The following is a 72,089-nucleotide window of genomic DNA, read 5'->3' as shown; positions in this document are numbered from 1 at the left end:
GTAGAAGAATGTGAATCGATCCATTCCTATCTCCTTGTACTAAGGTCAAGTCTAAGTGGATCAAGGAACTTCACATAAAACCAGAGACACTGAAACTTATAGAGGAGAAAGTGGGGAAAAGCCTTGAAGATATGGGCACAGGGGAAAAATTCTTGAATAGAACAGTAATGGCTTGTGCTGTAAGATCGAGAATTGACAAGTGGGACCTCATGAAACTGCAAAGCTTCTGCAAGGCTAAAGACACCATCAATAAGACAAAAAAGCCACCAACAGATTGGGAAAGGATCTTCTCCTATCCTAAATCAGATAAGGGACTAATATCCAATATATATAAAGAACTCTAGAAGGTGGACTCCAGAAAGTCAAATAACCCCATTAAAAAATGGGGCTCAGAACTGAACAAAGAATTCTCACCTGAGGAATACCGAATGGCAGAGAAGCACCTGAAAAAATGTTCAACATCCTTAATCATCAGGGAAATGCAAATCAAAACAACCCTGAGATTCCACCTCACACCAGTCAGAATGGCTAAGATCAAAAATTCAGGTGACAGCAGATGCTGGCGAGGATGTGGAGAAAGAGGAACACTCCTCCATTGTTGGTGGGATTGCAAGCTTGTACAACCACTCTGGAAATCAGTCTGGCAGTTCCTCAGAAAATTGGACATAGTACTACCGGAGGATCCAGCAATACCTCTCCTGGGCATATATCCAGAAGAAGTCCCAACTGGTAAAATGGACACATGCTCCACTATGTTCATAGCAGCCCTATTTATAATAGCCAGAAGCTGGAAAGAACCCAGATGTCTCTCAACAGAGGAATGGATACAGAAATTATGGTACATTTACACAATGGAGTACTACTCAGCTATTAAAAAGAATGAATTTATGAAATTCCTAGCCAAATGGATGGACCTGGAGGGCATCATCTTGAGTGAGGTAACACAATCACAAAGGAACTCACACAATATGTATTCACTGATAAGTGGATATTAGCCCAAAACTTAGGATACCCAAGATATAAGATACAATTTGCTAAACGCATGAAACTCAGGAAGAATGAAGACCAAAGTGTGGACACTGTGCCCCTTCTTAGAATTGGGAACAAAACACCCAGGGAAGGAGTTTCAGAGACAAAGTTCGTAGCTGTGAGAAAGGATGGACCATTTAGAGACTGCCATATCCAGGGATCCATCCCATAATCAGCTTCTAAACGCTGACACCATTGCATACACTAGCAAGATTTTGCTGAACGGACCCAAATATAGCTGTCTCTTGTGAGACGATGCCGGGGCCTAGCAAACACAGGAGTGGATGTTCCCAGTCAGCTATTGGATGTATCACAGGGCTCCCAATCGAGAAGCTAGAGAAAGTACCCAAGGAGCTAAAGGGATCTGCAACCCTATTGTTGGAACAACATGATGTACTAACCAGAACCCCGGAGCTCTTGTCTCTAGCTGCATATGTATCAAAAGATGGCCTAGTCGGCCATCACTGGAAAGAGAGGCCCATTGGACTTGCAAACTTTATATGCCCCAATATAGGGGAATGCCAGGGCCAAAAGAATGGGAATGGGTGGGTAGGGAAGTGGGGGGGCGGTATGGGGGACTGTTGGGATAGCATTGGAAATGTAATTGAGGAGAATATGTAATAAAAATATTAAAAATTTAAAAAAAAGAATCGATAAATGGGACCTCATAAAATTGTAAAGCTTCTGCAAGGCAAAAGACACCATCAGTAAGACAAAAAGACAACCAACAGATTGGGAAAGGATCTTTAGCTATCCCAAATCAGATAGAGGACTAATATCCAATATATATAAAGAACTTAAGAAGGTGGATTCCAGAAAATAAAATGATCCCATTAAAAAATGGGGCTCAGAGCTGAACAAAGAATTCTCACCTGAGGAATACGGAATGGCAGAGAAGCACCTGAAAAAATGTTCAACATCCTAAATCATCAGGGAAATGCAAATCAAAACAACCCTGAGATTCCACCTCACACCAGTCAGAATGTCTAAGATCAAAAATTTAGGTGACAGCAGATGCTGGCAAGAATGTGGAGAAAAAGGAACACTCCTCCATTGCTGGTGGGATAGCAAGCTTGTACATCCATTCTGAAAATCAGTCTGGCTTTTCCTCAGAAAATTGGACATAGTACTACCAGAGGATCCAGCAATACCTCTCCTGGGCATATATCCAGAAGATGTCCCAACCGGTAAGAAAGACACATGCTCCACTATGTTCATAGCAGCCTTATTTATAATAGCCAGAGGCTGGAAAGAACCCAGATGCCCCTCAACAGAGGAATGGATACACAAAATGTGGTACATTTACACAATGCAGTACTACTCAGCTATTAAAAAGAATGAATTTATGAAATTCCTAGGCAAATGGATGGACCTGGAGGGCATCATCCTGAGTTAGGTAACCCAATCACAAAGGAACTCACACAATATGTACTCACTGATAAGTGGATATTAGCCCAGAAACTTAGGATACCCAAGATATAAGATACAATTTGCTAAACACATGAAACTCAAGAAGAACGAAGACCAAAGTGTGGACACTTTGCCCCTTCATAGAATTGGGAACAAAACACCCATGAAAGGAGTTACAGAGACAAAATTTGGAGCTGTGTCGAAAGAATGGACCATCTAGTGATTGCCATATCCAGGGATCCATCCCATAATCAGCTTCCAAACCCTGACACCATTGCATACACTAGCAAGATTTTGCTGAAAGGACCCAGATATAGCTGTATCTTGTGAGACTATGCCGGGGCCTAGCAAACACAGAAGTGGATGCTCACAGTCAGCTATTGGGTGGATCACAAGGCCCCCAATGGAGGAGCTAGAGAAAGTACCCAAGGAGCTAAAGGGATTTGCAACCCTATGGGTGTAGCAACAATATGAACTAACCAGTACCCCGGAGCTCTTGTCTCTAGCTGAATATGTATCAAAAGATGACCTAGTCGGCCATCACTGGAAAGAGAGGCCCATTGGACATGCAAACTTTATATGCCCCAGTACAGGGGAATGCCAGGGCCAAAAAGGGGGAGTGGGTGGGTATCATGTCCAACTCAGCCAGCAAGAAAGACACAACCACTGGTACTTCTTAAAGCAGTTTTATTCAGGCAGCTTCTTTCTTAAAATCCCCCAGCCTCTCTGGTTACAAGTGTTTTTCTCCCGTCCAGCCACAACCACGCCCCCCACCAATCACCACAGGTCACATCACTTCACCAGGTAGGCTTGCACAACCAATCAGGGATTAAGGGCAGGCCATCCACCAATCATGGGCTTGTTTACAGCCTGGATCAGATTTCTGGCTGGCTGGCCAGGGAGCTCAGAATGGCTTCCCACAGGTGGGTAGGGGAGTGGGGGGGTTGGGTATGGGCGACTTTTGGGATAGCATTGGAAATGTAATTGAGGAAAATACCTAATAAAATTTTTTTTAAAGGACAGCATTTTATCTATGAGTTGTATATGCATAAGCAATTGCAAATTTGAGAATTAATAGCAACCGAGGAATGAACAATCTTAAGCAATTGTAAGCTCTAAGATATAACATTAACTATTAATATACAAATTAAGGTTGGATTGTTCAACATTCTAAAACACCATCTACTACAGCACACAACTTAATTATCTGTGCTGAAACAGGGGGAAACTCAAAAGAATAAGCATGTGATCTAATTCACATCTACTTATTTCCCATAGAGGGGTTGTTTTAAAACACAATAATTGGGATGTATGCATGCATGAATTTATAGAAGATACAAAAGCATGCATAGAAACAATTTTTAACTTATCTATTTTTATTTAAAATGATGGTAAGCAATAGGTCAATTATTAATATTCTGTAATAACCAATTTAATTGTTGTTTTGAACACGGAACAGACATTTAGTCAGGTTTTTAAAAAACAATTTTTGTTATAGGTTTTCTAAAATACACTAATATATTTTATAATTCTTTATTAGCACCACAGTGGTTCTAATAGGATGTTGAAACTGTGTTTTGAGGTGAAAGCCACCTCGGCCTTACTCTCCCTCGGCCTTACTCTCAGGCAGAAGAGGCTGAAGGCAGCCCAATCTATTGTAGGCCAGAAAACCCAAGTGAGGATGGCAGAGCACCCCGAGTCTTAGCGGGAAAAATACAGCTACCCTGGTAGGGACATGTGGAGGCTCATGGGGCAAAGGCGAGCACCTCCCTCTCCTGAGTTCGCTGCAAAGCCGCCCGCTTTCTGGCGGCCTCTCGCACCACTATAGCTCCGGGAAAGCTGTGTGTCCCAAGGCCCTGCCCCACAGCAGCCAACAGCTAGCTGGCTCCACATGGACCAACGATTGGCTGGGAGGATGAGAAAAATGACTTTACAATAATGTTTTCTCTTGCCAAAGAATTGATGTGGGCACAGCTAATATTTAATTACCCTTGATTATAATTAATAACAATTATGAAAGCTTTATTTTCTGCAAATTAATTGTGTTCTTTGTCAATTTGTGTCTCACTAGCACCTGACAAAGGCTTAAGTTCTCTTGTGGTGAGTTTAAGGTGAGGTCTTAGTCAATTAACATCTCTTGGAAGCCTTTGAAAATGAAATTTTGAAGCAAATCAATTTTTCCTTCTTAGATTTTCTGGACCACGAATTTCTAGTATAGCTAAAAACCAAAGTATCAAAAGATATTGCCTCTGAATCTTTTCAGGAGCAACAGCTATTCCCCAGAACTAAAAGCTCCTTGTGTGAGAGCAAGGATTTAAAGTAAACTTCCCTTGAGAGGCATTAGCTAATAAAATACTTCTATTTAGAAAACAATATACACTGGACAATTCAAACTCTTGCAAGACAAAGGAAAGTCACACAAACCGAGCAGAAGCTGCTCTGAGCTTAGTTCCTCTTGCCATGAGGACAGATATTAGAATTACTAAGTTTCTTTTGCAACATTAACTTTGGGAAAGTAAAACCCAATTTCAAAACAATTTATCACTTTAGGAATCAACATTAAAACTTCATTACTACATTGCGAAATTTGGCTGCCAATTTATAGCTATGAATGTATGATAATGTAAACTTTAACGCTTCATTAAAGAGACATTGCTTTAAATCTTATCTTAATTTTACTTTCTAGGATAAGAATCACATTAAATATTGTCTCAGCTAGAAGTATCTTAGGAGGCCCAGTTTTTTGGCCTGCTATGCCATGTGTTTTAAAAGACTCCTGAGTTGACAATTTAAGGCTAACCTTCTGTTACCAATGTAACAATTATTTAATCTTAACCAATAACTTTTGAGCTTATTGTGAAGACACGCAGAGCACATTACCAGTAAAAAAAATAAAGAAGCAGTTATACTGAGACCAATCAGAGAATATTAATTTTTCTAGCTACAATCAAAAAATAAAAAGCACTTTATCATTAGCTAAATGCAATAATCAGGAATGCAGAAAATTTTCTTGGGACAAACCATCTATCAGCTTTTTCCGCCCCAAAACTACGAGGCTGTAGACTCTCTTTTTTCCTTTAAAGAACAGTTTTTCCAGCAGGGGCCCTCCTGCTGTGTGCCTGATTCCTGGCTAAGGCCTGTGGCCACTCTCACTTTGCTATACCAGCAGAGAAAGATTTAGTCATCTTTATTTTCAAACATGAAACACAGAACATTCAGTCATTCAGACAACGAAACAAAACACACATGAATTGACATGTAAACGGACTGGTGCACCAGACATTAGACAAGACCCTAGACAAAAACACAAAGAGGGCAGAGAACTTCTGCTGTAAGGCCCAGAGAGAACAAAGCAGGGTACCCCTAAAATTTCTCTCTGCTTCTGGGACATTTCCCTCCCGCCTGATGCAGTTTCTGACTGCGGCCATCCACCTAATTATTAAATCCCTTTTATTAAACCCTTTCTCTTCTCACACCTAAAAAAGCACCTTCTAGAAGCTGCAGCTAACTGCCTGTTACTTTCCTAGATCCTGATTATCTCACCTAAGTGAATCCAGTGCACGGGTTTAGTGCTGCTCCATCTTAGACCATACCAACCTTCTCCTGTACGACTTTTCTTTAATTATTTTCTTCTTCCATGGAGCGCCAAACCAGCAGTGTTCCTTCCCATGTCCTCTGCCATTTCTCTGGTCCCGCGTTGGTTCACCAATTTGTTGAAGCCGGCCAGCGACTCACATGTCCCGGTTGGAGCCTGGAAGGCATCTTTGAATCTGGAAGAAAAGAGGGAATCTAGGCAGCGAGAGAAAGGATGGAGCTAAGACAAGATCCTGATCAAAGCTCAATTTTAATATTCAGAAACATGGGCTTATAAAGAAGGGGGAGGGGCCCATTCCTGCCAAATCATCTTCGGCGTCCAGCTGCAGGTGACCACGAGTATACTCTGGAACAGCTAGGTGGCAGGTAGCAGCAGTGGGAGTGGCAGAGTGATAGTGTGGCAGGCTCCACCTCTGATGATCTCCTGGGGATAACAGTCAAGCCTGATCAACCTGACTTCGGGCTGAGGTGGGGAAGTTACAGTCACCCTGATGCCTAAACCACACAAAGATTCAACAAAGAAAGAGAATTCCAGATCAATTGGCCTTATGAACAATGATGCAAAAAATAAAATACTAGCAGTGCGAATCCAAGAACACATCAAAAAGATCATTTAACACCATAGTAAAGTAGGTTTCATCCTAGACATATAGGGATGGTTCACGTATGGAAATCTATCAATGTAATCTACCATATAATCAAACTGGAAGTAAGAATTCAAATGATCGTCTCATTAGATTCTGGAAAAGGCTTTAACAAAGTCCAAACCCTGTTCATGATATAAGTCACGAAGAGATCAGGGATACAAGACACATACATAAACATAGTAAAAGTGATATACAACAAGTTGATAGCCAACATCAAATTAAATGGAGAGAAATTTAAAGCAATTCCTCTAAAATCAGGGACAAGAAAAGGCTTCCCACTAGCTTCCTCTCCAATATTGTACTTGAAGTTCTGGCTAAAGCAATAAGACAATGACAGGAAGAAGTCAAAGTATCACTATTGGTGGATGATATGATAGTATACTTAACTGACTCCAAAACCTCCACCAGAGAATTCCTAGAGCTGATAAACACCTTCAGCAAAGTTGCTGGATAAAAATTTACTCAAAGAAATCTGTAGTGTTCTTTTTTACAAATGGCAAGTGGTCTGACAAAGAAATTAAGGGAACAACAACCTTTGAAATACCCATGAATGATATAAAATATCTTTTAGTAACTCTAACTAAGTAAGTGAAAGATATGTATGACAGGAAGTTCGAGTCTCTGAAGAAAGAACCTGAAGAAGACATCAGAAGGTGGAAAGGTTCCCCATGCTCATGGATTGGCAGAGTTAGCATAGTGAAAATGGAAATCTTACCAAAAGCAATCTTTACATTAAATGCAATTCCAGTCGAAATTACAACACAAATTTTCACAGACATGGACAGAGCAATTCCCAATTTCATACGGAAAGACAAATAACCCAAGATAGCCAAAACAATCCTGAAGTATAAAAGAACTTTGGTAGGATTAAGGATCCCTGATCACAAGCTGTACTACAGAGAAACAGTGATTAAAAATCTCGTGGTAAAAGAACAAACATGTTATGTACTTACTGATAAGTGGATTTTAGTCCAGAAGTTTGGAATACCCAAGATACAATTCACAGACCACATGAAAATCAGGAAGAAGGAAGACCAAAATGTGGATACTTCAATCCTTAGAAGTGGAAACAAAATACCCATAATATGAGATACAGAGACAAAGTGTGGAGCAGAAACTGAAAGAAAGGCTATTCAGAGATTGTCCAACCTGGGGATCCATCCCATATACAGTCACCAAACCCAGACACTATTGTGGATGCCAGCAAATGCTTGCTTACAGGAGCCTGACATAGCTATCTCCTAAGAGGCTTTGCCAGTGCCTGACAAATACGGAAGTGGATGTTCATTCCATCCACTAGATTGAGCACAGGGTCCTCTATGAAGGAGCAAGAGAAAGGACCCAGAGAGCTGAAGGGGTTTGCAGCCCCATATGAGGAACAATATGAACAAATCAGTACCTTCAGAGCTCCCAGTGACTAAACCAACAAGCAAACAATACACATGGTGGGACCCATGGCTCCAGCCACATATGTAGCAGAGGAGGGTCTTGTGGGAAATCAATGGGAGAAGAGTCCCTAGGACCAATGAATGCTCAATGCTCCAGTGTAGGGGGATGCCAGGACAGGGAAGTATTAGTGAGTGGGTTGGTGAGGAGGGTAAAAGGGGTGGGATAGGGGGTTTTCAGAGAGGAAAAGAGGAAAGGGAATAATATTTAAAATGTAAATATAAAAAATAACTAATAAAAATCTTTGTGGTAGTGCAACAGACATAGACTGGTTATCAATGGGATCAAATTTAAGATGCAAAAATAAACCCACAGACCTGTGGACAATTGTGTTTTGATAAATAACCAAAACTATACGATGGGGATAAAAGTATCTTCTAAAATGGTGCTAGTGTAACAGAATGTCTACACGTAGAAGAATGAAAATAGGTCCATATTTATCACCCTGAACAAAACTCAAGTCCAAGTGGATCAAAGACTTCATGTAAAACCAGATACAGTAATCTAATACAACAGAATGGGGGGAATAGTCTTGAACTCACTGGTACAGGAGACAACTTCCTGACCAGAACAGGATGGATTAGGCAATAATTAATAAATAGGACCTCATGAAACAGAAAAGCTTCTTTAAGTCAAAAGACACTGTCAAGTGGACAACTCAGCAGCTTACAGATTGGGAAAGATCTTCAACAACCATTCACCTGACAGAATTCATATCAAAACTTTTCAAAGAACTCAAAAACTTAGACACCAAAGGCCCAAATAACCTAATTTTTAACATGGAATACAGATCTAAACATTCCCAAAGTTCATTTATTTCTGGCATCTCTGGAAACAGCACTGGAACCTGCTTGGTAATGTTTTTGCCTTCCCTGATGTGCCAGCCATTCTCTCTAGTGTCTTTCTAGGTTTAAGTTAGGATTGTGCCAAAGGTAGATATCCTGACCAAGTAACCTTTCATTAAGAAGGGCCAATGTCACCTACCAAACCCCTCTAGTTGATGATCCTATGGGTCATCATTGTCAATGATTTGGGTAACTGTGGAATGACACAAAGTCTCAAGTCAGGCTTGATCCAGGCTCTACAGGGTGTTCCTGAGCAGCCACAGCCTTCACAATAAACTTTAATTTAAGACTGCTCAGGTTCCTCCTTGTCATTTCTTGTATGATACATGATTCCTTTCCTCTTCTTATTGTATATTTTATTTATTTACAATTCAAAAATTATCCTCTTTCCTGGTTTCCCTTCCAGAAACACCCTACCCCAACTGCTTTACTCTGCTTATATGAGGGAGCTCCCCCCGCCCACCAACCTGCTCCTGCCTCACTGCCCTGACATTCACCTACACTGGAGCATTGAGCCTTCACAGGACTAAGGGCAACTTCTCCCACTGATGCTCAAAAAGTCATGCTCTACTACAAATGTGTTTGTTACCATGGGCTTCTCCCTGTGTACTCTGGTTGATAGTTTAATCCCTGGGTGTTCTGGGAATCTGTTTAGTTGATATTGTTCTTCTAATGGAGTTGCACCCCTTAAGCTCCTTCAGTCCTTTCTCTAACTCCACCATTGGGGACCCTGTGCTCATTCCAATGTTTGGCTGCAAGCATTTAGCTCTGTATTTGTTAATTTCTGACATAGTCTCTTAGGAGACTGCTGTATTAGGCTCCTGTCAGCAAGCACTTCTGGGCATCAGTAATAGTGTCTGGATTTTGTGACTGAATATGAGATGGATTCCTAATGGGGCAGTCTCTAGATGACCTTTCATTCAGTCTCTGCTCCACACTTTTTAAAATATCTCCTCCCATGAGTATTTTGTTCCCCCTTCTAAGAAGGACCGAAACACCCACATTTTGATCTTCCTTCTTCCTTAGTTTCATGTGTTCTATGAATTGTATCTTGGGTATTCTGAGCTTTTGGACTAATATCCACTTATCAGTGAGTGGAAACCATGTGTGTTCTTTTGTGATTAAGTTACCTCACTCAGGTTGATATTTTCTAGTTCCATCCATTTGCCTAAGTATTTCATTAAGTCATTGTTTTTAATAGCTGAGTAGTACTCCATTGTGTAAATGTACCACATTTTCTGGATCCATTTCTCTGTTGACAGACATTTGGGTTCTTTCCAGCTTCTGGCAATTATAAATAAGGCTGCTATGAACATAATGGAGCATGTGTCCTTATTACCAGTTGGAACATATTCTGGGTATATGCCCAGGAGAGGTATTGCTGGATCTTCTCATAGTACTATGTCCAGTTTTCTGAGGAACCACCAGACTGATTTCCAGAGTGGTTGTACAAGCTTGCAATCCCACCAGCAAAGGAAAAGTGTTCCTCTTTCTCCACATCCTCGCCAGCAAGTGTTGTCACCTGAATTTTTATCTTAGCCATTCTGACTGGTGTGAAATAGAATATCAGGGTTGTTTTGATTTGCATTTCTGCTATATCCACTCCAGTAGTGACCTGCATAATGGACCCATTAGCCTGGACGCAGTCCTGAGGCAAAAATTCACAGAAACTTAGCGTCCTGGAACCATGGCATCCTGTTTAATTAATGTTCCAAATCTGTCTTTGCTTTAGTTGGTAAATGGATCTGTGTGCTTTCCCTTAAGATTGCTTTATTATAAGTGATAATCCTTAGCAAAGGATTGATTTTGACATATAGCTAAGTTAGATTCCTCACCAGTCCTAGGCAATCCTTGAGCTGACCATGGGCTTTGAATTCAGTAAAAATATTGCCTATTCAGTGAAATTCAGATTTGCCTCTAGTACTGTAAGAGAGATAGTAAAAGAAATCAGGCATTACTACCTAGAGTTAGAAATCTCAGGGCAAGCTTAGCAAAGTATACTTAGAATCTTCATTACAGTCAGGTATGGCAGACTACATTACTTATTAGTAGAAAGTCCCCACACACAATCACTTAGAATAATAGCCAAGTTACTCCCATATGCAGGAATTTACCATTATCTAGGAAGAAGGAAGGTTGTGGTCTAAGGAGGAACCAGACTAGATTCTTATAACTATAGATAGCTGAGTAACACTCATACACAGGAATTTACAATGGCCTTAGGGGGAAGGTGGACTATACAATAAGACTAGAATAGGAACTATGGCAAGGGCTTTGTGCCCTTCTAAGATTAAACTGACCTTAGGTGGGGCTGCTTTTGATCCCAGTTGTTAACATTAAATTTTATCCCAGTTGGTTCCTGACCACCCTTTGTAGGCACTTCTCTGTTTTGTGTCAGATATTCCGATGTACCTTACCTGCTGTGATATCCTACTCCTTTGTTTTCTGTATTATATAAAATTGATGCTCATTTTGAGGAAAATTACGTTCAGATTCAGCACACTCCCTTATGTCTGCATCTGTGTACCACCCCCTTCTCACCAATTCCATTGCCCACCTGTCCAGAATCCCAAATTCTCCCACGGATTGAGGGGGGCCCGAAGGAAGCCGGTCCGTGGCACATTGCCCTGGTGATTAAGAATGTTGAACATTTGTTCAAGTGCTTCTCAGCCATTCGGTATTCCTCAGTTGAGCATTCTTTGTTTAGCTCTGCTCCCCATTTTTTAATGGGGTTATTTGATTTTCTGGAGTCCAGCTTCTTGAGGTCTTTGTATATATTGGCTATAAGTCCCCTATCAGATTTAGGATTGGTAAAAATCCTTTTTCAATCTTTTGGTGGCCTTCTTGTCTTATTGACAGTATCTTTTGCCTTACAGAAGCTTTGCAATTTTATGAGGTCCCAATTGTCAATTCTTGATCTTACAGCACAAGCCATTGCTGTTCACTTTAGGAAAATTTCACCTGTACCCATATTTTTGAGGCTTTTCCCCTCTATAAATTTCAGTATCTCTGGTTTTATGTGGAGTTATTTGATCCACTTAGACTTGAGCTTTGTACAAGGAGATATGAATGGATGAATTCGCATTTTTCTCCAGGATAACTGCCAGTTGTGCCAGCACCAATTATTAAAAATCCTGCCTTTTTTCCACTGGATGGTTTTAGCTCCCTTGTCAAAGATCAAGTGACCATAGGTGTGTGATTTCATTTCTAGGTCTTCAATTCTACTCCATTGATCTAACTGTCTGTCACTAAACCAGTAGCATGCAGTTTTTATCACAATTGCCCTGTAGTACAGCTTGAGGTCAGCTATGGTGATTCCACCAGAGGTTCTTTTATTGCTGAGAATAGTTTTTGCTATCCTAGGATTTTTGTTATTCAAGATGAGTTTGCAAATTGTCCTTTCTAAGTCTGTGAAGAATTGAGTTGGAATTTTGATGGGGATTGCAGTGAATCTGTACATTCGGCAAGATAGTCATTTTGACTATATTAATCCTGCCAATCCATGAGCATGGAAGATCTTTCCATCTTCTGAGATCTTCTTCAATTTCTATCCTCAGAGATTTGAAGTTCTAATCATACAGATCTTTCACTTCCTTAGTTAGAGTCACACCAAGGTATGTTATATTATTTGTGACTATTGTGAAGGATGTTGTTTCCCTAATTTCTTTCTCATTTTGTTTATCCTTTGTGTAGAAAAAGGCCACTGATTTGTTTGAGTTAATTTTATATCCAGCTACTGCAATGAGCTGTTTATTAGGTTTAGGAGTTCTCTGGTAGAATTTTTAGGGTCACATATATATTATATCATCTGCAAATAGTGATATTTTGACTTCTTACTTTCCAATTTGTATCCTCTTGATCTCCTTTTGTTGTCTAATTGCTCTGGCTAGGACTTCAAGTACTATGTAGAATAGGTAGGGAGAAAGTGGGCAGCCTTGTCTAGTCCCTGATTTTAATAGGATTGCTTCAAGTTTCTCTCCATTTACTTTGATGTTGGCTACTGGTTTGCTGTAGATTCCTTTTATTATGTTTAGGTATGGGCCTTGAATTACTAATCTTTCCATGACTTTTATCATGAAGGAATGTTGGATAATATCAAATGCTTTCTCAGCATCTAACAAGATGATCATATGATTTTTGTCTTTGAGTTTGTTTATATAGTGAATTATATTGATGGATTTCCATATATTACACCATCCCTGCACCCCTGGGATGAAGCCTACTTGGTCATGATCGATGATCATTTTGATGTATTATTGGATTCGGTTTGTGAGGATTTTATTGAGTATTTTTGCATCAATATTCATGAGGGAAATTCATCTGAAGTTCTCTTTCTTTGTTGGGTCTTTCTTTGATTTAGGTATCAGAGTAATTGTGGCTTCATAAAATGACTTGGGTAGAGTACCTTCTGTTTCTATTTTGTGGAATAGTTTGAGGAGAATTGGAATTAGGCCTTCTTTGAAGATCTGATAGAACTCTGTACTAAACCTATCTGGTCCTGGGCTTTTTTGGTTGGGAGACTATTGATGACTGCTTCTATTTCTTTAGGGGAAATGGGACTTTTTAGATCATTAATCTGATCCTGATTTAACTTTGTTACCTGGTATCTGTATAGGAAATTGTTCAATTCATCCATGTTTTACAGGGTTGTTGAGTATAGCCTTTTGTAGTAGGATCTGATGATATTTAGGATTTCCTCAGGTTCTGTTGTTATGTCTCCTTTTTCATTTCTGATTTTGTTAATTAGGATACTGTTCCTGTGCCCTCTAATTAGTCTGGCTAAGGGTTTATCTATCTTGTTGATTTCCTCAAAGAACCAGCTCCTGGTTTGGTTGATTCTTTGAATAGTTCTATTTGTTTCCACATAGTTATTTCTGCCCTAAGTGTGATTATTTCCTGCTGTCTACTCCTCTTTGGTGAATTTGCTTCCATTAGTTCTAGAGCTTCTAGGTGTACTATCAGTCTGCTAGTGTATGCTCTCTCTAGTTTCTTTTTGTAGGCACTCAGGGCTGTGAGTTTTCCTCTTAGGACTGCTTTCATTATGTCCCATAAGTTTGGGTATGTTTTGGCTTAATTTTCATTGAACTCTAAAAAATCTTTAATCTCTTTCTGTATTTCTTCCCTGAACAAATTATCATTGAGTATAGTGTTCAGGTTCCACATGAATGTTGGCTTTCTATTACTTATGTTGTTATTCAAGACCAGCCTTAGTTTGTGGTGATGTGGTAGCATGCATGTGATAATTTCAATATTCTGTATCTGTTGTGAACTGCTTTGTGACTGATTCTATGGTCAATTTTGGAGGAGGTACCATGAGGTGCTGAGAAGAAGGTATATCCTTTTGTTTTAATAAAATATTCTGTTAAATCCATTCATTTCATAATTTCTGTTAGTTTCTATGTGTCTCTGTTTAGTTTCTGTTTCCAGGATCTGTCCATTGATGAGAGTGGGATGTTGAAGTCTCCCTCTATTATTGTGTGAGGTGCAATGTGTACTTTGAGTTTTACTGAAGTTTCTTTAATGAATGTGGCTGCCTTTGCATTTGGAGCATAAATATTCAGAATTGAGCGTTCATCTTGGTAGATATTTACTTTGATGAGTATAAAGTGTCCCTCCTGGTCTGTTTGGATAACTTTGAGTTTGAAGTCAATTTTATTCGATAGTAGAATGGCTACTTCTGCTTATTTCTTTGGACCATTTGCTTAGAAAATTGTTTTCCAGCCTTTCACTCTGAGGTAGTGCCTCTCTTTGTCCCTGAGGTGGTTTTCCTGTAAGCAGCAAAATGTAAAGTCCTGTTTGTGTAGCCAGTCTATTAGTCTATGTCTTTTTATTGGGGATTTGAGTCCATTGATGTTAAAAGATAAGAAATGTAATTGTTGCCTCCTGTTATTTTTGTTGTTAAAGTTTGGATTCTGTTCTTGCAGCTGTCTTCTTTTAGGTTTGTTGAAGGATTATTTTCTTGCTTTTTCTACGGTGTAGTTTCTGTCCTTGTGTTGGTGTTTTCCCTTCATAATCCTTTGAGGGGCTGGATTCGTGGAAAGATATTGTGTGAATTTGGTTTTGTCATGGAATACTTTGGTTTCTCCATCTATGGTAACTGAGAGTTTTGCTGGGTATAGTAGCCTGGGCTGGCATTTGTGTTCTCTTAGGGTCTGTATAACATCTGTTCATGATCTTCTGGCTTTCATAGTCTCTGGTGAGAAGTCTGGTATAATTCTAATAGGTCTTCCTTTATATGTAACTTGACCTTTTTCCCTTACTGCTTTTAATATTCTGTCTTTATTTTGTACATTTATTGTTCTGATTATAATGTGTCAGGAGGAATTTCATTTCTGGTCCAGTCTATTTGGAGTTCTGTAGGCTCCCTATATGTTCATGGGAATCTCTTTCTTTAGGTTTGGGAAGTTTTCTTCCATAATTTTGTTGAAGATATTTGCTGGCCCTTTAAGTTGAAAATCTTCAACTCCTATTATCCGTAGGTTTGATCTTCTCGTTGTGTCCTGGATTTCCTGGCTGTTTTGAGTTAGGATCTTTTTGCATTTTGCATTTTCTTTGATTGTTGTGTCCATATTCTCTATGGAATCTTCTGCATCTGAGATTCTCTCTTCCATCTCTTGTATTCCACTGCTGATGCTCACATCTGTTTTCTGATTTCTTTCCTAGGATTTCTATTTCCAGAGTTGTCTCCCTTTGGGTTTTCTTTATTGTTCCCACTTCCCTTTTTAGATCTTAGATGGTTTTCTTCAATTCCATCACCTGTGTGGTTGTGTTTCCTGCAATTCTTTAAGGGATTTTTGTGCTTCCTCTTTAATGCCTTCTACCTGTTTAGCCATGCCCTCCTGTATTTCTTTAAGTGAGTCATTAAGGGCCTTCTTAAAATCCTTTACCAGCATCGTGATATATAATTTTAATCCAAGTCTTGCTTTTCAGGTTTGTTGGGGTATCCAGGACTTGCTGTGGTGGATGTACTGGGTTCTGATATTGCCGAGTGGTCTTGGTTTCTGTTAGTAAGATTCTTATGTTTGCCTTTCGCCATCTGTTAGTCCCTGGCTTTAGTTGTTATAGTTATTTCTGGCTGGAACTTGTTCCTCCTGTGATTCTTTATCCTCTGTCAGCACTCCTGGAAGTCCAACTCTCTCCCGAGTCTTAGTGGGCAGAATAATTTCTGCAGTCAGGCTCTTCTTTTGCAGGGAAGGTGCACAGTGGTTTGGTGCTCAGATCTGCCTCCTGCTGAAGATGAAGGCCTGAAAAGGGGCCTGCCCCAGAAGCTATGTTACTTCTGCAGTCCGAGTACTCTCCTGTACAGACTGGTGTTTGAGGGACCTGGGATACAAGATGGCTTTCTCACCTGCTCTGGGGGTCAGAGCCCTCCCAGGCAGCCACCTCTCCTCTGGCAGGGACAGTGTGTGGATGTCTGGAGCTCAGATCTGCTTCATGACTGAAAATGAAGCTCCAAAACAGGGCCTGTCCCAGAAGCTATGTTGCTTCTGCAGTCCACATGCTCTCCTGAGCATTCTGGTCTCAGATTTGAGTTTTGTGCAGGAGATAAGAATGGATGGATTTGCATTCTTCTACATGCAGACCTACAGTTGAACCATCACGGGTGTTTGTAAATGCTGTCTTTTTTCTACTGCATTGTTTTAGCTCCTTTCTCAAAGATCAAGTGACTATAGGTGTGAGAGCTCATTTCTGGGTCTTCAATTCTATTCCATTAATCTTTCTGCCTGTCTCTATACAGTTTACCATACAGATTTTTATCACAGTTGCTCTATAATACAGCTTGAGGTCAGTGATGGTGATTTCCACTGACATTCTTATATTGTGTTTGTGTCTCTCTGGAGGCTACTTTTTCAATATGTTCCTGGTTTACTATGTCTACCATCCTTTAGCATGGGGAGACCATGATCTGATTCCACATCCTAACATTGCCAGGAAGTGGCAATTCCTACCCTTCTTGATTTTAAATCTGGCTGTGTGAGCATCATTGCAAATGACAGTATGCATATAGTTTTGACTGCATGTGTGTGTTCACTAGATCATGTCATAGTCAACTCTCAAATCAATGTTTCTGTACATATTTTAACAAATATAAAAACTGAGGCAACTGAATGATTGGAAATGTCATAGCTATCACATAGTTAGTCATGTGCCAGAGAGATAGCTCAGCACGTAAGTATGCTACTCCTTAGAAGATTCAAGATCATTTACCATCACACATACACTGGGTGGCCCACAAGTGCCTAGAGATGGAACTCCAGAATATCTGATACCTGTGACATCCATAAACACGAGCACCCAAGTTCTCTCTCTCTCTCTCTCTCTCTCTCTCTCTCTCTCTCTCTCTCTCTCTCTCTCTCTCTCTCACACACACACACACACACACACACACACACACACACAAACTGTTATATATTAAAAATATATCCTTCTTTAGAACTTAAAAGCTATGTACTAACTCGGGTCAAATGAGAGCTATCTCACAAATCTCCTTTGAAAACACACTGAGAGAAAGAAACTGCATGAAATATCTAAGACAGTATGCGGTTTAACTTTATGTATGTATAATTGTCATCAACATACAAGGTAAACAGATTTAACAGAAAAAAACAGATAATTTCATTTTCATTTATCAATTTAAGCCACAGAATGTTTGCATCATATCATGAACCATAGATCTGATGACAGCATAATGGATTATACTCTGGGTTCATAACCATCAATGAATAATCAAATATTTACTATTCTGCCACACATAGACCTCAAAAAATTATTTATATGCTTTTCAATGCAAATAAAAACAAAAGGGCTGATTGTGGCATAGCTATGGGACACAATAATTTGAACACAGTACAATATTGAGCCATCCTTGAACTTCATTCTTGAGTGGAAGATAACAAAGTCTAAAATGTAGAGAACCACAAAGAAGCTCATGAGCAGCATGATGGTCCTGGTGGCCCTTTGCTCTGGGGATGCTTTTGAAGAAAGGCTGATGCTATGAAGGTGCTGGACTTGCTTCTTATGCCTCCATAGGAGAGCCACCATGTACCCACTGGACAGGGCCATGAGACTGATAAGAAAGGCTTCCCTGATGGCCATGGGTGTGGAAAACATGCTTTTTCTGAAGTAACTCAGAGGTAGAAGTGAGCAGGACTGAGTAACATACATGAAATTCTCTAAGGTCAAATTAGGAGAAGCAATAATTGATATGAAGAAGTGACTGTTAAAAGACATATAGAGAACACAGAAGAAAAGAAAGGCACAGGAGATGTGTTGGAGAGATTTATGTTTAAACTTTGTTAAACAGGAGCTTCTAGGACTAAGCGCGATGGTCCAAAGGACATTCAGCAGACAGGTAGCAGAAAGGGTGAGGCCCCTCAGAAGCCTGTGCAAATAGATAAGGGATTGGCATGTGGTAGAATCCCATCTCCCCCAAGGCATAAACATGTCCACAGCTATGAGTCCCATAGTTATAAGCAGCATTAGTTGGGTTAGGGAGAAGAAAGTAATGTAGAGATCAATGGGCTTAGGCCTGTTCTCACCAAGGAACATGCAGAGATGGGCAAAAATAAGGATACTGTTAGCTGAGATCCCAACACTCACTTCAGAGAATAAGGTGATTTTCAGGTTTATGTCAGTGTGGAGTAAGTTGGCTTTATTCATTGTATATGTGTAGGAAGAAAATAGCAACAAACTGAGGAGAAAAGAGAAAACTCTTCATTACATAATATGGCCTTGTTCACAAATTCCAACCATCACCAACCTGGCAACAAGATTTCACCTCATTCTGCTTACATGTTACCAAATCAGGTCCAGCTCACACCACCTCAAAGATATCACCACTGTCCCAACTGTCACCACTGTCCTAATGCTTTCCAATCAAGGCTGAATTGTGTGCACCATTGTGGGGCTACCTCCAAATATAAACTGTCTTGTACAATAACTAGTTCTATGAGTTCTAAGAATCATTACCACTCCTGCTCCATGGGTTTAGTTTATTCTGGGGCAAGAGCTGCATCTCACTTAATTGTCAGACAACCAATAACTTTACATATCTGGTGAATTGGAATAGAGAAAATTGCACAAAACTAGAAATGTTTCCTCCTGGAGGACTGTGACTGTGTGCCCATTTGTTCCTCTGCACAGGGTCATTTTATTTCACTGTCTGCTTTATTCTCCTCCTTACTTCCTGGTCAAATATTCACTTTCCATCGCATCTTCTCTCTCTCTCTCTCTCTCTCTCTCTCTCTCTCTCTCTCTCTCTCTCTCTCTCTCTCTCTCTCTCTCTCTCTCTCTCATGTGTGTATGTGTGTGTGATTACCTCCCTGCATACCCCACTTTTCCTCTTCCCTCTATCCCCTTTGCTTACCCCACTATATGTTTCTCAAACAGCATTTCTCTGTGTAGCCCTAGTTGTCCTAGAACTCACTCTGTTGACCAGAATGGCCGCTACATCAAAGATCTTCCTTCCTTACCAGTGGTAGATAAACGATATGTGCCAACACTGCCTGGCCAGGTCAAATATTCTCAATAAATATCCAGGAAAAAATGATTACCAAATTGGACTCTGAATCTAATTCTACCAACTGGATTTCCTCAGAGGATGATCTTAAGCACTCAGTGCTCCAATGCCCTACTCTAGAACATATGGACAGTCAGTTATGTACCTGTTTCAGAGGATCCTAAGTGTGAAAGAACATGCTCTATACATACTTACCAAACATGGAACTGTTTTGGGCACAGAATGATCTCTATAAACATGTCAGCTGATTGTTTTCTCATGCAGCACCTTGTCAGGTGACCTGGGAGAGATAACTCAGCTCTATTAATGACTCATCCACTCTTTGCCTGTCTGAAACAGAAAAGACAAAAATGGCCAAAACAGTAGAATGATGGAGCCATGTTCCCTTTCCAGTGTGAAATCCTGGTCTTTCTCTGAATTCTAAGTGATTGTGCATCCAACCTATGACTTTAATCTTATGCCATTATGCCATTATGAAAAGACTTCAAGAATCACATATCAGTGTGAACATATTCTTACTTTTCTCTCTTTTGTCATGTAAAATCAGGGTGGAAAATAAAACTACAGTTATGATAGACTTAGTGCCATCCCATTCTAAGGTCACCTAGAAGGATAGGCTCCACAGGAGTCTTCTATCTCTTTCTAGGTGCAGGAGGCTTCTCCAGACTTCAGAGAAGCCTGCCCAATGTACATGAGGGATGCAGTGGGTATTTTATGAAGAACTCATTATTTCCACTAATGAATATTTAGTACATATGAGGCCTGTACGGTTGTTTAAAAAACTTCCTAGATAAATAGTAAAGAACTAGCCGGGCCATAGTGGCACATGCCTTTAATTCCAGCACTTGGGAGGCAGAGGTAGGCAGATTTCTGAATTCTAGGCCAGCCTGGTCTACAAAGTGAGTTCCAGGACAGCCAGGGCTATACAGAGAAACCCTGTCTCAAAAAACAACAAAAAAAAAAAATTAGTAAAGAACTATCAACTGAAAATCAAGGGTGTGAGATGAAGTAATTTCATAGATTTTTAGTTCATATTGTACTGTAATGTAGTATATTAAGAGGAAATAAAAGTGTTTAAATTTTTCTAAATATTTAATCAAGAGCACTTCTCTTTGTAACAGAAGAAGGCCATTATATAAAACTGTGGGTCCATGTTTTGCCCTATCGGTGCAGAGAGCTGCTACTGTTGAATCTGGGCTATCTGGGCTTTAGGAAAGCTCTAAGACACTGCTCTGGAGAGAGGAAAAGGCAGTCTAAGATGTGAGCAGGTGGAAGCTGATATTCCTTGACCCCCAGGCATCTAGTCACCATTAGAAAACTACACAGAGAAGTCAGGAATGAAATGTTGGGTGGCCACTGGCCTGTGAAGAGGCTGGGATCATTAGAGGCCTGCTGGCTAAGGACAGCATCTAGCCCCAGGCTGGGGCCTGGAACTCCAGCTTAGCTCAGATGCAAAGGATCAGTGGTTCTCTGGAAGCACAAAGAAGCCTTCAATGAGAAACTTAGGAAGAAATGCTCAATATGCAAAAGTCTTCTCCATGCTCCCCATGGCAGTGGTAGATGAAAGAGATAGTCCTTACTTCAAAACTGTTAGTTGGTCGTTTATTGTGGAAAATGGATGTGGACCTACTCCTCATGGTGGCCCTAGAGATTAAATACTTTTGTGGGAAGGAATTTTTGGGAAGGGAAGCTTATTGGCTACACCCACAGGGACTCAAAGTACTCAAAATCCTCAAACGAGGATTTGCATGGAGAACTCTGTTTTGGGTTACATGACTGACATGGGTAGAAGGCATGTGTTCCAGGTCAGGAATCTGGCAGAAAGAAGGGAGCAAGCTACTGTCTCAGGTGTGGGTATTTGATTTCCAGAGTCTCAGACCTGCTTTACCTTACCAAGTTACCTGCCATGGTCCACTATCCCAAAGAAAACTACAACTAAGCAATTTGTAGAGTTTTAGATCCCAGTCTTGGTGGATCCATCTACCAAGAACTCCTGCAGCCAAAGCTCAGAGAACACTGCTGAGATGAGTAGAAAGACTGAAGAGCTGCACAATCAGGGAGTTTGCTATGAGATTATGTCTCCTGGTCAGGTTAAGGAGATATGGCTGCTTAAACTTGAGCTAAAGAAGGACAACAATTAGACATACCAAGGTACAGGAAACCCCACTACTCAGCCTACACAAAGAACTACAGGTAACTAAGGAAATCTAAAAACAGGGAGGAATTATCTTCTGCAGGGGAGAGCACATCAATTGGGTGTCCAAAACCAAAAGTTACCATGGAAAACACACATACAAGTAATATTATACAGGCTGAGCATGTTGAAGTTGTGCATTTAAGAATATGTATTATGTGATTAAAGGAGGACACTAAAGCAAAGGACAGCATGGGGGTGTATTTGGGAGAGATTTGAGGGAGACTCAAGAAGAGATAACTCATATAATTATACTTTCATCTTCAAAAAATCAAAGAATTATGAAATGAAACAATAGGGAAAATGTTAGAATTCATCAAAACATATCTTTAGAAACTCCAGAGAAGACAGTGTGCTCTTAAGGGGGAGGGACAGGAAGTCCCAGAGAAGTCTTGTCTCAGACATAACAAGAGTTTTGTCACAAATGTATGCAGTTATTACAGAAATCTAAGAGTTCTTCAGGAGATACCGAAAGCAAAATAAGAACACAACCTGTGATGTGATGGATCTCACAATGGAACAAAAGATTACAGGCCTCCTTGACCAGTAGCTTTGAAGGTCTCTTTGTAACAAAATGGTGATAAATTTCTGTTTATCTGCTCCTAACACCATAAGAAAATAAAGTTTGGGAATCATGTGAGCTAGTAAGAGACCAGATCTAGAGAAAGCAACAAAATCCAGGTATTTCCGTTACTGGAGTGCTTTGCAATTATTTCTCCCAAGAAACAAGAGTCTTCAATTCCTGTTCTTAGGACCTGGGGAAACCACCACCAAGTTTACCATAGACTTCATATTTCATAACTGTCAACCATGTTCCTTAGCTGAACATCCCGTGGTTCAGAGCCCAGGCTAAGGACAGCCTCTGACATCTAGTAGCTCTAAATGAACTAGGAATGAGATGCAGCACACTGTGAGGCTGTCCATAGTACAACTTAGAACATGCAGGTTCATTTCCTTGGAAATCTTATTCTGTCATATGTAGGTTTCTACTGCTATGAACAGACAAGATAACCAAGGCAACTCTTAGAAGGACAAAATTTAATTGGGGCTGGTTAAAGGTTCAGAGGTTCAGTCCACTATCATCGAGAGGGAAGCAAGGCAGCATCTAGGCAGGCATAGCGCAGGAGGAGGTTAGAGCTCTGCATCTTGTTCCAAAGGTTAATAGGAGAAGACTATTTCCCAAAGCTAGGGAGAATGTCTCGAAGCCCACAGCAAAGTGAATGAAAAAAATCATTGAAAAAGATCACAAATCCTATTAGTGACACTCCCTGAACCAAGCTTATTCAAACCACAATCTACTCCCTGGCTCTCATAGGCTTGTTCACACACATGAGTCATACCTAGCCATAGTATAATAAAAATTACATTTAGTCAGTTTTTCAAAGTCTCTTCTGAGATTCATCTAATCACTTAACTATGATACCGAAAGCAAAATAAGAAACAACTTAGGAAAAATCCAAACTGCGTCTCCATGTCTGAAATCAAAGTAGTTTTCAGATATCCAAATCCTTTTTAATCTTTCTTGACTGCAACAAACATCTTTCTTCTTGACTGGTTCCACTCCCTGATAGTAGCTTTTCTCAGCAGATATCCCAGAGCATGGCAGTTTGAACATTTTGGGGTCTCCAAGGCAACTTCAATGTTACATCTTCTTGTTCCAGTGTCTGGGATCCACACTTGATCTTCAGGGATCCTCCAAAGGGCTTGGGTCACATATTAATATTCTTCCCCCTCTGAAACCTCTAGAGCCAGGCTTCCACAGTACAAATCACTCTCGGCAAAAAAAAAAAAAAAAAAAAAAAGTCTTTCATACTCCTATTGGATGGCCCATAAGCCCCACTTACAGAATCCCACTGCACTTCAAACCAAAGTCCAGAAGTCCACATTTTTTCAAAAGAGAACATGGTCAGGAAATCTCACAGCAATACCCCAGTCACTGGTGCCAACTTCTGTCTTAGTGAGGGTTTTATTGATGTGAAAAGACACCATAACCAGGGCAACTCTACCAAGACAATATTTAATGAGGACTAGCTTACAGGTTCAGAGGTTCAATCCATAATCATCAAAGTGGGAACAAGGCATGTTACTGGCAGGCATAGGGCAGAAGGATATGAGAGTTCTAGATCTGTGCAAAAGGCAAACAAGAAAAGACTGGCTTCCAGGCAGCTAGGAGGAGGTCTTAAAACCCATGACCACAGTGACACACTTTTCCCAACAAGGCCAATATCTCCTAATATTTCCACTCCTTGAGTCAAACATATTAAAACCACCACAGCTTCAAATCTTTGAATTATTCAAACCAAAGAAGTCAAGTCCAATAGCAATTCTAGACAAACACAGAGCTGAAGACATTACATTAAGATACAGGCTTAAGGTTTCCTTGGTAACATGAGAAGATCTGTAGGAAAGAATAAGCCAGGATATTCACTGTGTGACTTAAGTGCTGACACAGAGAATCAATTTACATTAGAAAAATGAATCCAATCCAAAAATCTATGGATATTCCAAAAGTGTGCAAAATTGATGAATTTTAGGAGTTACAGAAAATGAATTCTTGTAGAAGAAAACAAGTTCATTACCTGTGCAGAACACAGTTTCCTTTGCTGAGAGAATGTCAGAGCTCAGCTTTTCCATTGCAAATGCTGAAAAACTCCCTGTTGCCCAGGAACAACTTCTCTTTCTGCCTGGGACCAAACCACCTTGTTATTCTGCACTTGAGTGCAGGGCACTTACCCAGATGGCCATGGCAGGGGAGGACTCTGTGCCTGAGGAGATCCTGCACAGGCTTAGGTTAAGACAGTCTTTAATTCATATCAGCAATTTGTAATTTTAGTGTTTGTAGAACGTGACAAGTTCTCACTGTGGAGCATGGAGACCTGGAATCCCAGTGGAGCATCTTCCTTGCCTTTGATCTTACTCCCTGTTATCTGGATAACAGCCATCTGGGGAGGGCTGGGCACAAACTTTATCTGAGTTATCTTGCAATACCTGCGGGAGGGATCAGAAAGTTTGCACCAAGTAGACAACTCTAACTTTGTTCATTTTGAACCTCAGGTGTAATCAATCCCAAACCATTTCATACTTTGTGATGTGTCTGCCCTGTGGTGAGAGACTCCGGGGCCTCTAATGACTTCCAATCAGCTCTGAGGCTCTCATCCTTCACTGTTAACAGGCAACCTTTTGCTGGGTCAGTCCTCATGTGGAGTATCAGGATTCCATGTAGTATTGGTTCTATGTGCCTTAATTTCCATATGTTTAGATTCAGGATTCAAGCTCTGAGTGACATTTACAAGTAAAATTAAAAGGAAATGATAGGAAACTGTAGAGGGAGAGAGGCACAGCTGGAGGCCTTTGGTAGTCGCATGGACACATGAACCATCTTAGTGCAGGTTTGATCTTAAATCCTAATACCACCTCCTGTTCACTCTCTGTACTATGCATGGGTTCAAGATGTGAGTTCTCACTAAGAGGAAACCTTACAGGAATAAAATTCATCTGGAGGCTGAAACTGGAGAGCCAGTTAAGGAAGAACATTGAAGTTATCATAAAAGGATGAAAACTTTGCATACGAAGCTGGACAAGGAGCTTTACAAAAATCATGGTTTGACTTTAACTCAAAATTTCCATCAAGAAATGCTGTTATCAAAATTGGTCTTCATGCAGATTGCAGGGGAAGTATTGTTGATGCCCAGAACACAGTGATGAGTTGAAGGGGCTGAGCTCAGAAAACTGATGCACTGCCAGTGAAATCTTTGTTAGGTCTCAGTACTGACATGTTTCACTTCGTTCCTACAGTGTACAGTTCTACAAACCTTTCTGATGAGTCTCAATGTGCCATGATGATTCCAACAAAGACAATATGGGTCCTTAATCGTCAAATCTAGGTTATACATAAGCTTCATTCTTAATTCATAAACCAGTCTCAGATATTTTCACTAAGAAGTAACTATAAATGTACTAAGTCAACATATAGAAGCCTCATCAAGTGATAATAGATAAAGGCTTTACTAAAAACAACTATAAGAGATAGATAAGCCTGATGCTTGAATCTATTTGTCATTTTTCTATTAAAGCTACCCAGGATTTATTAATATTATTTACGATCAGTCACAATTACCTCTCTTTTACTACATTTATTCATCAGATCATCATTGACATTGAACTAAGCTCTATTTTTTAAATGTTTTTATTAGGTATTTTTTTTATTTACATTTCAAATGCTATCCCAAAAGTCCCCTTTACCCTCCCCCCACTGCTTCCCTACCCACCCACTCCCACTTCTTGGCCCTGGCTTTCCCTTGTACTGGGGTATATAAAGTTTGCTAGACCAAAGGGCCTCTCTTCCCAATGATGACGGATTAGGCCATCTTTTGCTACATATGCAGCTAGAGACACGAGCTCTGGGGATACAGGTTAGTTCATATTGTTGTTCCACCTATAGGGTTGCAGACCCCTTCAGCTCATTGGGTACGTTCTCTAGCTCTTCCATTGGGGACACTATGTTCGATCCTATAGATGACTGTGAGCATCCATTTCTGTATTTGCCAGGCACTAGCATAGCATCAAAGGACACAGCTATATCGGGGTCCTTTCAGCAAAATCTTGCTGGCATATGCAATACTGTCTGCATTTGGTGGCTGATTATGGAATGGAACGCTGGATGGGGCAGTCTCTGGAGGTCCATCCTTTCATCTTAGCTCAAAACTTTGTCTCTGCAATTACTTCCATGAGTATTTTATTTTCTATTCAAGGGAGGAATAAAGTATCCACACATTGGTCTTCCTTCTTGATTTTTTTGTGTTTTGGAAATTGTATCTTGGGTATTCTAGTTTTCTGAACTAATATCCACTTATCAATGATTACATATCAAGTGACTTATTTTGTGATTGGGTTACTTCACTCAGGATGATATCCTCCAGATGCATCCATTTGCCCAAGAATTCCATAAATTCATTGTTATCAATAGCTGAGTAGTACTCCATTGTGTAAATGTACCACATTTTCTGTATCCATTCCTCTGTTGAGGGACATCTAGGTTCTTTCCAGCTTCTGGCTATTATAAATAGGGCTGCTATGAACATAGTGGCACATGTGTCCTTATTACAAGTTGGAACATCTTCTGGGTATAGACCCAGGATAGGTATTGCTGGATCTACCTGTACTACTATGTCCAGTTTTCTGAGGAACCACCAGGCTGATTTCCAGAGTGGTTGTACAAGCTTGTAATCCCACCAGCAATGGAGTAGTGTTCCTCTTTCTCCACATCCTCACCAGCATCTGCTATCACCTGAACTTTTGATCCTAGCCATTCTAACTGGTGTGAGTTAGAATCTCAGGGTTGTTTTGATTTGCATTTCCCTGATGATTAAAGATGTTGAACTTAGCTGGGCGTGGTGGCGCATGCCTTTAATCCCAGTACTCGGGAGGCAGAGGCAGGCAGATTTCTGAGTTCGAGGCCAGCCTGGTCTACAAAGTGAGTGCCAGGACAGCCAGGGCTACACAGAGAAACCCTGTCTCGAAAAACCAAAAATAAAAAAAGATGTTGAACTTTTTTTCAAGTGCTTCTCAGCCCTTCAGTATTCCTCAGTAGAGAATTTTTTTATTAGCTCTGTACCCCATTTTTAATGGAGTTATTTGAATTTCTGGAGTTCTGTTTCTTGAGCTCTTTGTATGTATTAGACATTAGTCCCCTATCAGATTTAGGATTGGTAAAAATTCTTTCCCAATCTGCTGGTGGCCTTATTGTCTTATTGACAGCATCTTTTGCCCTACAGAAGCTTTGCAATTTTATGAGGTCCCATTTGTCAATTCTTGATCTTACAGCACAGACCATTCCTATTCTGTTTAGGAATTTTTCACCTGTGTCCATATCTTCAAGGCTTTTCTCCATTTTCTCCTCTATAAATTTCAGTGTCTCTGATTTTATGTGGAGCTTTTTGATCCACTTAGACTTGAGCTTTGTACAAGGAGATAAGAATGGATCAATTCTCATTGATCTACATGATAACCGCCAGTTGTGCCAGGACCATTTGTTGAAAATGCTGTCCTTTTAACACTGGATGGTTTTAGTGCCCTTGTCAAAGATTAAGTGACCATAGGTGTGTGGGTTCATTTCTGGGTCTTCAATTCTATTCCATTGATCTACCTGTCTGTCACTGTACCAGTACCATGCAGTTTTTACCACAATTGCTCTGTAGTACAGCTTGAGGTCAGGCATGGTGATTCCCCCAGAGGTTCTTTTATTGTTGAGAAGAGTTTTTGCTATCCTAGGTTTTTTGCTATTCCAGATGAGTTTGCAAATTGCCCTTTCTAACTCAGTGAAGAATTGAGTTGGAATTTTGATGGGGATTGCATTGAATCCGTAGATTGCTTTCAGCAGGATAGCCATTTTGACTATATTAATCCTGCCAATCCATGAGCATGGACGATCTTTCTATCTTCTGAGATCTTCTTTAATTTCTTTCTTCAGAGACTAGAAGTTCTTGTCATACAGACCTTTCACTTCCTTAGTTAGAGTCACACCAAGGCCTTTTATATTTTTTTGTGAATATTGTGAAGGGTGTTGTTTCCCTAATTTCTTTCTCATCCTGTTTCCTATAAGCAGCAAAATATTGGGTCCTGTTTGTGTAGCCAGTCTATTAGTCTATGTCTTTTTATTGGGGAACTGAGTCCATTGCTGTTAAGAGAAATTAAAGACATGTAAGTGTTGCTTCCTGTTATTTTTGTTGTTAAAGTTGGGATTCTGTTTTTGCTGCTGTCTTCTTTTAGGTTTGTTGAAGGATTACTTTCTTGCTCTTTCTAGGGTGTAGTTTCTGTCCTTGTGGTGGTGCCTTCCTGTTATTATCCTTTGAAGGGCTAGATTCGTGGAAAGATATTGTGTGAATTTGGTTTTGTCATGGAATACTTTGGTTTATCCATCTATGATAATTGAAATTTTGGTTGGGTTTAGTAGCCTGGGTTGGCATTTGTGTTCTTTTAATGTCTGTATAACATCTGTCCAGGATTGTCTGGCTTTCATAGTCTCTGGTGAGAAGTCTGGAGTAGTTATAATAGGACTGCCTTTATATGTTACTTGACCTTTTCCCCTTACTGCTTTTAATAGTCTATCTTTATTTAGTGCATTTGTTGTTCTGATTATTATGTGTCATGAGGAATTTCATTTCTGGTCCAGTCTATTTGGAGTTCTCTAGGCTTCTTGTATGTTCGTGGGCATCACTTTCTTTAGGTATGGGAAGTTTTCTTCTATAATTTTGCTCAAGATATTTGCTGGCCTTTTAAGTTGAAATTTTTCATTCTCATCTACTCCTATTATCCTTATGTTTGGTCTTCTCATTGTGTCCTGGATTTCCTGGATGTTTTGAGTTAGGATCTTTTTGCCCTTCGCGTTTTCTTTGATTTTTGTGTCCATGTTCCCTATGGAATCTTCTGCACCTGAGATTCTCTCTTCCATCTCTTGTATTCTGTTTCTGATGTTCACATCTATGGTTCCTGATTTCTTTCTTAGGGTTTCTATCTCCAGAGCTGTCTCCCTTTTGGGTTTTCTTCATTCTTTCTACTTCCATTTTTAGATCTTGGATGGTTTTGTTCAATTCCATCCTTTGTGTGGTTGTGTTTTCTTATAATTCTTTAAGGGATTTTTGTATTTCTTATTTAAGAGCTTCTACCTGTTTAGCAGTGTTCTCATGTAATTCCTTGAGGAATTTTTGTGCTTCCTCCTTAAGGGCTTCTACCTGTTTAGCAGTGTGCTCCTGTATTTCTTTAAGTGAGTTATTAATGCCCTTCTTAAAATCTTCTACCACCATCATGAGATATGATTTTAAATCACCGTCTTGCTTTTTGGGTGTGTTGGGGTATCCAGGACTTACTGTGGTGGTTGGTCATACTGGGTAATGCCCTGTGTTCTTGGTTTCTGTTAGTAAGATTCTTATGTTTGCCTTTCACCATCTGGAATTCTCTGATGTTAATGTTCATGCTGTCTCTGCCTGGAGCTTGATCCTCCTGTGATTCTGTTAGCCTCTATCAGCACTCCTGGGAATCCAATTCTCACCTGAGTTCCAGTGGTCAGAGCACTCTCTGAAGGGAAACTCTGCTCCTGCAGGGCAGATGTCCAGCAGTCTGGAGCTCTGATCCACCTCTTGAGTCCTGGGATCAGAGCCCTCCCTGTAGGCTGACTCTCCTCTCGAAAGGAAGGTGCCCAGGGGTCTGGGTCTCAGCTCTGCCTCCTGGCTGAGGATGAAGGCCAAATGGGACCCTGACCTAGAAGCTCTGTTGCTTCTATCAACCAGGTGCTCTCAGGTGATCAAGAGGTCCTGGGTGTGCTAGGGGTCCTGTGATCTCAAGGTGACCCTGCAACATGGAGAGCACTCTGAAGCCCTTAGCGGCCTCTGTTGGGCTCAGAAGAAAGATGGCAGGGGTGGTCCCAACCAGAAAGGATCCCAGCCTCTGGTTGGGTGGGGTTCCTTTGTCCCTGTTTCTGCCAGCACAAGACCCTCAGCGATTCTTTGGAGCTGATGTTGTGTTCCACTCACCCATGATACCAAGGAGATCCTGAGGTCCTGCGGTGTGGAGAGCACTCTGGAGCCCTTAGCAGTCTCCACTGGGCTCAGAAGGAAAATTTAAGCTCTATTATAAGAGACATTTACTGATGACTAAACTGGAGACGTTTGAACAACTTACCCAACTCAAACAACTAGTAAATAGGATGAGGAAAATCCCTTGTTATAATCCTGTTATATATCAGTTTCTTCTAGAGTTAAAAGGTTTCCATCTTGGAGGGAAAGTTTCTTACTTATGGAATGAATATGAAACACCAGGATATTTTAGGATAGGATGCTTAGTAGAAGGCAAGACAGCAAGATGTTCTAGGGAAGTGATCCTCACCCTTCCTAATACTGCAACACTTTAATACAGTTCTTCATGTTGTATTGTTATGTATCTTTTTTATTGGTCTACTTTTCAATCATCTAAATTTTATATTTGTAGTGAGAATCTGTTTTAATTATCACCTGACCAAATAGGCTACCAAGTCAAAGGATGAAAGCAAGGAAATGAATGAACGAAGAGGCAGATCGCTCTCCGCCTCATTAGAGATGCAGAGAATCCATCTAATACATACTAGTATAGATTACTAAAAGTCAGTAAGGAGGGTTGCTCCCCCACTGTCAATTGTTTGTAAAATCCAGAACTGAACCTGAAAGATGCTAGGTTACCAAATCACATAATTTCCACTACCAAACGAATTAGAAGACAGAGATTGTAGCAGGGAGAGTTTTGTTCAAGCCCAGGATTGTAAAAATAGGATAAAATTTCTGTCTCAAGAACACTTTCCCAACAGGAAAGGTTTCAGTGGGTTTGTGGATTAATAGAATATTTCCACATTTGTCAGAGTGTATGTCCCCATCCTTTCCTTCAAAACCAGTTTTGAATCTCCCATGTGTGTCCTTGTTAGAACACTGATTTTAAGGAAGGAGAGTGCTGCTCAACTCTTCCTTCTCATACTACAAAGAATTTCATAAAAGAGTAGAAAGAGACTAGACAAAATAAAGGACAATAGGGATAGCAGGGTGTCATTGTGGTCCAAGTATTTCCAGGTGCTGAAGATGTCTATTCTTAATATGTATTATTATTATTTTCTTTCCATAATTCTTTTTAAAATAATATTACATGACTTTGGGTCAAAATAGTGGGATATGCGAGGTGCATCTGGCCCTGCTATGAGGCATGAGTTTCTGAACTGCTAGTAGCCTGTCACATCGGTAGGTTACTAACTACTTAGAAGAAGGTGATCCACTAACGAACAAAGACATACTAACATCCCCCTCCTTAAGGGTAAGTATACATGGGCATGTCAGCACCATGAACAGAAAGGTTTCTTGGTGAAGCAGCCTGTTCCAGAGTCTTTGGGAAAGTATGCAGCCTACCTTGGTATGTAAAGCCAAACAACAGGCTCTTTGGCTCTCATCCCTGGACAGTGATTTCCTCCACTATGGAGTCTAGACATTGCTCACTTGTGCCATTGAGAATTCCTCATTCTCTCTTATAATAAACTCTTGCTGTCATCTACACTATGCTCTGTGGGCAGTCATTCAACTGAAATCATCAGGTTCAGAGCCCAATGAAAATGATACTGAGATCCTGGGAACACATCCTCCATAGTACTCTAACACTAATCCCAGAGAAGACACAGCAAAGGTAAACACAGAAATGCATCCAACCGTCTCATGCAGAGTCCCACCTGGCTTTCATTGTTGCCATTGTGCACTGAAAGGAGCTGCTAGGATATAGTTTTGTAGTACAGTGGTCTACACAAAGGATTTTTTTAATGGAAATGCTTCATAAAATGGTAATGAGTATAAATGCTTCAAACATCTTTTCTGTCTGTGTTATTGTCTGAGGGAGCAAACTAAGACCCACCAGCATCATTCCAGTTGCTCCATATCCTGTCTTCCTTCCCTGTTGCTGTGATAAAGTACTGTGACCAAAAGCAACTTGCAGTGACATTTAATTTGTTTTAACTTCCAAGCTATAGACCACTGGTGAGGGAAGCCAGGGTAGGAGCTCAAGCAGGAACTGAAACAAAAACCAGAGAAGGCTGCCTACTGGCTTTCTACTGGATTCCTTAGCTACCTTTCTTATTGAGAACCCCTCAGGCAACTCTAAACTGTATCAAGTTGACAATTAAAGGCAATTAGAAGATTTTGAGTGCCTTCTGAGCATATTGCAAGGTCCCCTTGAATAGTATTCAGAGAGATCCTGCAGTGTTCTGCTACTGAGTTTTTATCAGTGTGACTGACACAGGCTAGGGTCCTGTGGGGAGAGAGAACCTCAGTCCTCCACCAGATTATCTTGTGAGCAAGTCTGTAGGTATCTCCTTAATTAATGATTGATTTGGTAGGGCCCATTCACTGTGGATGATGCATTCTTGGGCAGGTGGTATATGAGGGATAAATATCAGAAACAAGACAATAAGCAAGCAATGTTCTTTTATGGCCTCTGCTTCAGTTCCTGCCTCATGGTTCCTGCCCTGTGTTTCTAGCCTGACTTCCCTCAGTGATGGCCTGTGATATGTGAAGTATAAGCTGAAATAAGTTGTTTCTGGTCATGGGTTTATCACAACAGAAAGAAATTAGAACACTTGAGACTGCAGAAGCTGAGCAGACATAGCAGTGTGGAAGGACTCTGTCAATCTTATTGTCCCTGTCCTCTGGGGTCCTATTCTGTTTCTGAGATGTGGGCAAGATCTGATGAGGTCCCACAGACCCAGAACGAATGGCAAAGAAAGGAGGGATTGAAGGAGATTTGGATGCCTTAACTGGGGGATTCATCTCCTCTCCTTGCTTATACTCACTTTCCAACCCTGAAATTTAAGCTAAAACCCCTGTCCTTGCCCACATAGGAAAACCATGGTTTTTTTTACTAAGCTATGCTGTGTGTATACACATAGATTCCTCCAATGAAAAACAATTTGGTAGTCACAGAAATATGTTGGTGGTTAAACACCTCTTACTCTGTAAGCTGATTTTATGTACTTGATTGCTTCTGGTCTCATGTTGTGAGGGAAGGGGAGTACCCTGTCACTCTCATTTGTCAGGCACCAGGATACCACGTTAAATCTAGTGAGCATTTGGGATGTCTAACTTACATTCATGACTGCTGTAGTAGGTGCTGAGATGGGAGCCTTTCCTCACTTGGCACTGGACACATACAGTTGGTGCCAGAGAGAGTCTTGTTGACATCAGGGGAAAGACAAGACAAAATGCAGAACAGTTACTGCAGGAAATGCCAAGGAAGATTTTGGGCTTTTCCCCAATGGATCCACTATGAGATTTGCATAGGGCCGGCCTTGGCAAAGTATAAAAGGGAGATTCCTACACTCAAAATTCTGGAACACTGTAGGCAGGAGAAGGGAAGAATATCCCACAGCTGGGGAAATCTAACGTGCTAGAACCTAGAGGCAAGGGGGAAATCCTTAACCACATATATTTTCCATAGCACTTTAGATCTCACAACTCTAGCTAGGTATCTATTGCAGCGACCTGCTGCACTCACTAGTCTCTCCACATCTCAAATCTATCTCCTTAATCTCTCTTCCTCTTCTGCATTCTAAGGGGAGACACAGGACCTAGGATGAGCCTAACTCCAGGCAAATGTGACAAGCCACCATCACCACAGCCTTACTCCAGAGAGCACAAGGAAGGATCAAGGCCAAGCCCAGGCTTAGGCACCATGCAAGTCACCCTGAAGGCCCTCCAGCAGCAGACCTTCTAGATCGGCATCAACCCGGAGGAGACGGTAAAGGCATTGAAAGAGAAGATTGAATCTGAAAAAGGGAAAGATGCCTTTCCCGTTGCAGGCAAAATCATTAGTGATGATATTGCTCTCAAAGAATATAAAATTGATGAGAAAAACTTTATGGTGGTTATGGTGACAAAACCCAAAGCAGTGACAACAGCAGAGCCAGCTACAACCCAGCAATCAAGTACTCCCAGCACCAGTACAGTCAACTCCTCCCCAGCAGCAGCTGTAGCCACTCTCCAGCTCCCACCCCTGCTCTGGCTCCCACTTCAACGCCTGCCTCCACTACTCCAGCCTCAACTAAAGCATCTTCTGAACCTGCACCTGCTGGTGACACTCAGCCTAAGAAACCTGCAAAAAAGCCAGCACAGACACCAGTGCTTACTAGCCAAGACCAGCTGACAGTACACCAGGAGATTCTTCCCAAAAGCTGCAACAAGTGCCCTTGTGACAGGTCAGTCTTATGAGAATATGGTAACTGAGATCACGTCAATGGGCTATGAACTAGAACAAGTAATTGCAGCCCTGAGAACCAGTATCAACAACCTTGAGAGAGCTATGGAATATCTTCTAATGGGAATCCCTGAAGATAGAGAAAGTCAGGCTGTGGTTGACCCTCCTCCCCAGGCTGTGAGTACCAGAACTCCTCAGTCTCCAGCAGTATCTGCAGCTGCAGCAACCAGAACAGCAAAGACAACCACTTCTGGAGGCCACCCTCTTGAATTTTTATGGAATCAGCCTCACTTTCAACAGATGAGACAAATTATACAGAAGAATCCTCCCTTGCTTCCAGCCTTGCTACAGCAGGCAGATTGGGAGAACCCTCAGTTGCTGCAGCGAATTAGCCAACAGCAAGAGCATTTTATTCAGATGCTAAATGTACCAGTTCAGGAAGCAAGTGGTCAAAGTGGAGGAGGAGGTGGCAGAGGAGGATATGGAGGTAGAGGTGGTGAAGGAATTGCAGAAGCTGGAAATGGGCACATGAACTACATTCAAGTAACACCTCAGGAGAAAGAAGCTAGAATGCTTAAAAGAGTTAGGATTTCCTGAAGAACTTGTGATTCAAACATATTTTGCTTGTGAGAAGAATGAGAATCTGGCTGCCAACTAACTCTCTTCTACAGCAGAACTTTGATGAAGACTGAAGGGACTCTTTGTACCTCACACTCAAACCAGTGAATTACACTAACCTTGTTCACTGGATTTTCTGGGGTGACTTGGGGTCATATCCACAATATTTGGTATTCAGTAGTAGGTTGGGATGGGGGTGGGGAGCTAGGGTGTAAGGCAGGGATACATAGAGTGCATGTCTGCTTCAACTAGCAGATGCTGCAGATCCACACAGTGTAAAATACTATACAACTAAATTGTAAAATACTATACAACTTTATAGGTTTTTATTCTTCTAAGCAGTAGGTAACTTTTCCTGGGTTTCTTTCTAGTGTACTAGATCCAGAAATTCAGTGTGATGGCCTGCTTTCTCTTTTCTTTGATTTAACAATGGTTTCTGAAAGAATCTTTGCTACCTAGAACCTACAGTCTGTTTTATGGCAATACTGGATAATGCCTTTTTGAAAATGAGAGGGAAAAATTGGAGGATCTGTAAACAGAAATGCAAAATTATTGACAGTCTCGTTGCTGCTTCACATTACTATGAAATTGATGCAGAAGGAAGCCCATTCTACATGTTCAGTGCTGGGGGTGGGGTGGCGAGGGTAGAAAGGGCACTTCTTAAAATGAAAATAATTACTGCAGTTCTTAAATTTCTTGATTATTGAATGTGAGACCCTCTAACATGATGTGAGAAGGTGTACACATATAGGCAAAGTTATTTTCTTGTTTGCAGTCTTTGTTTGTTTGGGGAAAATTGGTAGGTGTCTGATTACTCTTTATTTCATTGTTGTATTGCAGTAAAAGATTTAAAACAACCATCATATGTTTGCCTTTGATATATCCCTCTGTGAAATCAGCACTTCTGGGGCCAATGAAGAAACTATGGAGCATTCACTCCCCTCCCCCTCCTCTTTCCTCAGTAGAAATGTATTTGATCAGCAAGTCTTGAGTCAAACTGCTGCCTTTAAAAAAAAAAAAACAAAGAAACTGATTCAGTTCAAAATTAATGCAACTATTTCAAAACTGGGTTTCTGATACTTGTGAAGGTTTTTCTTTATTAGATAAGAAGGCATTACCATTAAATCCATTAGTATTACATTGCTTTCAAAGAAAAGGGGGTGAAACTATAATCCAGCATGTTTTACTGATTTTAAAGATGGGAGCACACTTTTGTATGGTTGGGAGATGTAGCTGGAAAGAACTTTGGAAAATATACAATCAAGATATTTCATCTCATATTAAAAGAAAACTCTCAATCACAGTGTTGGATTTTATTTGCATTTTGTTCATCTCAGTTTTTCTTTGGAAACTCCCTCATTGGCATTGCTATTTGATTGTAAAGAGGGGCCCAGTATCAGCTTGTAGACTTTGTCAAATCTTTTCCTGAACATAAATGAAAATATTGAAGGAAGTAATATTTTCACGGTGTGAGAATTGAGAATTTGCAGACCCCTGCACAGTCTCTTACAGTGTGCCTACCACCACTTGGTGATGCCTCTTAAACTTTCTCATCATGTGCTTATAACCTGTTCCATGAAAAACAAATGAAACCATGATTTTTTTCTTCATGATGTACCATGTTTAAAATAGATAGTGGGACCTCATAAAATTGCAACGCTTCTCTAAGGCAAAGGAGACTGTCAATAGGACAAAACTCCAACCAACAGACTGGGAAAAGATCTTTACCAATCCTACATCTGATAGCATGCTAATATCCAATATATACAAAGAACTTAAGAAGGTAGACTGCAGAGAACCAAATAACCCTATTAAAAATGGGGTACAGCGCTAAACAAAGAATTTTCTACTGTGGAATATCGAATGGCTGAGAAACCCCTGTTGATTATGTACCATAAAAGGAATAGCATTGAATTCTATAGTGTGTTTTTGTGTGTCAACTTGACAAGGGGTCACCTATGCCAGCTGATTTGGTTTGTTTGTTTCTTTGTTTTGATACAAGAAGAGGGAAGGAAATGTTAGTTCAGATAATTCCCCACCAGATTGACATGTGGGCATATTTGTGGTGAATTTCCTTGATTGGTGATCTATTTGAGAGGTCCCAGCTCAATGTGAATGCTGGCCCTGGGCTAGTGGATACTTAAGAATACAGGCCAGGAAGCCAGGAAGCAAAAAGTCAATAAATAGCACTCTTCCATGATCATACATCAGTTCCTGCCTATAGGTCCTTGCCTTAAGTTCCTCCCCCAACTACCCTGGATAATGGATTATTAGCAGTAACATGCAATAAAGGCTTTTCTATGCAACATGGGTTTTGTCGTGGTGTTTTAGTAAATCAGTGTCTAATCAAGAGACTGTAACAATTCAACAAAATAAACAGGACATTGATGAATATAAATCTGTAGTTGGCATATCAGAAATCTGAAGAATTATTAAACCTCAATTATGGAAAAAGGAAATGTAGACTCCTATAGAGCCTGTCTTTCTAGATTGAGTTGGAATAACCCCAACTATTTTCATTGTAGTTCTATTTCCCCCAGACATCACATCCTAAAGGAACAACACATGAAGTAAGCTCCTACAGACATTTGCCCATTTGCTCTTCTCTTGGAGGATGTTCTGAATTGAAATTAGAAACATGGAAGACAGTTACAGAGCATCATGCAACGACTGAATTGTCCACCCAAGTTCTCTGAAAAGGACTCCACTCTAATGTTCCATTATTTTCTAACTTTTTATCTTTTATTTTCTATTTCAGGCAGGGACAGATCTGACCAGTCACTAGTAATTGCCTTACCCATCCCAGAACACATAAGGCACTGCATGAGAGAACCAGCAGGGGAAATATCCACAGAGACCATCTTGTGCTGGAACACTGCCATGTTTTAGTGTGTAAACAGCATATACATCTATTGTCCACCTGACACAGGCATATGGCTGTGTATATGTTCAGGATGAGGTGACTAGAGCTCAGACTAAGAGTGTTCAAGGTCACAGTTGGATGAAGTGGCAGATTGTGGGTGGAATGAAAAACATCTGACTTCATAGATCATAATTGCCAACATTTGTTATATAAATATATTAAGAAAATTGATTTTCAAAACAAATAGAGTAAAAATAGCCCCAAATAGAATAAGTGAATACCCAATCCACAAGACCTCTTTCATTGGGAAAGGCTGATTTCTTTCACAAAATCCTCCTGATGCAAATTCACCCAAAACAGTAAAACTCTGACTGTAATATTTCTGGCAATCAAGATGTTGTACATGAAAACCAAGTCAGATGCTGTTCCTGCTCCAGGAAAACCCACACATGCTAAATAAGAAAAGACATAATCAATGATGTGTGCAGTATTTAATGTTGAGTGATATCACACACTGATGCAGCCACCAAAGGACATTGGATCCATCTATGGCTCAGCTTAGGACAGGTGAGATGGTCTGTAGGGTGTGAGGTGGAGCTGATGTCTTCAGTGGAATAAGGGTGCATGGGCCACCGCATGTTTTCCTGAGGGCAGAAGAGTGGTCTGGGAGAGATGCTTGAGGTTTTGCTCAGGATGAGGCATTGTTCCCTTTTCTCCTCAGCTTCTGTTCTCACATGCAGTGAATAAGAGCATAATACTTCATACTAATTCTAACTTAAGGAACATCCTTTTCTCTGAAATTGGCATTGGGATCTAGGCAACAGCTTCCTTCTTCTCTTTCACATACTCAAGTTCATTTGTGGACACAGGTCCAGACTCTCTGACCATTGGTCTCTTGTCGCTAATCTACCTACTGATGCTACTGGTCATGGCATTCATAGCCATAGACATTTTAATTTCTTGGAGGGGCTGGAATGACACCATATGTAAATTCCTTGTGTACCTGTACAGAGTTTTGAGGAGTCTCTCCCTTTGTACCACCAGCATGTTGAGTGTCCTCCAGGCCACCATCCTCAGTCCCAGAAGCTCCTGTTTAGCAAAGTTCAAGCATAAATCTCTCCATCATATCTCATGTGCCATTCATTTCCTGAGTGTCCTCTATATGGTCGCTATCAGTCACCACTTAGCATCCATCATTGCTACCCCCAATTTGACCATGAATGACTTTGTTTATGTTACTCAGTCCTGCTCTATTCTACCCTTGAGTTACCTCATGCGAAGTATATTTACTACACTGCTGGCCATCAGAAACATCTTTCTTATTAGTCTCATAGTCCTCTCGACTTGGTACATGATGGCCTCTTGTGCAGGCATGGGAAACAGACCCAGCATCTTCAAGGAACTAGCCTGTCCCCAAAAACATCCCCAGAACAAAGGGCCACCCAGAACATCCTGATGCTTGTGAGCTTCTTTGTGCTGATGTCCATCTTTGACACTGTTGTCTCCTGCTCAAGAACTATGTTCCTGAATGATCCAACATCTTACTATATGCAAATCTTTGTAATGCATAGCTATGTGACAGTCAGCCCTAATGTGTTTTTGAGCACTGAGTTAAATATAGTTAACTTTTTAAGGTCTAAGGTTGAAAGGGTGATAAATGTTTGAGTCTTCATTGATGGGTAATAACTTTTAAGAGGAGCCAATGTACTGGCATCAGAACCAATGGCATGCTGTCTATGTGCTTTGGCATTTGTGAAATATGAAGTTGTTTTAATTTTAAAACGATTTACTTTAACCAACATGATGATAAACACATAACAAAATATTTAAGCACATAACCCTTTTAGATATGACAAGGGTGTTTTTTCATTTTATTTTATTTTGTTTTATTTTATTTCTGAATGAGTCAATAAGGGAGTCTTAAGAGGTGACTCTTGCTCATCTTGCTCTCTCTCTCTCTCTCTCTCTCTCTCTCTCTCTCTCTCTCTCTCTCTCTCTCTCTCTTTCAAGACAGGGTTTTTCTGTATAGCCCAAGCTGTCCTGGAACTCACTCTGTAGACCAGGCTGGCCTTGAACTCAGAAATCTGCCTGCCTCTGCCTCTGGAATGCTGGGATTAAAGACGTGTGCCACCACGCCCAGCTGCTCATCTTGGTCTTATATCCCATACTGTTTGGAGTGTGAGACAATACAGAATCAACGGGGAAAGGAAGAACCAGTATAATATGTTGAAATCTGACCTCCAAATGCTTACCAAGACACATAGGTCCCTAAATTCTGCAATGTACAGAGTCAAGACAATCCCCATAATAATTCCAACACAACACATTAAAGACCTTGGAAGAACAATACTCACCTTCATGTTGGAAAAAAAACAGATAGCTAAAATCATCTTCTATTTAAAAAAGAAAAAAGAAAAAGAAAAAGAACTTCTTGAGGTAACATCATCCCCAATTTCAAGCTCTACTACAGAGTTATAGTAATGAAAACTCAAATGGTATTTGCATAAAAACAGACATGTTGATCAATGGAATCAAACTGAAGACCCAGATGTAAATCCACACACCCACAGGCAATTGAGTTTTGATAAAGAAGCCAGAATTATGTAATGGTGGGGGAAAAGCATTTTCAACAAATGATGCTAGACTTTCTGGGTCTTAGTGAAGAAATGCAAACAGATCCTTATCCATTACCCTGCACAAAACTCAAGTCCAAGTGGATCAAAGACTTTAATGTGAAATGAGATACACTGAACCTCATAGAGAAGAAAGTGGGGAATTGTCTTGAACTTACTGGTATTGTTTTCTAATTTGAATACCTATGTGAGAGTCTCCTTAAAATAGCTGCTTTTCTTGATAAGGTCTTCATGAGTCACCCAGGCTGCTCTAGAACTAAATATCCCCAGTCTCCATCTCCTGAGTCCTGGGTACAGGCACATGCACCATGCCTGCACAGGAGACCAAAGCATGGTGCATATTGTTCCATTCAGACAAAGGATAACCTCTTCCTGACAATATCAGTGAGGATGAGGTGACCATTCCTACTCCTCAGAGGCTGGGACCCAGTCAGACATGGCCTCACTCATGGCCAGCTATGTTCCACCTGCATGGAGCCATCTCACCTCTGAGCTTTGCCTCTCATCTCTGTTTCTCATTTCACTTCTTTTTAGATTCATTTTTAGAATGTACTTATAACTTACAGCCTGAAACACAGTTCAGATACCAGAGAACACAGAATAAACACTAAACAGAAATCTGGTGCTCCATGGGAGGGCTGGCCCAGGGACAGGCTGTCAGTCAACACTGTTCGAAGAGGATCCTCAGAGCCCTGAGAAGTAATGGGAGAGGCAGAAGAGTCACACATCTTAAAGAGAGTCATTAGGAAGAATAAAATTGGTCCCAATTAAGTCTAAGGAGTAAAGTGAGAAAAGTTAGTGTTGTCCATATGACATAAACTTTCTGATCCCTCCCACAGGTGTGGCAAGGCAACTCAAAGTTGTCCTCAGCCCTCTACAGATGACTTTCATCAAGGACAGAGTGAGTACGATCAATGGGGAGGTAGGATGCTCCACTGGGATGCCATGCTTCAGTGCTCCCCAGCAGGAACTTGTCATCCTCAACAGACATGAAAGCTGAAAGCTGTAGAGATGTGTTAAAGACTCCTTTAGCCTAAGCAGGACCTCCCCAGTCACAGAGACGCCCCGATTCCATGTCCAGCTGGGTAAGTGCCCTGCACCCAAGTGCAAAATCAGGGGATGGTCAGGTCCCAGGCAGGATGAGGGAATAGGAGCTGGCGCTGCAGAAAAGTTTTCAGGATCTATAGAGGAGATACTGAGATCTGTTGGCCCCCCACCATAAGGGACTATGTTCTACATGGGTAAAGTGCATGTTTTCGTTTTAGGATATTTCCTGAAACCTCTAAAAATTAGTTAACTTCCCGTTGGAATCATCAAAGTTTCTTATTTACATTTTGTTTTAATTAAATGACTCAAAATGAATAACTCCATCATTGCTCCTTGTATGATAGAATAAATTGTAGTGATTTAGAACTATTTGTGAAAAAAATAAATTTCAACATTATAAGCAAAACTTTTATAAAAAATTTTTTGTTCCCATTATAAAAATTGATGTTTTCATTTCATAGCACCATTAAAATCCTTCCTTTTACTTTTGTTATATTTTTGACTGAAACAAAACTATTGATGATGTATGCCACTTCTGTATTTTGAGTAATAAAAACAATTCCAGTGTGTTTATAAGGCAATGTCCTTGTTGTGCCAGCATCATCTAGTAGGGGACAACTTCCCATTACTTCAAGGTTCCCACCAATATTTTCTCCTGAAATGATTTTATCCAGATTCAATTTCAGAAATAACACACTAACTCCCTTGGCTCATATTTTTGTGCACTACACATGTTCTGTGAGGAGACCTTCCTGAGGAGGTTCCTAGAAATTAATTACACAGTGAACACAGTGATAGTTTCCCCTCCTGGTGTCTAAAGAACCAGGATCCACATTCCAAGAGCTTAAGAGAAAGTCTGTGTCCATCAATTCTTCCATTGCTCGAGTCAGAGAAGGTCGGTCAAGCTGCATCCTGCCCTGCTCTGTGCTTAGCTCTCAGATTTTCTCTGTCTATATATTTTCATAAACCCATCAGACCAGGCAAACAGGAGCACATGTCTTTCTTCCTGCTGACATGCATGTACAGAGAGCGGGTCTTGGCTGAAGTTTCCTCACTGAGCTGAAAAGGCAAGCAGAGTCTGCTGCATGCTGTGGCCTCCCAGGCTGACAGCTGGGTCAGAGCTGAGTCTTCTCTGCAGCCAGCTGAGTCTGTATTTCAAAAGTGCACTTAAGTTTGCCGTGTTACTGTGTAGGTGCTAAAGTATTGTTCGACATCCTAGCTGAAAGTCTGTATGCAAGAGGTACCCACAATGGTTTTAGTTTTTTAAAAAAGACGACAGAGATTAATTCTCAGTGTAATTTTCAGAAATAGTCATCATTTTCTAGCCTAGATGTTCCCAGGCATCTGCCATAGCAGTCCCTCAGTTCCTGTACCTCTCTGGCCACAGCACTGACACCTGCTTGCTGGTGACTTTCTTTCCTGATGCACCAGCATCTCTCCAAGTCTTACTAGTTTTCCAGATAGAAATGTGCAACAAAGAGAGCACACTGTTCAGTTCCACCTCATCCCGATCCCATGTGCAGGTAGAAGTGTTTCCACAACCAAACCTCTGTGTCAAACTCACATTAGCTCAGAGTGGGTGAGGGGGATGAGGATATGGTAAAGGTGAACTGTGTGGTAGTGAGAACACAATTCACTGATCTATGAACATGAGAGCAGACAGGTACCAATCCACCCTAACATAAACCATGAGCTTCAAACACCCTCTCCACACCAGGACATGGGCAGGATGACTTCATATTGAGGAGGAGGAAACAGAAATGTCTGTCCTTCCTACTTCTCCCTGGATCAGTACACACACAGGGACATAAGCACAATTCTGCAGGGCATCTAGAGAGGGGTTTCCTTCTCCCACTGCACTCTCTATCTCCCTCCAGATCACAAGTTCAGTTCATTGTCCTGAGCACTTGTCATCTGTGTGGGGCTCATTTGGTGATGCCAGGCACTACAGGGTTCTCTCTGATTGCAGTAACTGCAGAATGGCACTGTGAACTTGGACAAGAATGGCTTCCTTGAACTCTGCAGTTCAGGGCAAGCTAACTCTACAATCCTGCAGGGGATATTCCTAGAGCTGACTTTAATAAAAGAGGGCTCTGGTTTTTCTTGGTCACTTCTTCCTCTTTGACTATATCATTTCCCTGATCAAACGGTTTTGCCCTCTGACTCTCATGTGGGACCAACTTTCCCAAGCCTATGTCATCTCTTCTGTGACTTATTGCTTAATAGATAGAGTGTCAGGTATCTATGAATCAACCTGTGTTCTCCTCTTCCTCCTCCTCCCCCTCCTCCTCCTGTTCCTCCTCCTCCTCTTCCTTCTCTCTCTCTCTTCCCCTCCTCCTTCTCCTGGTCCTCCTCCTCCATCTTCTTTTCATTTTCTGCCTGTTTTGTTTTGTTTTGTTTTGTTTTGTTTTGTTTTGTTTTGTTTTGTTTTGTTTCTGACTTTGCTGAAATGTAAATGGAGGTAATCAAACACATGTATTATAAAAGAACATGGTAATCCAATGTGAATCACTCAGTAAAACTTTGGTAAAACTTATTTAAAGCTCTACTAGTACACAGAACTCACAGTCTACTAATCTTGTAAACATTTAACTTTCCCTAATGATGCTATAGCATTTTATTTTAGAAAAAAAAACCCTCCATTTAATCTTTTTTAGATTTATTTGTTTATTTTTTAATTTTCTTTCTTTTTTTCCTTTTGTAGGATATTCTCTTTATTTACATTTCAAAAGTTATACCCTTTCCAGGTCTCCCCTCTGGAACCCCATATCCTATCACCCCTCCCTCTGCCTCTCCACCACCCACCCACCCACTCCCACCTTTCCACCCTGGCATTCCCTTACAATGGGACATTGAACCCTCTCAGGCCCAAGGACTGATCCTCCCTCTTATGACCAACAAGGCCATCCTCTGCCACAAATTTACCCAAAATTTAAATACTCTACAAAAAAAAATACTCTACACTTTATCTCCATACTTCGTCCTATGAGTATTTTGTTCTCCCTTCTAAGAAACACTGGAGCATCCACACTTTGGTCTTCCCTTCTATTTTGTTTCATATGATCTGTGAATTGTATCTTGGGTATTTGAACTTTTGGGCCAATATCCACTTATCAGTGAGTGGTAATGTGTGTTTTGTGACTGGGTCACCCCACTCAGGATGATATTTTCAAGTTCCAACCATTTGCCTGTAAATTTCATAGAGCACCCTCATAGAAGGGAGAGGGGGGGAAGATAGGGGTTTCTGGAGGGGAGACTGGGAAAGGGGATAACATTTGAAATGTAAATAAATAAAATATCCAACAAAATTTTTTAAATGCATAAAATTTAAGAAGAGAGAGAGAGAGAGAGAGAGAGAGAGAGAGAGAGAGAGAGAGAGAGAGAGAGAGAGAGCCAGTGGCCAATGGCTAGGCAGGCAGACTGAGGCAGGACCTTTAGATTTGCTCAGGCTAAGAACTGAGAGAAAGACAATCACCATGATTCAGAGGGAGACGGATCAGATTTATTACTGCAGAAGGAAAATCATCCGAAATGTAGGTGAGAAGGAATGTGGCCCCCCGAAAGGGCTTCCCAGAGGTGTCTTGGGCAGCATAGACTAGGGAGCCGCCCAGAAAGAGCCAGGGCAACAAAGATAAAATATAGAGTTAGTAGGCTTTAAAGAAGTATTACAGGAGGAAAATGTGTGCTAGCTGTGGGGAGGGTTAGAATTGCCCAGCCTTTGAGCTAGCAAAGGCATTTTAAAGTAACTGGTGTGTGTGTGTGTGTGTGTGTGTGTGTGTGTGTGTGTGTGTGTGCATGTGTGTGTGTGTGTGCATGTGTGTGTGTGTGTGTGTGTGTGTGTCTTTCATGCACTGATCCAAATTGCTCCTGGGCAGATGTGCATGTGCAACCTTCCAGGAGCCAAAAAGGACTAGCCAATCCTGCTACAGGATGGCATGCAACATGGTGGGGGAGAACTCCTTTTTAAAATTATTTAGAGATTCTTGGATGGAACACACACACACATAATTGATCTGTAAGTCTAGGAGGAGAGGAGAAGTAGTTTCTCAGCTACAGAGGAGAGTCACATGGTTCCTGAGCAAGCCAGGAAATTAGAACAAAAGAACAGAGTCATCAGAGAGAGCCTCAGGTCAGAGACAGTGGGAGCCTCTGCTGTGAAAAATGGCTGTCTGGTTCCCTGAACAGGTGCTAGGAGGAAGGCAATGAGAAGCAGACAATAAAAGCTGCCTGCCCCCAGCCAACAGATAAATAAAGGATAGAGATTTATGAAATTGATTTTTAATTCTTTTTAAGGATAGAAGAGAGTATATTAGTAATGGTTTAAATGTTCTCAAGTATACAGAGATATTAAGCTCCACAGAAGGAAGAAGTAGGGGATATTGACTGAAAAAAAAATGCTTTAGAGATATTTATGTCTTACCAGGGCAAACTCTCAAAATCTTTGAACATGCTTCACATGGGATTTCTGGGACTGTTTAGCCTGTTATGACAAAAATAGAGCCTGGAAATAGCCTTATACAGTAAGTAGATATAGATAGTAAATATTGAGGCTTTTGATTCTTAAAATTTTGATTGAAAAGCAGAGAAAGGAAGTCTTGCCTATTTCAGACAGTAGAAACTTAGGCCTTGAAAATTATATAAAGAGAAAGAGGCATACTACAATATGTACCAACAGAGATATTAATCTCCATAGTAGGGAGGATTTAAGTATACATAGATGTATAAAATATTGAGGCATTTGATCTTTAATTATAGGTTGAAAAGCAGGAGGAGGTAAAGAAGCACTGTCTCACTGGCTAATGTTTGTTTAGATTGCTTTAACTGCTTTGAATTGCTTTAATTATCAAAATGTGGGTTATTTGCTTGGTGGTTATATTAAAATTCCTCTAGGAATTCCTTTAGTGATTTCTGGTTACTGGACCAAGAACATGCTATTTTTGGAGAGAGGCTTTTCATTTGTGTTGACAGGAAAGGTGAAAAGGCTTTGGACCCCTTCCAAAGTGATATGGGTCAGATATGGCAGGGGAAGACCCCCTGGAAATCTTGAAAAACTCAAGAAAATCTAACATGACAGATAACTTGATTGGCTGCTTCCGCGACATGGAAACAGGCCAGTAACTGGCTTAAATATAAAAATGTCTCAGTGGCTCAGGGTTGGCACCAGCACAGGGCCACCTTGGGCACAAACTTGGCGGACAGCCCCACAGTCCCCAGAGGTCTCTCCACTCCCCAGTCCCCCTAGCACACCCATTATCTGAGGATCACTAGTGAATGGAATAAAACATCTGTTCCAACACAACCAGGAGTGCCTGGGGCCAGCAGAAAAACAGTAGCCCCACCCAGACAGTGGCTTGGGTTCCTCTGGGTAAGCACTGGTCTGCCTTGGTTTCCAAAACAGCGGACAACGTCGCAGTCCCAAGAAGAGGTATCACTTCCAGGCCCTCTAACACATCCTAGTGTGACCCAGAAGCTTGGTCACACTAGGATCTCAGGGTCTCAGAGGAAGCTTGACTGAAAAGAACTCTGATACACCCAGAATCTCAGGATCACAGAGAAAGCTGGACTCTGAGGAGTTCTGACTCAACTGCGATTACAGGAAGAGTGGACTCTAATCAGATATATCAAGGGCAGGGAGCTCTTGGGGGAATCAGATGGCGGGAGGCAAACTTAAAAACAGAAGCAACAAAACCCAAGGTTACTTGGCACCTTCAGAACCAAACTCTCCAAACTTAGCAAGTACTGGATGAAATATCACACCAGAAAGGCAAGATATGGATCCAAAGTCACTTCTCATGTTAATGATGGAGGATTATAAGGGCATAAATAACTCCCTTAAAGAAATACAGGAGAACACAGCTAGACAGGTAGAAGTCCTTAAAGAGGACATACAAAAATCCCTTAAAGAATTACAGGAAAACACATCCAAACAGGTGAAGGAATTGAACAAAACCATCCAGGATCTAAAAATGGAAGAAGAAACAATAAAGAAATCACAAAGGGAGACAACTCTGGAAATAGAAAATCTAAGACAGAAGTCAGGAGTCATAGATGCAAGCATCACCAACAAAATACAAGATACCGTAGAAAATATTGACACAACAATCAAAGAAAATGCAAAATACAAAAAGCTCCTAACCCAAAACATCCAGAAAATCCAGGACAGAACAAGAAGACCAAACCTAAGGATAATAGGTATAGGCAAGACAGATTTCCAACTTAAAGAGCCAGTAAATATCTTCAATAAAATAGAAGAAAACTTCCCCAACCTAAAGAGATGTCCATGAACATACAAGAAGCCTACAGAACTCCAAATAGTTTGAACCAGAAAAGAAATTCCTCCCATCACATAATAATCAAAATACCAAATGCACAAAACAAAGAAAGAATATTAAAAGAAGTAAGGGAAAAAGGTCAAGTAACATATAAAGGCAGACCTATTATAATTACACCAGATTTCTCACCAAAGACTGTGAAAGCCAGAAAGTCCTGGGCAGATGAAATACAGACACAAAGAGAACACAAATGCCAGCCCAGAGTACTATACCCAGCAAAACTCTCAATTACTATACATGGAGAAACCAAGCTATTCCATGACAAAACCAAATTTATACAATATCTTTCCAAAAATCCAGCCCTTCAAAACAAGGACAGAACCTACACCCTAGAAAAAGCAAGAAAGTAATCTTTCAACAAACCTAAAAGAAGATAACCACATGAACAGAATTCCAACTCTAACAACAAAAATAACAGGAAGCAACAATGACTTTTCCTAAATATCTCTTAATATCAATGCACTCAATTCCCCGATAAAAAGACACAGACTAACAGACTTGCTACGTAAACAGGACCCAACATGTTGCTGCTTACAAGAAACCCAGCTCAGTGACAAAGACAGACAACTGCCTCAGAGTAAAAGTCAGGAAAATAATTTTCCAAGCAAATGGCCCCAAGAAAAAAGCTGGAGTAGCCATTGTAATATTATTGAATAAAAAATATTATGAAATTCCTAGGCAAATGGATGGACCTGGAGGACATCATCCTGAGTGAGTTTGAGTTCACAAAAGAACTCACATGATATGTACTCACTGATAAGTGAATATTAGCCCAGAAACTTAGAATACCCAAGATATAAGATACAATTTGTGAAACACAAGAAGCTGGTGAAGAACAAAGACCAAGGTGTGGATACTTTGCTTGTTCTTGGAGTTGGGAGCAAGGCAGCTATGGAAGGAGCTACAGAGACAGAGTTTGGAGCTGAGACGAAAGGATGGACCATCTAGAGACTGCCATACCCGGGGATCTACCCCATAGTCAGCCTCCAAACGCTGACACCATTGCATACACTAGCAAGATTTTGCTGAAAGGACCCTAATATATCTGTCTCTTGTGAGACTATTCCCAGAGCCTAGCAAACACAGAAGTGGATGCTCACAATCAGCTATTGGATGGATCACAGGGCCCCCAATGGAGAACCTGGAGGAAGTACCCAGGGAGCTGGGGGATCTGCAACCCTATAGGTGGAACAACAATATGAACTAACCAGTACCCCCTCCCATCCAGAGCTTCTGTCTCTAGCTGCATATGTATCAGAAGATGGCCTGGTTGGCCATTAGTGGAAAGAGAGGCCCATTGGTCGTGCAGACCTTATATATCTCAGTACAGGGGAAAGCCAGGGCCAAGAGGTGGGAGTGGGTGGGTGGGGCATTGGGTGTGAGAGGGTAAGGGGAACTTTTGGGATAGCACTAGAAATGTAAATGAAATAAATACCTAATAATAATTTTTAAAAAATCTTTCAACCTAAAGTTATCAAAAAAGATAAGGAGGGTCACTTCATATTCATCAAAGGTAAAATCTACCAAGTTGAACTCTCAATTCTGAACATCTATGCTCCAAATACAAGGGCATCCACATTCATTAAAGAAACTTTACTAAATCTCAAAGCACACATTGCACCACACACAATAATAGTGGGAGACTTCAACACCCCACTCTCATCAATGGACAGATCCTGGAAACAGAAACTAAACAGAGACACAGTGAAACTAAGAGAAGTTATGAAACAAATTGATTTGACAGTTATCTATAGAATATTTTATCCTAAAACAGAAGAATATAACTTCTTCTCAGACCTTATGGTACCTTCTCCAAAATAGACCATATAATCGGTCATAAAACAAGCCTCAACAGATACAAAAATATTGAAATAATCCTGTGCATCCTTTCAGATCACCACAGAATAAGGCTGATCTTCAATAACACCATAAATAATAGAAAGCCCACATACTTGTGGAAGCTGAACAACACTCTATTCAATGATAACTTGGTCAAAAAAAGAAATAAAGAAAGAAATTAAAGACTTTTTAGAGTTTGATGAAAATGAAGTCACAACATATCCAAACTTATGGGACACAATAAAAGCACTTCTAAGATTAAAACTCATAGGTATAAGTGTCTCCAAAAAGAAACTGGAGAGAGCCTATACTAGCAGCTTGACAGCACAACTGAAAGCTCTAGAACAAACAGGAAGCAACTTCACACAAAGAAGTAGTTGGCAGGAATTAATCAAACTCAGGGCTGAAATCAACCAAGTGGAAACAAAAAGAACTATGCAAAGAATCAACCAAACCACGAGGCAGTGGTGGCACATGCCTTTAATCCCAGCACTTGGGAGGCAGAGGCAGGTGGATTTCTGAGTTTAAGGCCAGCCTGGTCTACAAAGTGAGTTCCAGGACAACCAGGGCTATACAGAGAAACCCTGTCTCAAAAAAAAAAAAAAAATCAATCAAGGAGCTGGGGTTTTTTGTTTTTTTGTTTTTTTGGTTTTTGGTTTTTGGGTTGTTTTTTGTTTTTTTTTTTTTTGTTTGTTTGTTTTTGAGAAAATCAACAAGATAGATAAACCCTTAGCCAGACCAACTTGAGGGCAAAGGAACAGTATCCTAATTAACAAAATCAGGAATGAAAAGGGAAACATAACAACAGAACTTGAGGAAATCCAAAAAAATCATCAGATGCTATTACAAAAGCCTATACTCAACAAAACTGGAAAAACTGGATGCAATGGACAATTTTCTAGACAGATAACAAGTACCAAAGTTAAATCAGGATCACATTAATGATACAAACAATCCCATATCCCCTAAAGAAACAGAAACAGTCATTAATAGTCTCCAAACCAAAACAAAAAGAAAAAAAACAAAAAACAAAAAAACAGGATAGGTTTAGTGCTGAGTTCCAACAGACCTTCAAAGAACACCTAATTCCAATTCTCCTCAATCTATTCCACAAAATATAAATAGAAGGTACTCTACGCAATTTGTTCTATGAAGCCATACTTACTATGATACCTAAACCACACAAATATGCAACAAAAAAAGAGAACTTCAGACCAATTTCCTTATGAATATCTATGCAAAAATACTCTTAAAAAAATCCTCACAAACCGAATCCAAATACATCAAAAAATCATCCATCATGATCAGGTAGGCTTCATCCCAGGTATACAGAGATGGTTCAATATATTGAAATCCATCTACCTAATCCACTATATAAACAAATTCAAAGACAAAAAAAAACACATGATCATATCATTAGATGCTGAACATCAGCATCAGGTAGGCTTCATCCCAGGGATGCAGAGATGGTACAATATATTGAAATGCATCAACATAATCCACTATATAAACAAATTCAAAGACAAAAACCACATAATCATTTCATTAGATGCTGAGAACACAGTTGACAAAATCCAACACATGTTCATAAAAAAAATTCTTGGAAATACAGGAGTTCAAGGCCAATACCTAAACATAATAGAAGCAATATACACCAACCCAGTAGACAATATCAAACTAAATGGAGAGAAACTTGAAGCAATCCCACTAAAATCAGGGACTAAACAAGGCTGCCCACTTTCGCCCTACCTATTCAATATAGTACTTGAAGTCCTAGCCAGAGCAGCTAGACAACAAAAGGAGATCAAAGGAATACAAATTGGAAAGGAAGAAGACAAAATATCACTCTTTGCAGATGATATGATTATTCCCTAAAAAGTCCCACCAGAGGACTCCTAAACCTGATAAACATCTTCAGTGTAGTAGCTGGATATAAAATTAACTCAAACAAATCAGTGGCCTTTTTCTACACAAAGAATAGACAGGCTGAGAAAGAAATTAGGGAAACAAAACCCTTCACAATAGTCACAAATAATATAAAATACCTTGGTGTAACCCTAACTAAGGAAGTGAAAGATTTGTATAATAAGAACTTCAAGTCTCTGAAGAAAGAAATCGAAGAGGATCCCAGAAAATGGAAAAATCTCCTATGCTCATGAATTGGCAGGATTAATATAGTAAAAATGACTATCTTGTCAAAAGCAATCTGCAGATTCAATGCAATTCCCATCAAAATTTCAACTCAATTCTTCAGAGTTAGAAAGGGCAATTTGCAAATTCATCTGGAATGACAAAAAACCTAAGATAGCAAAAACTATTCTCAACAATAAAAGAACCTCTGGTGAAATCAACACGCCTGACTTCAAGCTATACTACAGAGCAATTGTGATAAAAACAGCATGGTACTGGTACAGTCACAGATAGGTAGATTAATGGAATAGAGTTGAAGACCCAAAAATGCCCATACACCTAGGTCACTTGATCTTTGACAAGCTAGCTAAATCCATCCAGTGGAAAAAAGAAAGCATTTTCAACAAATGGTGATGGCTCAACTGGTGGTTACCATGTAGAAGAATGTGAATTGATCCATTCTTATCTACTTGTGCAAAGTTCAAGTCCAAGTGGATCAAGGAACTCCACATAAAACAAGACACACTGGAAACTTATAGAGGAGAAAGTGGTGAAGACCCTTAAACATATGTGCACATGGGAAAATTTCTTGAACAGAACACCAATGGCTTGTGCTGTAAGATCAAGAATCGACAAATGGGACCTCATAAAATTGCAAAGCACACTGTCAATTTTTTCCTACCCCTGCCAACCTCTTTAAAGAATTTCTCATCACCCCTATTCAACAGGAAGAAACCATGGAGAGTCATCAGCCTGACCTCTTGGGTTTTGATGTCCGATTATGGTTACTTTACAAATTATAGATAGGTTGTCTTTTTTCCTTTATTTCCTTCAGGCTTTCTTTTTTCTTAGACATTTTCTTTATTTACTTTCCTGGCGAAATTTTATCCCCTTTCCTGGCACAAACCTCCTCCCCCAATTACCTCTTCCCTCCCCCTGCTCACCAACCCACCCACTCCTGCTTCCTGGCCCTGGCATTCCCCTACACTAGGGCATACAGCCTTCAAAGAAAAAGGGCACCTCCTCCCACTAATGACTAGATCATCCTCTGCTACATATGCAGCTGGAGCCAAGAGTCCTACCATGTGTACACTTTGGTTGGTGGTTTAGTCCCAGGGATCTCTGGGGGTACTGCTTATTTCATATTGTTGTTCCTCCTATGGGGCTACAAAACCCTTCAACTCCTTGGGTTCTTTCTCTAGCTTCTTCATTGTGGACCCTATGCTCAGTCCAATGGATGGCTGAGAGCATCCACTTCTGTATTTGTCATACACTGGCAGAGCCTTTCAGGAGACAGCTATGTCAGGCTCCTGTCAGCAAGCACTTTTTGGCATCTGCAATAGTGTCCTCGTTTGGTGATTTTATGAGATGGATCCCCAGGTGAGGCAGTCTCATGATGTTCATTCTTTCGGTCTGTGCTCCACACTTTGTCTCTGTAACTCCTTCCATGGCTATTTTGTTCCCCGTTCTAAGAAGGTTCAAAGTATTCATACTTTCGTCTTCCTTCTTCTTGAGTTTCCTGTGGTCTGTGAATTGTATCGTAGGTATTCTAAGCTACTTGGCTAATATCCACTTATCAGTGAGTGGAGACTATGTATGTTCTTTTGTGATTGGGTTACCTCACTCAAGATGATATCCACCAGATCCATCCATTTGTCTAAGGATTTCATAAATTCATTGTTTTTAATAGCTGAGTAGAACTCCATTGTGTTAATGTACCACATTTCCTGTATCCATTCCTCTGTTAAGGGACATCTGGGTTCTTTCCACTTTCTGGCTATCATAATTAAGGCTGCTATGAACATAGTAGAACATGTGTCCTTATTACATGTTGGAACATCTTCTAGATATATGCTCAGGATATAACTCTGGATCCTAAGGTCAAATTTTCTGGGGCCTATGTCAAATTTTCTGAGGAATCGCCAAACTGATTTTCACAGTGGTTGTACCAGCTTGCAATCCCACCAGGAATGGAGGAGTGTTTCTCTTTCTCCACATACTTTCCAGCATCTGCTGTCACCTGAGGTTTTTGATCTTAGCCATTCTGAATGGTGTGAGTTGGAATCTCAGGTTTGTTTTGATGATTAAAGATGTTGAGTATTTTTTAGGTGCTTCTCAGCCATTCGGTATTCCTCCGTTGAGAATTATTTGTTTAGCTCTGTACTCTCCATTTTTTGATAGGGTTATTTGGTTATCTGGAGTCCAACTTCTTGAGTTCTTTGTATATATTGACTATTAGCCCTCTATGAGATGTAGGACTAGTAAAAATCTTTTCCCAATCTGTTGGGTGCCATTTTGTCTTGTTAACAGACAGTGCCCTCTGCTTTACAGAAGCTTTGCAATTTTATGAGGTTTCATTTGTCAATTGTTGATCTTACAGCACAAGCCATTGGTGTTTTGTTCAGGGATGTTTCCCCTGTGCCCATGTGTTCAAGGCTCTTCCCCACTTTCTCCTCTATAAGTTTCAGTGTCTCTTGTTTTATGTGGAGTTCCTTGATCCACTTGGACATGAGCTTTTTACAAGAAGCTAAAAATGAATCCATTTCCCTTCTTCTTCATGGTAACCACCAGTTGAGCCATCACCAATTGTTGAAAATGCTTTCTTTTTTCCACTGGATGGATTTAGCTAGCTTGTCAAAGATCAAGTGTCCATTGTTGTGTGTGTTCATTTTTGGGTCTTCAATTCTATTCCATTCATTTACCTGTCTGTCACTGTACCAATACCATCCAGTTTTTTATCACAATTGCTCTGTATTACAGCTTTAGGTCTGGGATGATGATTCCACCAGAGGTTATTTTATTGTTGAGAATAGTTTTGCTATCCTAACTTTTTTGTTATTTCAGATGAATTGCAAATTGCTCTTTCTAACTCTGTGAAGAATTGAGTTGAAATTTTGATGGGGATTGCATTGAATCTGTAGGTTGCTTTCAGCAAGATGGCCATTTTTACTATATTAATCCTGCCAATTCATGGGCATGGGAGATCTTTCTATCTTCTGGGGTCTTCTTTGATTTCCTTCCATAGATTAAACCATCCCTGCATCCCTGGGATGAAGCCTACTTGACCATGATGGATGATAGTTTTAATGTGTTCTTGGATTCTGATTGTGTTGAGTATTTTTGCATTGGTATTCCTAAGGGAAGTTGGTCTGAAGTTCTCTTTCTTTGTTGGGTCTTTGTGTGGTTTAAGTATCAGAGTAATTGTGGCTTCATAAAATGAATTGGGTAGAGTACCTTCTATTTCTATTTTGTGAAATACTTTGATAAGTATTGGAATTAGGTCTTCTATGAAGGTCTGATAGAACTCTGCACTAAATCCATCTGGTCCTGGCCTTATTTTGGTTGGGAGACTATTAATGACTGCTTCTATTTCTTTAGGGAATATGGGAATGTTTAGATCGTTAATCTGATCCTCATTTAACTTTGTTCCCTGGTATCTGTCTAGAAAATTGTCTATTTCATCCAGGTTTTCCAGTTTTGTTGAGCATAGGCTTTTGTAGTAGGATCTGATGGTTTTGTGGATTTCTTCAGTTTCTCTTATTATGATTCCCTTTTCATTTCTGATTTTGGTAATTAGGAAACTGTTTCTGTGCCCTCTAGTTAATCTGGCTAAGGGTTTATCTATTTCGCTAATTTTCTCAAAGAACAAGCTTCTGGTTTGGTTGATTCTTTTTGTTTCCACTTGGTTGATTTCTGCTGTGAGTTTGACTATTTCTTGGAATCTATTCCTTATGGGTGAATTTGCGTCTTTTTGTTCTAGAGCTTTCAGTTGTGCTGTCAAGCTGCTAGCGTATGCTCTCTCCAGGTTTTGGTTTTTTGTTTTGTTTTGTTTTGTTTTGTTTTGTTTTGTTTTGTTTTGTTTTGTTTTGTTTTTTGAGGTACTCAGAACTATGAATTTCCCTCTTAACACTGCTTTCATTGTATCCCATAAGTTTGACTATGGTGTGGCTCCATTTTAAGTAAACTCCAAAGAGTCTTTAATTCTTTGTTTATTTTTTCCTTGACCATGTTATCTTTGAGAAGAGTGTTGTTCAGCTTCCACGTGTATGTAGGTTTTCTATTAATTATGTTGTTTTTGAAGATCATCCTTAGTCCTTGGTGACCTGTTAGGATGCATGGGGTTGTTTCAAACTTCTTGTATCTGTTGAGGCCTGTTTTGTGACTCATTATATAGTAGATTTGGGGGAAGGTACCATGAGATGCTGAGAAGAAAGTATATCCTTTTGTTTTAGGATAAAATATTCTATAGATATCTGTTAAATCCATTTGTTTCATAACTTCTATTAGTTTTACTGTGCCTCTGTTTAGTGTCTGTTTCCATGATCTGTCCATTGATGAGAGTGGGATGTTGAAGCCTCCCACTATTATTGTGTGCAGTGCAATGTGTGCTTTGAACTTTACTGAAGTTTCTTTAATGAATGTGGATGTCCTTGCATTTGGAGCATAGATGTTCAGAATTGAGAGTTCATTTTGGTAGATTTTACCTTAGATGAGCATGAAGTGGTCCTCATTATCTTTTTTGATAACTTTAGGTTGAAAGACTATTTTATTCAATATTAGAATAGCTACTCCAGTTTGTTTCTTCAGACCATTTGCTTGGAAAATTATTTTCCTGACTTTTACTCTGAGGTAGTGCCTGTCTTTGTCACTGAGTTAGGTTTCTTGGGTCCTATTTATATAACCAGTCTGCTAGTCTGTGTCTTTTTATTGGGGAATTGAGTCCATTGATATTAAGAGATATTAAGGAAAAGTCATTGTTGCTTCCTGTTATTTTTGTTGTTAGAGTTGGAATTCTGTTCATGTGACTATCTTCTTTTAGGTTTTATGAAAGATTACTTTCTTGCATTTCTAGGGTGTAGTTTCCCTCCTTCTGTTGGAGTTTTCCCTTTATTATCCTTTGAAGGGCTGGAATCATGGAAAGATATGGTGTGAATTTAATTTTGTCATGGAATACTTTGGTTTCTCCATGTATGGTAATTAAGAGTTTTGCTGGGTATAGTAGCCTGGACTGCCATTTGTGTTCTCTTAGGGTCTGTTGTCATCTGCCCAGGACATTCTGGCTTTCATAGTCTCTGGTGAGAAGTCTGTTGTAATAATGATAGGTCTGCCTTTATATGTTACTTGACCTTTTTCCCTTACTGCTTTTAATATTCTTTTTTTTTTGTTTTGTGCATTTGGTGTTTTGATTAGTATGTGATGGGAGGAATTTCTTTTCTGATCCAAACTATTTGGAGTTCTGTAGGCTTCTTGTATGTTCATGGGCATCCTTTTCTTTAGGTTGGCGAAGTTTTCTTCTGTAATTTTGTTGAAGATATTTACTGGCCCACTAATTTGGGAATCTTCACTTTCTTCTATACCTAATATCCTTAGGTTTGATCTTCTTGTTGTGTCCTGGATTTCCTGGATGTTTTGGGTAGGATCTTTTTGCATTTTGCATTTTCTTTGATTGTTGTGTCAATGTTTTCTTTGGTATCTTTTGCACCTGAGATTCTCTCTTCTACCACGTGTATTCTGTTGGTGATGCTTGCATCTATGGATCCTGACTTTATTCTCAGGTTTTCTATCTCCAGAGTTGTCTCCCTTTGTGAATTCTTTATTGTTTCTTCTTCCACTTTTAGATCCTGGATAGTTTTGTTCAATTCCTTCACCTGTTTGTATGTGTTTTCCTGTAATTCTTTAAGGGATTTTTGTGTTTCCTCTTTAAGGACTTCCACCTGTTTAGCTGTGTTCTCCTGTATTTCTTTAAGGGAGTTATTTATGTCCTTCTTAGTGTCCTCCATCATTATCATGAGAAGTGATTTTAGATCTGAGTCTTGCTTTTCTGTTGTGATGGTCTATTCAGGACTTGTTAAGTTGGGAGAGTTGTGTTCTGATAATGCCAAGTAACCTTGGTTTCTGTTGCTTCTGTTCTTATGCTTGCCTCCTGCCACCTGATTATCTCAAGTATTCCCTTTATATATCTGATTGGAGCCTGTCATTCTGGTAATCCTGATTTATTCAGAACTTCTCAGAAACCAGCTTTCTCTGTGATCCTATGATTCCGGGCTCCTATGATCCTGAGATTCAAAGTGTGTCAGAGTTCTTGGGAGTCAAGTTGCCTCTGAGACTTTGAGATCCTGGTGTGACCAAGCTCCTGGGATCCTACGATCCTAAGATCCTAAAATCCCGGGCGTGCTAGAGAACCTGGGAGTGGTACCTCCTCTGGGGTCTGTGGAACTGTCCACTGAGTTTTGCCCAAGGTAGACTGGTGCTGATCAGAAGGAACCCGAGCCACTGGTCAGGCAGGGTTCCTGTGTCCCTGGATCCATCTGGTCTCAGTCACTCCTGGTGGTGTTGGAACAGATGTTGTGTTCTACTCACTAGTGATCCTAAGATCCTGGGCCACTAGAATGCCTGGGAATGGATACTCCTCTGGGGACCATGGGACTATCTGCTGAGTTTGTGTCCAAGTGATAGGTTGAAATTTTAAGGGATAAAATGGTCATAATTTTGAACAGGGAGGAAATAGATAGGATGAGTTACTAATTTTATTCTTGAACAAAGCATTGTGTAGCCATAACCTTAAATTGGTAAAAATCTTTGTAATTGATGTAAAATTGAAGTTATAATTTCTTACATTGGTACAGAATTTAATATTGATATAGGATTAGGGTCTCCACTGGTACAAATCTGTATATTGATACAAAATTTGAAATTAACTTTGTTATTCTTAGATAGGCATTGTGCCTATGCAACTCATTTAAGTCCTTCTAAAAGCTGCTATTACAAACTGTTTAGGATGATTAAGTAATACAAGTTAAGGGACAGAGTAAACTCATGGTTATTTTAGATTTTGATTTAACTATAATAAAGTGTTTTTAATTTACTCAAATAGAAATGGCTAAGATTAGTTAAGGTCTAACAGTTTAGATATACTTTACATACATACTTTTCAAAAACATTAGAAATTCATAGAATGTGATATTTAATATTATTACAATATTAAGGATCATTTGACAAGAAGGCAAGTCTGCTCCTGTCAGCTTCCCCCATTCTCCTCCAAAGAAGATATTGAGATTCAAAAACATCAGTTTCTCTAATAAAAAATTAAATACAGTTGCTCTAGTAATGGCAAGGGACAAAAATTGCCCTATTCAAAAAGGACAAACAGATTTGAGGTTGTTGACTGTTAAGCTCTGCCAAGACAGAGTAAGCTACTCCTTTATATTACTGCTTTATTTCAGGATCTTCCAGATGGCTCTGGGCCAGAAGGTTGAAGACAGATGCTCTGTCATTTTGAGGAATAGGGAATTTTCCAGGTAGTCAACTGTCTCTACAATTTGTTTACGTTTTGGAAGCTATGTTTTTGTGCTTCCTAAATACCTGGGTAATATTTAATTCATTCTCAGATTTCTGATGGGGTTGTGTGGGTCTGGGTACCAGAGGTTTTCCATGGAGATCTCTGTCTAGGCCTGGTGCGAGGGTTCCAGCGAGGGGAAGTGAGTGCAGGCAGGGAGTCTCTGCGGTGCCTTCCAGATGGCTCAATAACTCTGAGAGGTTCTGAACTGAGTTGGGTCAGGCCGGGCCCCACAAGAAGCCAACTATCCAGTAAGGAGTGTGTCAGGAACTCAGGTGGCTCTTTGGGAGAGAAGATCTCTTCCCAAGTGTTACATACAGATCTTGGAACAAAAGACTCAGAGGAAGTAGTTCTCACACATCTTTAATTCCCTGGATCGATTTATATACAGTACTAGGGGTGATTCAGGGTTCAACAGCAGGTACCTCTCATTGGGCTTGTACTGAGAGTTTGGGGGAACCTTATTTGCATGTGGGAATGATTGGTGCTGGTTTCTATGTGACTGATAACCACACGTCTCTCCTGTGGAGGCTGTGGGGGTAGTAACTTCAACAGGAGCCAGGGGTCCAGGAGACATGATCGAACACCTTCTGTCCCATGTAGGTGGAAATTACCATGCACTGTGTGTCCCACTGGGGTTCAAGACCTAAGCTCGACTGGAGACCAAGCTGTCTGTGCCTAGCCTGTTGCCCCACAGGGTTGAAGACGAGTTATGATCTCACAATTGAACTTAAGCTATTTACCATTAAAGAAGGTGTTCTAGGTGTAAAAGATGGTTTTCAGATGATAATACAAGTTGAAATCAAACATGACTTAGGTACAGAATTGTAACTAATTAAGTTAGAATAGATGATAGAATACTTTATCTAAATTGTCAAGTATGATGGACTGGATGTTAATTGTATATCGTACTTTGTAATATACATAATTGTTATAGTTATGTTCAATTTATGTCTGAGAAAAGGTAAGATGTTTGTTCAGGATTGGATCCAATGCTTTGTCTTAAACCAGCCCTCAAAATCGGAAATCTGCTTGTCCAATCACTTAAGGTCCTTATCCCCAATTGGTTTTTGATCTATCAATAAAGAGCCAATGACCAGTGACTGGGCAGGAAGACTGAGGCAAGATCTTTAGATTTGCTCAGGCTAAGAACTGAGAGAAAGGAAGTGAGACAATCACCATGATTCAGAGGTAGACGGATCAGATTTATTGCTGCAGAAGGAAAATCATCTGGAATGTAGGTGAGAAGGAATGTGGCTCCCAAAGGGGTTACCCAGAAGTGTCTTGGGCAGCAGAGACTAGGGATCCACCTAGGAGGAACCAGAAAACAAAGATAAAATATAGAATTAGAGGGCATTAAGCCAGTAGTATAGGAGGGAAATATGTGCTAGATGTGGGGAGGATTAGAATTGCCCAGTCTTTGAGCGAGCCAAGGCATTTTAAAATAACTGGTGTGTGTGTGTGTGTGTGTGTGTGTGTGTGTGTGTGTGTGTGTGTGTCTTTCAATCACAAATCCGTATTGCTCCTGAATGGGTGCATGAATGTGACCTGCTGAGAACACGACCCACCAAGAGCCAAAGTGCTGTAGCTAACTCCTGCTACAAGATCTTTTGGTGTACATCTGAGGCTTGGGTTGCCTGAGTGTGAGAAATATCACTTCTTCCTCAAGGATGTATGGAATCATAGATAGCTGTGCAGCCCATCTTTCAGAATGGGTTGCATAATTCTTCTTTCACTAAAGCCTTAAAATGGGAATAGCCCTGAACCTATTGTAATTATAAAAAATTACAAAATTTAGACCATGTTCCCACCAGTCTCTGATAACTGGCTGCTTCCCACAGAGGCCTTTGTTCTACTGTGATATCAGCACACATCTCAGATGCAGTTACAAGGTGGAATTCACAGAAAACACCTGAAATGTTCCCAGAAAGGGATTGGAAAGGAATTGCTCAGGGATTCTACTGCCTTCGTATTTAATCTTCTCTATTTCAGGCTGGGACAGAACGGATCGGTTGTTGTTAAAACTGCATTAACTTTCCCAAGTCATAAACATAAGGAATCTCACAGGAATAAAGCCAGCAGCAGACACTTCTACAGAGTTCACCCTGTGCAGAAAACACCTCAGGCTTGGTATGTGGACTTCATCTTCCTTTACATGGAGAGGATCCCTGACACAGGCCACAACTGTCCATATGTTGTAGAGGAAATGATTGCAGCTCAGCCTCGAGTGCTCAGGGTCACACGCAGAAGAAATGGCAGATGATGGGTAGGAAGTGAAACAGTCTGGATTCCCACACATCAGTGATCCCTGCAGAGCCACACAAAGGGCACTAGGTCTGCTGTAAATGAGCACAAACAAAGATAGACTGGAATAAACTGGCTCTGGGCTTGTTTAAGCCAGGGAGAGTGTTTCATGTATGGGTCTCATTTCTACTTTCTTGCAATCTTTATTGAACTTCACCAAAAACTGTAGAGCTGCTATGTGCCTGACAATCAAGATCATACAGATGAAAGACAGCTAAGACATTGCTTTTTCCTCAGGAAATCTCAAATGTGAATCAATAGGAAAAGAAATATTTCCATGACATATGGCAGTTTTAATATGTAAGAAAGATTATGTACAGATAGGGCTCATGACTATTGGAACAGCAGAAAGAGTGGACATGGCTTCTGGACACCTTGAAGTGGAGGCGATATTAAGTGGAATAATGCTGAACTGAAGAACACTGATAAGTCTTCCTGAGAGTAGTGGAGCTGTCATTGTCTGAAGTTGGTGAGCAAGGCTGATCTGGAGTAAGGAATCTTCTTGCTGTTCTCCCTGCACAGTTCCCACCTGCTTCTCTGTCTTAAAATGAATAAAATTAATAGACTGTCCCATAACACTGAGATAAGAAATGCTATTTATTCTGGAGTTGGCATTGGGATCTCAGGCAACAGCTTCCTTCTTCTCTTCCACATCCTCAAGTACATTCGTGGGCAGAGGTCCAGACCTATTGACCTGCCCATTGGTCTCTTGTCCCTAATCCACCTGCTGATGCTGATAGTCATGAGTTTAGTAGCTACGGACATCTTTATGCCATGGGGGAGATGGGGTGACACCACATGCAAATGTGTTATATCCTTGTACAGGCTTTGTAGGAGTCTCTCTCTTTGTGCCACCAGCCTGCTCAGCATCCTCCAGGCTGTCACCCTCAGTCCCAGAAACCCCTGCCTAGAAAAACTCAAGCATAAATCTCCACACTACATGCTAGGTTGTCTTCTTTCCCTGAGTGTCTTCTATACGTTCATTAGCAGTCCCCTTGCCACATACATAACAGCGAAGTCTAATTTGACCTCACCTAGCTTTACATATATCACTACATCGTGCTCTCTGGCACCCATGAGTTACTCTTTCCATCTCACAGTTTTTATACTGTTGACCTCCAGGGATGTCATCTTTGTAGGTCTCATGCTCCTCTCCAGTGGGTACATGGTGACTTTCCTAGGCAGACATAAAAAGCAATCCCAATTTCTCCACAGCACCAGCCTTTCCCTCAAACCATCTGCAGAAAAAAGAGCCATGAGGACCATTCTGTGCCTCATGAGCTTCTTTGTGCTGATGTACACCTTGGACAGCATTGTCTCCTACATAAGAAGTATCGATGATGGTCAGATAATTTATTGTGTCCACATTTTCACAGCCCATGGCTATGCCACAGTCAGTCCTTTTTTGATCCTCAGTACTGAAAAATATATCATCAGCATTTTCAGATCCACATTTGGAAGGATGGTAACCATCATATTACTCAGGAATAGGTAAGTTCCTTTAAGATCAGCCAGGGCATCAGAGTTAAGCATTAAAGAGGAGTTTGTATGAGCTTCAGTGAAGAAAAGAGCTGTCGTTTTGTTGTTGCTAAACCTATTTATTGTCAAATGTGTGATGGTATACAGAAAAAAAAAAAAAAACATGCCAGATATGTAAGTGTTCTGTACTTCTCAGTGTATCTTTGGGGGAAATGTAAAGTGACTATTATTTGTCATGGCCTGAACTATCCATAGCAATTTATGACAACTTGTGGTAGTCTTCATTTATTCAATTTCCTCAGTTACCTCTGTTCTTGCCAAGGTATGTATGTAAACACTTATTAATATAATTATCAAATAACCAGAAAATCTCATATACTTCCCTTCTCTCTCTGTTTCAATCTCTCTCTCTCTCTCTCTCTCTCTCTCTCTCTCTCTCTCTCTCTCTCTCTCTCTCTCTCTCACACACACACACACACACACACACGAGCATGACAGAGAAAGAGAGTGAAATACAGAGAGACAGAGACAGAGAAATAGAGAGGGAGACAGACAGACAGAGGCTGACAAAAATAGTTTCAATGTATAAAGCAGTCCTAAGGACGGATAAACAAAGCACAGGACCCCTACACTGGACTGTTATTCAGCTTTAAAAGAGAAGGGGATTCTGCACACAGTACCACATGGATGAGCATGAAGCTGCCATGCTGACTGACATGAGAGTCATGCAGAACGGAGTCTGTGTGGATGACTTGGAGCATGAAGACCTTAGAGACTCTCATGGGAAGAAACAAAAGCAGACTGCAGTGCTCAGCTCAGGTAGGAAGGCCATGGTGGTGTACTGGGGGGAGGCCAGATGTTGTGCATGAGGCAGATGGTGGCAAAAATGTACTTGACTCCAAGCAGTAGGCTCAAGATGGGAAATGCTTGTGTGTAGCTTCATCATAATAAAAATGTGTTCAGTTACTGCAACCCAGCAGTGAAGACTATTCTCCCTGAAATACGAAAGTAGAAAAGGGGCTGGAGAGACGGCTCAGGGGTAAAGAGAACTGGCTGCCTTTGCAGAAGACCCATATTCAATTCCCAGCACCCACATAAAGGCTCACAGCTGTCTGTAACTACAATCCAAAGGGACCTAACAGTTTCTGTTCTCTGCAGGCACCAGATGTGGATTCATACACACAAATAAAAAATAAATAAAATGATTAAAATAAAATAATTTTAAAAGCAAAAAGGATTCAAAGTGTCAAAATGTATTTTTTAAAGAAACAATCCTATTTAATCACTGAACCCTCTGGCATTCATCAGTAGTTCTGAGAAAGTGTTATAAACAAGTGTTTGGTCCTCAGAATAAACTAACACAATCCAAAAGAGAAAAAAAATAGTAGTATTGCCTACTAGAAAATCTGATGGAGACATTTTTTCAACTGAAGTTTCCTTTTTCAGTTTGACTATTAGACTATATTTGATTTTTTTTAAATGAAAAATAATAAAAACAAGAGAGAGAAAGAAAGAGGGAGGGAGGGGGAGAGGGAGAGGGAGAGGGGGAGGGGGAGGGGGAGGGAGAGGGAGAGAGAGAGAGAGAGAGAGAGAGAGAGAGAGAGAGAGAGAGAGAGAGAGAGAGAGAGAGAGATTTTCTCAAAGAACCAGATCTTAGTTTTGTTGATTCTTTGTATAGTTCTTTCTGTTTCTACTTGGTTGATTTCAGCCCTGAGTTTGATTATTTCCTGCCTTCTATTCCTCTGGGGTATATTTACTTCTTTTTGTTCTAGAGGTTTCAGGTGTGCTGTCAAGCTGCTAGTGTATGCTCTCTATAGGGTTTTTTTGGAGACACTCAGAGCTATGAGGTTTCCTCTTAGAACTGCTTTCACTGTGTCCCATAAGTTTGGGTATGTTGTGACTTTATTGTCATTAAATTCTAAACAGTCTTTAATTTCTTTATTTCTTCCTTGACCAAGTTATCATTGAGTGGGGTGTTGTTCAGCTTCCATGTGAATGTGGGCTTTCTGTTGTTTTTGTTGTTATTGAAGACAAGCCTTAATCCAGTGATCTGATAGGATGCATGGGATTATTTCAATCTTCTTGTATCTGTTGAGGTCTGTTTTGTGACCAATTATATGATTATTTTGAAAAAGATCATATAATGAGGTGCTGAGAAGAAGGTACATTCTTTTGTTTTAGGATAAAATGTTCTATAGGAGCCGGAGGACAGAGACCTGCCCTGCAGAGAGTGCCATCTTGGCTCCGGGACTCCGCCGAACTTAGTCTACAGGTTAGAGTGAGGACCACAGAGGCAGACAGCTTCTGGGACAGGCGGGAGCCACAGAGCCGCTGAGGCAGCACCCTTTAGGGGCCGCAGACTTCCGGCACCCTCCCAGCCGGAGGACAGAGACCTGCCCTGCAGAGAGCGCCATCTTGGCTCCGGGACTCCGCCGAACTTAGTCTACAGGTTAGAGTGAGGACCACAGAGGCAGACAGCTTCTGGGACAGGCGGGAGCCACAGAGCCGCTGAGGCAGCACCCTTTTGGGGCCGCAGACATCCGGCACCCTCCCAGCCGGAGGACAGTGACCTGCCCTGCAGGGAGCGCCATCTTGGCTCCGGGACTCCGCCGAGCTTAGTCTCTACAGGTCAGAGTGGGGACCACGGGGGCAGACGGCTTCTGGGACAGGCAGGAGCCACAGAGCCGCTGAGGCAGCACCCTTTAGGGGCCGCAGACTTCCGGCACCCTCCCAGCCGGAGGACAGAGACCTGCCCTGCAGAGAGCGCCATCTTGGCTCCGGGACTCCGCCGAACTTAGTCTACAGGTTAGAGTGAGGACCACAGAGGCAGACAGCTTCTGGGACAGGCGGGAGCCACAGAGCCGCTGAGGCAGCACCCTTTAGGGGCCGCAGACTTCCGGCACCCTCCCAGCCGGAGGACAGAGACCTGCCCTGCAGAGAGCGCCATCTTGGCTCCGGGACTCCGCCGAACTTAGTCTACAGGTTAGAGTGAGGACCACAGAGGCAGACAGCTTCTGGGACAGGCGGGAGCCACAGAGCCGCTGAGGCAGCACCCTTTTGGGGCCGCAGACATCCGGCACCCTCCCAGCCGGAGGACAGTGACCTGCCCTGCAGGGAGCGCCATCTTGGCTCCGGGACTCCGCCGAGCTTAGTCTCTACAGGTCAGAGTGGGGACCACGGGGGCAGACGGCTTCTGGGACAGGCAGGAGCCACAGAGCCGCTGAGGCAGCACCCTTTAGGGGCCACAGACTTCCGGCACCCTCCCAGCCGGAGGACAGAGACCTGCCCTGCAGAGAGCGCCATCTTGGCTCCGGGACTCCGCCGAACTTAGTCTACAGGTTAGAGTGAGGACCACAGAGGCAGACAGCTTCTGGGACAGGCGGGAGCCACAGAGCCGCTGAGGCAGCACCCTTTTGGGGCCGCAGACATCCGGCACCCTCCCAGCCGGAGGACAGTGACCTGCCCTGCAGGGAGCGCCATCTTGGCTCCGGGACTCCGCCGAGCTTAGTCTCTACAGGTCAGAGTGGGGACCACGGGGGCAGACGGCTTCTGGGACAGGCGGGAGCCACAGAGCTGCTGAGGCAGCACCCTTTAGGGGCCGCAGACATCCGGCACCCTCCCAGTCGGAGGACAGTGACCTGCCCTGCAGGGAGCGCCATCTTGGCTCCGGGACTCCGCCGAACTTAGTCTGTACAGGTCAGAGTGAGGACCACAGAGGCAGACAGCTTCTGGGACAGGCGGGAGCCACAGAACTGCTGAGGCAGCACCCTTTTGGGGCCGCAGACATCCGACACCCTCCCAGCCGGAGAACAGTGACCTGCCCTGCAGGGAGCGCCATCTTGGCTCCGGGACTCCGCCGAACTTAGTCTGTACAGGTCTGCTGACAGAGGATACTCAGAATCCCCAGAAGAACAACCTCTGAACAGAGACAACTATAACAACTCCAGAGATTACCAGATGGCGAGAGGTAAAGGTAAGAATCTTACTAACAGAAACCAAGACCACTCACCATCATCAGGACCCAGCACTCCCACTTCGCCCAGTCCAGGGCACCCCAACACACCTGAAAAACTAGACCTGGATTTAAAAGCATATCTCATGATGATGGTAGAGGACATCAAGAAGGACTTTAAAGAACTACAGGAGAACATGGCTAAAGAGTTACAAGTCCTTAAAGAAAAACAGGAAAACACAACCAAACTGGTAGAAGTCCTTAAAGAGAAACAGGAAAACACATCCAATCAGATGATGGAAATGAACAAAACTATACTAGACCTAAAAAGGGAAGTAGACACAATAAAGAAAACCCAAAATGAGGCAACACTGGAGATAGAAACCCTAGGAAAGAAATCTGGAACCATAGATGCAAGCATCAGCAACAGAATACAAGAGATGGAAGAGAGAATCTCAGGTGCAGAAGATTCCATAGAGAACATGGGCACAACAATCAAGGAAAATGGAAAATGCAAAAAGATCCTAACTCAAAACATCCAGGAAATACAGGACACAATGAGAAGACCAAACCTACGGATAATAGGAGTGGATGAGAATGAAGATTTTCAACTCAAAGGACCAGCAAACATCTTCAACAAAATTATAGAAGAAAACTTCCCAACTCTAAAGAAAGAGATGCCCATGAACATACAAGAAGCCTACAGAACTCCAAATAGGCTGGACCAGAAAAGAAATACCTCCCGACACATAATAATCAGAACAACAAATGCACTAAATAAAGATAGAATACTAAAAGCAGTAAGAGAAAAAGGCCAAGTAACATATAAAGGCAAGCCTATCAGAATTACACCAGATTTTTCACCAGAGACTATGAAAGCTAGAAGATCCTGGACAGATGTTATACAGACACTAAAAGAACACAAATTCCAGCCCAAGCTACTATACCCAGCCAAACTCTCAATTAACATAGATGGAGAAACCAAAGTATTCCACGACAAAGCCAAATTCACACATTATCTCTCCACGAATCCAGCCCTTCAAAGGATAATAACAGAAAAAAACCAATACAAGGACAGGAACCATGCCCTAGAAACAACAAGAAGGTAATCCCTCAACAAACCTAAAAGAAGACAGCCACAAGAACAGAATGCCAACTTTAACAACAAAAATAACAGGAAACAACAATTACTTTTCCTTAATATCTCTTAATATCAATGGACTCAACTCCCCGATAAAAAGACATAGACTAACAAACTGGCTACACAAACAAGACCCAACATTTTGCTGCTTACAAGAAACTCATCTCAGAGAAAAAGATAGACACTACCTCAGAATGAAAGGCTGGAAAACAATTTTCCAAGCAAATGGTCTGAAGAAACAAGCTGGAGTAGCCATTCTAATATCAGATAAGATTGACTTCCAACCCAAAGTCATCAAAAAAGACAGGGAGGGGCACTTCATACTCATCAAAGGTAAAATCCTCCAAGAGGAACTATCAATCCTGAATATCTATGCTCCAAATACAAAGGCAGCCTCATTCATTAAAGAAACTTTAGTAAATCTCAAAGCACACATTGCACCTCATACAATAATAGTGGGAGACTTCAACACACCACTTTCACCAATGGACAGATCATGGAAACAGAAACTAAACAGGGACACAGTGAAACTAACAGAAGTTATGGATCAAATGGATCTGGCAGATATCTACAGAACATTTTACCCTAAAACAAAAGGATACACCTTCTTCTCAGCACCTCATGGTACCTTCTCCAAAATTGACCACGTAATTGGGCACAAAACAGGACTCAACAGATACAAAAACATTGAAATTGTCCCATGCATCCTATCAGATAACCATGGACTAAGGCTGATCTTCAATAACAAAATAAATAATAGAAAGCCAACCTTCACGTGGAAACTGAACAACACTCTTCTCAATGATACCTTGGTCAAGGAAGGAATAAAGAAAGAAATTAAGGACTTTTTAGAGTTCAATGAAAATGAAGCCACAACATACCCAAACTTATGGGACGCAATGAAAGCATTTCTAAGAGGAAAACTCATAGCTCTGAGTGCCTCCAAAAGGAAACTAGAAAGAGCACACATTAGCAGCTTGACAACACATCTAAAAGCACTAGAACAAAAGGAAGCAAATTCACCCAAGAGGAGTAGACGGCAGGAAATAATCAAACTCAGGGGTGAAATCAACCAAGTGGAAACAAGAAAAACTATTCAAAGAATCAACCAATCAAGGAGCTGGTTCTTTGAGAAAATCAACAAGATAGATAAACCCTTAGCCAGACTCACTAGAGGGCACAGGGAAAGCATCCTAATTAACAAAATCAGAAATGAAAAAGGAGACATAACAACAGATCCTGAAGACATCCAAAACACCATCAGATCCTTCTACCAAAGGCTATACTCAACAAAACTGGAGAACCTGGATGAAATGGAGAAGTTCCTAGACAGATACCAGGTACCAAAGTTGAATCAAGATCAGGTTAATGATCTAAACAGCCCTATATCCCCCAAAGAAATAGAAGCAGTCATTAATAGTCTCCCAACCAAAAAAAGCCCAGGACCAGATGGGTTTAGTGCAGAGTTCTATCAGACCTTCAAAGAAGATCTAATCCCAGTTCTTCACAAACTATTCCACAAAATAGAAACAGAAGGTACTCTACCCAACTCATTCTATGAAGCCACAATTACTCTGATACCTAAACCACAAAAAGACCCAACAAAGATAGAAAACTTCAGACCAATATCCCTTATGAATATTGATGCAAAAATCCTCAATAAAATTCTTGCTAACCGAATCCAAGAACACATCAAAACAATCATCCATCCTGACCAAGTAGGTTTCATCCCAGGGATGCAGGGATGGTTCAATATACGGAAATCCATCAACGTAATCCAGTATATAAACAAACTCAAAGACAAAAACCACATGGTCATCTCGTTAGATGCGGAAAAAGCATTTGACAAGATCCAACACCCATTCATGATAAAAGTCTTGGAAAGATCAGGAATTCAAGGCCCATACCTAAACATGATAAAAGCAATCTACAGCAAACCAGTAGCCAACATCAAAGTAAATGGTGAGAAGCTTGAAGCAATCCCTCTAAAATCAGGGACTAGACAAGGCTGTCCACTTTCTCCATACCTATTCAACATTGTACTTGAAGTCCTAGCCAGAGCAATTCGACAACAAAAGGAGATCAAAGGGATACAAATTGGAAAAGATGAAGTCAAAATATCACTTTTTGCAGATGATATGATAGTATATATAAGTGACCCTAAAAATTCCACCAGAGAACTCCTAAGCCTGATAAACAGCTTCGGTGAAGTAGCTGGATATAAAATTAACTCAAACAAATCAATGGCCTTTCTCTACACAAAGAATAAACAGGCTGAGAAAGAAATTAGGGAAACAACACCATTCTCAATAGTCACAAATAATATAAAATATCTTGGCGTGACTCTAACTAAGGAAGTGAAAGATCTGTATGATAAAAACTTTAAGTCTCTGAAGAAAGAAATTATAGAAGATCTCAGAAGATGGAAAGATCTCCCATGCTCATGGATTGGCAGGATCAACATTGTAAAAATGGCTATCTTGCCAAAAGCAATCTACAGATTCAATGCAATCCCCATCAAAATTCCAAATGAATTCTTCAACGAATTAGAAAGTGCAATCTGCAAATTCATCTGGAATAACAAAAAACCTAGGATAGCAAAAACTCTTCTCAAGGATAAAAGAACCTCTGGTGGAATCACCATGCCGGACCTAAAGCTCTACTACAGAGCAATTGTGATAAAAACTGCATGGTACTGGTATAGTGACAGACAAATAGACCAATGGAATAGAATTGAAGACCCAGAAATGAACCCACACACCTATGGTCACTTGATCTTCGACAAGGGAGCTAAAAACATCCAGTGGAAGAAAGACAGCATTTTCAACAAATGGTGCTGGCACAACTGGTTGTTAACATGTAGAAGAATGCGAATCGATCCATTCCTATCTCCTTGTACTAAGGTCAAGTCTAAGTGGATCAAGGAACTTCACATAAAACCAGAGACACTGAAACTTATAGAGGAGAAAGTGGGGAAAAGCCTTGAAGATATGGGCACAGGGGAAAAATTCCTGAATAGAACAGTAATGGCTTGTGCTGTAAGATCGAGAATTGACAAGTGGGACCTCATGAAACTACAAAGCTTCTGCAAGGCTAAAGACACCATCAATAAGACAAAAAAACCACCAACAGATTGGGAAAGGATCTTCACCTATCCTAAATCAGATAAGGGACTAATATCCAACATATATAAAGAACTCAAGAAGGTGGACTCCAGAAAGTCAAATAACCCCATTAAAAAATGGGGCTCAGAACTGAACAAAGAATTCTCGCCTGAGGAATACCAAATGGCAGAGAAACACCTGAAAAAATGTTCAACATCCTTAATCATCAGGGAAATGCAAATCAAAACAACCCTGAGATTCCACCTCACACCAGTCAGAATGGCTAAGATCAAAAATTCAGGTGACAGCAGTTGCTGGCGAGGATGTGGAGAAAGAGGAACACTCCTCCATTGTGTTGGTGGGATTGCAAGCTTGTACAACCACTCTGGAAATCAGTCTGGCGGTTCCTCAGAAAATTGGACATAGTACTACCGGAGGATCCAGCAATACCTCTCCTGGGCATATATCCAGAAGATGTCCCAACCGGTAAAAAGGACACATGTTCCACTATGTTCATAGCAGCCCTATTTATAATAGCCAGAAGCTGGAAAGAACCCAGATGTCCCTCAACAGAGGAATGGATACAGAAATTATGGTACATTTACACAATGGAGTACTACTCAGCTATTAAAAAGAATGAATTTATGAAATTCCTAGCCAAATGGATGGACCTGGAGGGCATCATCTTGAGTGAAGTAACACAATCACAAAAGAACTCACACAATATGTATTCACTGATAAGTGGATATTAGCCCAAAACTTAGGATACCCAAGATTTAAGATACAATTTGCTAAACGCATGAAACTCAAGAAGAATGAAGACCAAAGTGTGGACACTGTGCACCTTCTCAGAATTGGGAACAATACACCCAGGGAAGGA

General features: G+C 40.8%; 2 protein-coding genes and 2 pseudogenes across 11 annotated transcripts; 3 read left to right on the top strand and 1 right to left on the bottom strand.

Moving 5' to 3' along the window:
* Positions 1-17,500: 17,500 nt before the first annotated feature.
* LOC147003891 (vomeronasal type-1 receptor 53) lies at positions 17,501-24,544 on the bottom strand. Of its 9 annotated transcripts, XM_085840331.1 has the most exons (4): positions 24,264-24,483; positions 22,177-24,082; positions 19,686-19,820; positions 17,501-18,662 (listed from the first exon to the last, which is right to left on the bottom strand). In XM_085840331.1, the coding sequence occupies exons 3-4, from the start codon at positions 19,748-19,750 to the stop codon at positions 17,699-17,701; spliced, it is 1,029 nt and encodes a 342-aa protein (XP_085696457.1). In that variant the 5' UTR covers positions 19,751-19,820; positions 22,177-24,082; positions 24,264-24,483; the 3' UTR covers positions 17,501-17,698. The 9 variants fall into 9 exon arrangements, with proteins under 9 accessions (XP_085696457.1, XP_085696458.1, XP_085696460.1 ...); XM_085840332.1 differs by lacking the exon at positions 22,177-24,082 and having other exon boundaries at positions 24,418-24,544; XM_085840334.1 differs by having other exon boundaries at positions 19,686-19,770; positions 22,177-24,488.
* A 9,365-nt stretch (positions 24,545-33,909) lies between these two features.
* Positions 33,910-35,123, top strand: LOC110287612 (lysine-specific demethylase RAD23B pseudogene; annotated as a pseudogene).
* A 3,337-nt stretch (positions 35,124-38,460) lies between these two features.
* On the top strand, positions 38,461-39,577 carry LOC110287611 (vomeronasal type-1 receptor 51-like; annotated as a pseudogene).
* A 1,869-nt stretch (positions 39,578-41,446) lies between these two features.
* On the top strand, positions 41,447-64,299 carry LOC147003890 (vomeronasal type-1 receptor 54). 2 transcript variants are annotated; one of them, XM_085839618.1, is made up of 2 exons: positions 41,447-41,630; positions 61,222-64,299. In XM_085839618.1, the coding sequence occupies exon 2, from the start codon at positions 62,081-62,083 to the stop codon at positions 63,026-63,028; it is 948 nt and encodes a 315-aa protein (XP_085695744.1). In that variant the 5' UTR covers positions 41,447-41,630; positions 61,222-62,080; the 3' UTR covers positions 63,029-64,299. The 2 variants fall into 2 exon arrangements, with proteins under 2 accessions (XP_085695744.1, XP_085695745.1); XM_085839619.1 differs by lacking the exon at positions 41,447-41,630 and adding an exon at positions 59,129-59,191.
* The last annotated feature ends 7,790 nt before the right edge of the window (positions 64,300-72,089 follow it).

Source organism: Mus caroli, unplaced genomic scaffold (assembly GCF_978045245.1).
Source record: "Mus caroli unplaced genomic scaffold, Mus_caroli_1 scaffold_7, whole genome shotgun sequence".
Lineage (NCBI taxonomy): Eukaryota > Metazoa > Chordata > Mammalia > Rodentia > Muridae > Mus > Mus caroli.
This window is presented reverse-complemented; position numbering and strand designations above follow the sequence as displayed.

What these genes read in the sequence shown, in the direction of transcription:
- LOC147003891 (XM_085840332.1), bottom strand. Translation starts at nt 19,750, where the DNA reads ATGAGAAAACAATCAGCTGACATGTTTATAGAGATCATTCTGTGCCCA. An exon ending in CCAAAACAGTTCCATGTTTG is followed by an intron (nt 18,663 to 19,685) that starts GTAAGTATGTAT and finishes TTTTCTCCTCAG; the next exon opens with TTTGTTGCTATTTTCTTCCT.
- LOC147003890 (XM_085839618.1), top strand. Translation starts at nt 62,081, where the DNA reads ATGAATAAAATTAATAGACTGTCCCATAACACTGAGATAAGAAATGCT.